This window comes from Lineus longissimus, chromosome 10 (assembly GCF_910592395.1).
Source record: "Lineus longissimus chromosome 10, tnLinLong1.2, whole genome shotgun sequence".
NCBI lineage: Eukaryota > Metazoa > Nemertea > Pilidiophora > Heteronemertea > Lineidae > Lineus > Lineus longissimus.
The window spans coordinates 14,237,129-14,295,456 of record NC_088317.1 but is presented as its reverse complement, the minus strand read 5'-3'; the positions used below and the strand labels follow the sequence as shown (position 1 = coordinate 14,295,456).

Sequence of the window (58,328 nt, the reverse complement as noted above, 5' to 3'; positions counted from 1 at the left end):
CAAGTTTCGTCTATGTACAGAACAGATGCAGTTGGACAAGCTTGTGTCGCTGTGCTCTGTGTGGTCCAACTTTAATAACTTATTGTGTTTTATCAACGCTATTGTTGTCTATTAAGGGCAGTCACTTAAAGGCCATAGCCTATTTACTCTCCCCACTGTGCCATGTTGATTTTTTGTAAATATACATGTATGTTTCATGTTCATGTTCATATTTTGTCTGGCATAGTGAATGTATAAAGGGTGATATCAACGCTATTGTTGTATTTTAAGGGCAGTCACTTAAAGGATTTAGGCTATTTACTATCCCTACCTTGCCATGTTGTATTTTTGTAAATATACATGTATGTTTCATGTTCATGTTCATATTGTGTATAGCATAGTGAATGTATAAAGGGTGATATCAACGCTATTGTTGTATTTTAAGGGCAGTCACTTAAAGGCTGTAGCCTATTTACTGTCCCCACTGTGCCATGTTGTATTTTTTGTAAATATACATGTATGTTTCATGTTAATGTTCATATTTTGTATAGCATCGTGAATGTATACTACCGGAATATTTTTGTTCTCTTTCAGGGGGTCCGTGTTCAGGCCGACAGCACGGCGGTTCACTTGGGTATTGTTATAGGCCCGGAGAAACGAGACTCAAATATTATTAACACCGTGTCAGATTTTAACAGAAGGGTGAATTTGTTACTTTCTAAATTCCACTTCTGTAAGGTCGATACAAAGGTTAAACTATTCACCACATTTTGTGTGTCATTCTATGGGTGCACGCTGTGGAATCTATCAGAGAAGTCCATAGAGAAGGTTTACACTGCTTGGAGGAAGGCAATTAGGAGGCTGATTGGTCTTAACCCCAGAACACACTGTACTCTTGTCCCCACCTTAATCAACTCCGATCCGATTGATTTTATGCTCCATATCAGGCTGTATAATTTCCTAATGCGAGCTTCACTCTCAGAAAACATCTATGTAAAATCATCTTACAAATTGATTAAGGGCGGGAGTAACTCGGATGTTTCCAAATCTCTCAGTCTAATGGCACAATCATACAACATCCCCAGGCAGGATTTTCTGGCTAGAGGTATTAAACCAGAGCCTGTCAAACCACGAGATGAAATTTTGAGGAGAGCCACAGCGATCAGGGACTTCTTGGACTAAGGGACAGTATGGACACTGATGATAAAGCAATGATAAATGCCATTCTAGACTTCCTGTGCACACAAAAGCACTATCTTATGGTGACTGGGAGCTGGCTCTGATTTCTGTGGCCGTCCTCCGCCGGATTTTTTTAGGCTTGATGTACACTATTGTAAACATACAAATTATGTTATGTACGGTATTTGTGAATCTTTTTGTTACCTTTCGTTCTTTTGTTATACCCACACCATAATGTAATCGATTATTACACGAATAAAGATACATTATAACAATAAAAGGGTGATATCAACACTATTGTTGTCTTTTAAGGGCAGTCAATTAATGACATTAGCCTATTTACTATCCCTACTGTGCCATGTTGTATTTTGGTAAATACATGTATACATGTATGTTTCATGTTCATGTTCATGAATGTGAATAATGTGAATGCGATTATTACACGAATAAAGATACATTATAACAATAAAAGGGTGATATCAACGCTATTGTTGTCTTTTAAGGGCAGTCAATTAATGACATTAGCCTATTTACTATCCCTACTGTGCCATGTTGTATTTTGGTAAATATACATGTATGTTTCATGTTCATGTTCATGAATGTGAATAAATAAACAACAGCGCATCCAACCTTAAGGACTTGTGAAGACAATCGCACATTCAGATCCGTCATAAAGGGTGATATGAATAAAGACTAGCAAATGCTTTTTATCTTAAATTTCATGTGCGTAAAAGCATTTGCTATACTTTATTCATATCAGCCATGGATGGACAAGAAAACCTGTCGCACTGTCCGCGTTGAAGTGGAGACATCTCCCGCTAGAGAATCAAACTGAAATCTTCATGAACTTGGCAGGGATTGTGCTACTAAAAGTCCACATGTATTGCCCCGAATCTAGATAATTTACTACACATAATTATGCAAATGAAGAGCTCAAACTGCCGAGCTACCTCAGAAAGGATAATAGATTTAAAGTATCATGATGCAATAATGCAATACCAGGCAGGATCCGAAGATGCCCGAAGAGGTGTGACAAAATAAATGTCACCGGGAAAATCAAATCTCAACTTCATCTAGAAAACAAGCTATAAAGGTGTCCTATGGTCTTGTCAAATATATGATTATTAGCAATGGCGTAAAAAGCGACCATACGAGGAGAAAATAGGCATCGCCACTAGCGAATACCTAAAGGCCGGAGACTACCAATAAAAAAATTGGTATTTGCCCAAAAACAGACTGGCGACAGTCACAGTAGCCAAATACTATTAGTAACAGGCCGCATGGTGGCGTATGGGTCTTACAGTACAAGACTATCTACCCTTGAGCATGGTGTCGTGTTGTGACACCCTATATAGTTTAGTTTATGTTTTTTGACACCCTGTAGTCCAATATAATTAGCATAGGTGGCAGCACTGGTTGGGGTGAGTCTGGACTTGCAAGATGGAGGAAAGAACACATGGTTCAAGATGAGTTTAATTTGATGATGAGAAAAGGTTGTTGATTTACATCAAGACTTCGAGTTGATTATTTATACAGTCCCAACAATACATTAGGTCTCTCCGACCGGATTGAGAAGCAGTAAAAGTGACTTTCTTCAACTTGTGAGAACTGTGTGAATAGCATTCCGCGAAGATGACGTCGCTGCAGCTGCTGCCCTCTATTTCCCCATCGCTGAATTACAGGCAATGTCGGACAAACATGCGGTTTCGTAATGGATTCAGGCTTTCTAACCAGGGCAGTTAGATTCAATCTGGCACATGTCCGATTGTTGGAAATACTACATAATTGTCCTGAATATTTCTCTCTCTGACTCTATGGTATCATTCATGCTAAAAACAATGCAGGGTCAAAGATAATGGACTTTGAAATAAGCTCAAATGCGTAGAAATAAGAGTCGATGTCCGACTGTCACGTGACTAAAACGTCCATCAATATCTTATGCAAATGACCTTGTGAGCTATAAATAGTAACTTCGCGGAATGCTATTCTGTGACCATGTACTATTCCTGTACATTTTGTGTACAGTTGGCCTGTGCATTCGGCCTATGTTAGTTGTTGTATCAGTGCAGATGAAGCCAATGCACGCTGCTGTCCACAAGAAGGACGCTGCTGCACTTTGGATGCGGTTTTGAGAACTGAAAACATTGTACTGTACCTCCATCGGGTATAGAATATTCTTTGTGTGAATATTCTGAGAAGAGTCATTTACAGTGAACCGTGATATCAACGTTCGTTGGACGTCGTCAGTCGGATACGAGGAGAAAATAGGCAGCGCCACTAGCGAATAACTAAAGGCCGGAGACTACCAATAAAAAAATTGGTATTTGCCCAAAAACAGACTGGCGACAGTCACAGTAGCCAAATACAATTAGTAACAGGCCGCATGGTGGCGTATGGGTCTTACAGTACAAGACTATCCATCCTTAAGCATGGTGACGGACCAAGACATAATTTTACGGAGATTTCAAAGGAAAAAGGTACAGGTAAAAAAGTACGAAAAAAGGTACAGAAAAAAAGGTACTGGAAAAAAGGTACAGGAAAAAAGGGAAAAGGGAAAAGGAAAAAAAGGTCGAGAAATGGTTTCTCTCTTAATTTCTGCATTGTACAGCATTGCAAAATTAATTTGAACAGGAAGCAAGCTGGTCTTGTTGCGGCTTTTAGGCCGGGGTTTCTCCAGAAAAATGTACAAATAACTATAAGCTGTGTTTGAGGGGGGGGCAGAGCAAGATTATGAACTAAGGGAACTAATTTGAGCTTTTCGACACATACAGGCCTATGAAAATTGGAAATGCAATATTTTTTTTTCTCACTATCTCATTTTCGGATAAGTAGTGATGTTCCAGGGGAATATGCTCTCTCCAAGCGGGTGCGAAACATTTTTTTTTCAAGCGGATCTTGGGTCAAAACTGGCAAACTATTCTATTCACCGGTTTCTATATTTAACTGACCAGCTCTCCCCCTGAGTATGTCTTCAGAGAGACCCAAGCCTTAAGCAAAACAACAGAATCTGAAAAAATTCAAAAAAAACTCCAATCACAATCTTATTTGCTTATAATTCATGGCTATCCACATCACCTGATCAGACCAATTAGACCAATAACGTACGAGGAAATTATTCCCAATCATGGAGAAACCCTAGTAAAATTCACAACAAGACCAGCTTGTTTCTGATCAGAAATAAATAATAAATTATACAATGATGTACGATGCAGAAAACAAACTAAATTCCTATTTTAAATTCTAAATGTTTTCCTTTACCTTTTTTACCTAGTACATTTTTCCTGTACTCTTTTACCTAATACTTTTCTTCTGTACCTTTTTTCCAGTACCTTTTTCCAGTACCTTTTATCTACATTCTGGACAACTTTGTGCTGCCCCCTTCTGTAACATGGTAAAATTGCCAATTTTAATCGATAACAGAGAATAAAAATCAGGGCCTTTTGTGTATACAGGTAAATACCTAAATAGGCCGATTGGACAGTCTGCCAAATTTTCAAACACATGGGCTTTAGGCAGTATACGTTAAGCATAACCTTAATATTGAAATGGGTGCTTTAATGGCACAGTGATTGAGCTGTGCCCTGTGACAACACACGGACGAGTGCTTCAAGCCTGTTTCGTTCCAATGGCATTCGGCATGAAAAAGAAGTTATTGAACGGTGGACGTCATTCGACTGGCTGTGTTCAAGTGGACGGGAGTGTTTAGCAAGTCTCCGCTTGGAATCAAGTGACATTTTTTTGTGTTATGAGTTAATTTGACACATAATCCTCGGTTCAAGTCGTAATTTCATTTTCGGATCATTTCGCAACGACGAAAGGGTTACAAATTAAGAGGATTTGAATCAACATAGTATTTTAACTGAAACTGGGGTGGAGTTGGGGGGTCTGGTCATAAGGTATCCTCAAGTTGATGTGAAGTTAGAGGGTTTGGTCCTAAAGGTTTCCTCAAATTGAGGCCGAGTTGGAGCTATCTTCATGTTCTATTGGCTAGCCTGTTAATCTAAGAAGGCGAGGATTATCGAATTAGAAAAGCAGAAACATTTAAGGATACGAGCATCATCTTTTCTCATTAGGATACAATGCTGGAAGTCAAAATGAGGGAAATTCGTGGTGAGTGGTTTGATATCGTTTACTTTAAGGCATCATGTGCCTGACAGGTATAATTATAGGCCGGGTCTATTTGGCAAGCCGCTCGCCGAACAGGCATCTTTTTCTGTCCTGTTTGGATAGCCGCTTGCCAAACAGCACTTAAAAGCCACCCTGTTCGGCCAGCCGGGCTTGCCAAACAGGTAAAAAATCTACCCTGTTTGGCGAGCTGGAGACTTTACTTTAATATTAATGAGTTCGGCTCTCCATTCAGGACAAGAAAAAGTCGCTGTTTGGTAAGCCGGGCTTGCCAAGTAGTCACTTCCATAATTATAACATACCTATAGTTATATACTGTGTGCCTGCGCTATTTAGCCAGTTGAGGGGATTCAGTACAAAAAGCCCATCTTCCATTTAATAGGCCTACGTGTAACAGATGTACCTTAGCCGGCTTTGGTTCAACATCATCGGTAATGTTGGAAATATTGCATCTTCGAGTTTCGAAGATCGAGATTGACTTGTTACAAACGTCTCCTTTACGATTGTGATCACATTAATTTTTAAGGATAAACCTTAGGTACCGCCATGTTGGCTATAATTTGAAATCCTAAAGCAATAAAAACTTTTTCAAAACGTAGTGAATACTCATTTCGAGGGCGGGGGTCTGTTCTTTGTTTTCCAGAGAACAGCCTCCAGGGTTTTAAATGAGCATTCAATTCATTTGGAGTTTTAATTGCTTTAAGATTTTGAGGTCTAGCCAAAATGGCGGCCCCTTTTGTCAACCCCTAACGCATGTTCATAGAGGAGAAAGTAATAAAAGTATATTACATAGAAAAATATATCGGGGCCATCGCTTCTTTTTGTAACAGAGGAAAATTTATAACTACATGTATATGATTGACAGTAGTTGATCGTACGTGTATTTTGTAACAGCAAAGTATGCTAGTTGGAGTCAATAAGCTAAATACCATATAGAAGAGTACAATTAGGCCACGATGGCTATTGAATACAGATATCCTATGTCATTATAGGCCAGACGAACTGATCAAGCATATCATTGCCCTCCTGTTTATGTTCCCATATCCTTTCACACAACGAGAAGAAATGCGTCATAAACATGTGAAGTATAGTGTTTGGTGAATACATGTAAACAAACCAGACATGCACAGTATGAGGATGAGCCCGCCATCTTGCTGATCATCTAAAAAGGCAGATTGCGTGATATCAGGACACTTGATCGAGTATCTTTTTAGGCCCATCGATTTTCCACAACAAAATTTAAAGACTAATTTTTTTGATTTTTTTCCTCATCGCTGGCTCATAGCTTTGGCTAGACAGGCCTAATGTGAGGCGATAACGTCTTCTCGCAATATTTCTATCGAACAGCGAGCATGTTTCACCAGTATTACGAAAAGCTACGAAGAAACAAATATATTGAATTTTATTGACGATTTGTTTCATTTTGAAGTTTTACCCGATTTCTCCTACAGCTAAGATTGAAATATTATTATTAAACGAGTTTAAGCACATGTAAAATAATTAGCTCAGGAATATATGGCACTCTTCTTCCTTCGTACGGACTGCGGGGACTGTCTACCGGTATGAAAAAACAATAACGCCCGTCATTGAGGGAGGGAGAGTCATGACAGTGCCTCTGACCTTGGGAGATATTGCCATAAATATACACCACTCAACTTATGAGGGGAGCAAACATGGTCAAGTGACGCCCTGAAGCCGATGGGACTCATAGATTCTGACTTGAGGTATGATGTATGGTACCGGTACAGTCACAGTGTAGCAAAGTTCCGCGCGGACCGACAACAAAAAGTTACCATGCGAACATTGCATTAAGAGGTGAACCTAATCGATCCCCGTACAGTTTTCATAATTCATACCGGTATACATGCACACTAAAAGAAATTTCAGAAGTAATGATGTGACAGGTTTAAAGAGCCAAAAGATTGGAAGGCCTCATTATTCATCAACCCTTTAGGAAAAAAGGTGCAATGACGATGTATATTATTGTTATCTCGAAAGCACAGTGGCTGATCGAAAAGGTCAGAATAAAACAGCTTGGAATGAAGTTATTTGAGAGGGCGAATTTAAATCTCAGCATTGATCCAAACAGGACAAGGGGACACAAGTGTCAATTTAAAATGTGTCATTTGTGGTTTGTCAATAAGGTTAGCATGTGGCTACGTGTTTATTCACACGCTAATGCAGTTTTCTTAAAACTAGTGTACATTGCCGTAACATAAATGTACAGTAGAACTTCCCTTATGGACACCTCTCTATTAAGACAACCTCTCTATCAAGGACACTAGTTCTGGTCACAAGTTAGTTGTGTCCATTCAATTTGACCAGCTCTCTAATGAGAATACTTATATCTTAAGGTAATCGTTTGTCAGTCCGAGGGTATCCTTGATAGAGGGGTTCTATACTGTACATGCAATTAGCATATCATACACACCTCAATCAGTCGGGGATATGTAGGTGTGTTGGGGAAGTTCTCAAGAATAAAAAAACAAGACATATCGTTGCAATATCAAACCTTTTCATCTCTTTGAAACTCGGTTACCAGTTTCTTAAAAGCGAATTGTTCGCCGAAGAAAACAAGAAAAGCACACAAGTGAAAGATTAACTTTCTTGTTTAAGATAAGAATGTGTTAAATTACACTAAAAAGCTATTGCATTCGATCAAGACGTCATCCCCATATAGCTTGGTCGCCGCTGGTGATTTATGTACGTAAAAAAAATCTAATTTTACATAACCATCCACTTTTTACATAGGATCCTTAGAAACCCAACCATACCTGTATCATTATCACAATAGAATTATATATCATTAATGATACATCATTACCACAATTACGGCAGTAGTCAGACTTTACTTGATATTGCTTTTCCTCTCCTACATGTAATAACAATTTTAGCATCAAGTACACCTACGCGCGTGAAATGTAATCGCCCAAAAAGCGTATCAAAAGCTTTGTGCATGTTGTGGGAACATTCCCAGCTAATAAGAGTACATAAGCAGTCCACTGTGGCCGGCATTGCGCCAAATGTGTCGTTCACGTAGTGATTAAATGTGTTATGAGTGGAAACTGATACGTCAATTAACAACTTGTGACAGTTCTCAAGTGATATTTCAACGAACTGCTATTGAATGGTTGTGGCGGTTCTGTGTACATGTATATGTATTTTGAAAATCGAAAATATTTTCAATGCAGTATGTGGCTGTTCTCGAAATATTCTGCTCTTTGAATATATTGCCATGAGGCATTATTCATGGTACTGATAATACTGGGTTCAAAGTGCGATTTAGACTAAACTATCGTGAGAGGCGTAAAAAGATATCAAATTTGACCTTCCCATATAGTTTTGAAAGCCTACGACCATCCACCGGATGATAGGCCAACACTTGCCACGTATTTGGGCCGTTTTGCCGCGGCTGAGCTTGAAATGGCATCTTGAAGCCGTTTTGGACTATTTTCGCAATAATGGATTTTCTTTTCGATAAATGCTTGCATCCACGGTCATTGCAACGATCGGTAAGAGTTGTAATTTAGCGTTCAATCTTTACTTCACTTTACGTGTTACGAGCTACAGTAATTTACTGAAATTTAGGGTTTATTAATTTTTATCGATTTGTTATGCATTTCGCGCACAGAGAGAATGATGACGAGAGAATACAACACTGAGTGTTCCGTATGTCGTGTTTGTTGTGAAATACCGCGACAAACGTCGATCAGAAATCTAGTTGGGTAATACAAAGGAGAGATATCGTGATGGTTATGCACAATGAAGGTCACTTATAGTGCAATGTTGCCACACATTACCAACATATGCCTATTTGATTCAACAAGGACCATCTGTGAAGCTCTCAGGAATACAACGAGTAATTTAAAATGTCGCTTAGAATGAAATAGCGATCGGGATAGATTCAAACCAAACGATCAGCATTTCCAGTGAATGAAACCATAACATAGGCCTAACGTACGTATTGCCTGCGCAGCGTTTACTTCTTCAATACTCAATGTGTCAGCCCGGCCTGTCCATGGATGGATCAGTCATGTGGAGAAAGCTAGAACGCCTGCGATGATGAAATTGCATCAAGTATCGCCCGGGTCTTTTTTATTTCTCGCAGAACAAACATATCGATACGATTGTATTCCCGTTCCTTTAGGTGTTCATGTCAAATGCTACATGTTCGATCTAGACATTATTCTTGTAAGATCCTGGTATACGATCGTATGTGTCTATTATGACATGTGTGAGTTTGTGTAAGAAATCAGATCCAAGAGGTGGACCACTTGAAGACCCGATGGGACCACATGAGACCCGATCGGTTTGCGTTTACACCAGGGAAATTTAGACCGCATTCGGATTCGATCGGATCTCATCGGGCCTTTTTTCTGTCGTCTAAACGGCCCTAATAGCTCTGACTGGCAAACTGGACCACAAATATCAAATTCAAATGACGCAGTACAAGAAGGGCCTGAATTTATGAATACACGATTAACTTTTAGGTCTATTGGATTCTATGCAATAGTATTTCAATCGGAGCAAGATTTGGAATACAAGGCCATATTCCTTTTTTCAAGAGCATTTCAAAATTGATAAGCTCCCGTGCAAATAAGATTATAACCCTTAGCTCTGCCAATACCTAATAGAATCGCATAGCTCCCTAAACAAACCAATTAATCCACAAAGTGTCGTGAATAGCTAACGTCAGAATAGGGTGTTAGGTAAACCAAGTGAAAATAAGTATATTTATCTTAAAGGGGTTAGCAAAAGTTCTAGAATAATTCGACTTGATTTAGATAATTCAATAAAGCCAACACCATGGGATTATGTTTACGAGTCTAGTTGAAAATACTTCATTCCAACATTGTACGGAATTAATGTGCAGAGTTTTAGTATATTCGAAATCGCAAAGTCTGGAGTGTTTTAATCACAGCGATGGTGTCAATGTTCCCATGGAACATGGCTGCATATCCAATGACATTTTGTTGGTTGTCAGCTGATTGAAGGCGCCTCTGCAAAATGCCTGTAGGCCTATCACGTGCAACCGGCCTAGTATAGCAGGGAGTTTTCGCAGAGCTCCCGAAACGTTCACGTGAACGCCTATCCCATTGTTGGACTTCGTTGTCAGGAGATCAAACAATGAGACAGGCGTTCGCGTTGGCGTTTCGGGGATTTGCTTAGACTCCCTAATGTGAAACAGACGCACTAAAACCGGCTAAATGGCGTCTACAGAGAGTATATATTCAAATGTCTGTACCCTTCTATTTCAGCAGCCGATGCATATGATACGTCAGTCCAAAATTTGCACAGACATCACAGAGTATGTAGCAATACATTTATTGAATATGCATGACTTCATCCTTGATGACTTTATTACAGATATATTCATGATCATTTCAAGGATTTGCTCTAAAAGTACATAAATGTTTGCCATCTTTGCGGCTGATTGACCTTTTATTCCGGCCTTCTCTACTCCAAATGATATTGGTCTCCACTCCAGAAGGTTTTTTTTTTTAGTTTTTGGCCCATTTCATGTATGGGCCCGCGGTGGGAAATGTAGTCTTCTTGATATCTCGTCGACAAAACAAAATTAGGCCAAAATGTTTCGGTATTCACCATACGCGATATCGTTACTAATATATTTACTGCCCTTTAATTATTCAATCATACATTTGTGTCTTGTTAGAAGAATTATAATGCAATTTATGTTTCCCCTCAGGGCGATACGCGTGAATAGATCCGCAAGGTACTGCGAAGTCAATGACTAACGAATATCATTAAATCATATTTTCATGTGTACTTCCTCCCTTTGAAAGCATTTGAATATCAAGTGTGTCGAAGCACTGTAGAACACGTGATCATATCAAGCACTTGTATATGTGTCACTATGAAAAGGCATGCATGGGAATAATTGAATAAAGAAACTGTCAAATGTATACGCCTAAAAGTTACTTGTGGTATAATTGATGACTAGAATACATGAATGCCTTTATGATGACTTAAATTGCATTTAACCTGTAACTAGCAAGTGTGATGATTTTTACCCAACCCTGATTATCAATGCTTTATAACATTTGATAACATGGAGTAGACTAATAAGACCCAATGAATAATGACACGAAATAACTTGATTTTCAAGAAAGATTTTCACCCGGAGTTAGATGCTGAAGGGGCTTCTGGTTCTGGCACAGACATGTAAATGTGACCCGTTCCAGCAAAACCCGTCACATGTCGCACATAAGATGAGCCTAGGTGACACCAGGAGATAATGGAAGAAATTGATGTCGTCAGATTTCACTAAAGGCAGACAATAGTGAAATGAACAAACAGTCCGTCTCAACCTGCTAAAGCTCAGAGCGACATGCGACTGGTTTTGCAGGAACGAGTCACAAATACTCTAGACTCGCCGAGCCATCACCATTTTTGGATATACAGGCCAAGCCCCCTTAGATGTTATGCTCATTTTGGTTGGATGCCCGTCAACATTGTTCAATCGGGACGGACACTGGGTGGGCGACACCCGTTATAATGCAATGGTTATGCCTTTTGCCTTAACATCAATTTCACAGTCGATGGTAGGCCCTTGAAGACTTTACTTTATTATCAATGCCATTTATTTTATTGAAGATTCTTTGTCAACGGACCTAAGTAGTATATTATTGACAGGGAAACTGATCAATCACACCTTTAACAGTAATGTGGTCAGGTGACAAGTGATATGTTCATTCCCAATGCGAACCACTGTCCATCAACTTACCACAACCCGAAGACCAACAGGTGTGAGGCAATCAGTAAGAACGGACCGTGACCCGTCAATGCATATTATACTGGGGTCGGTCACGGCTTAAAGTAATTAACTGGTCGTAGAGTAATTTGAATCTGAGGTGAATTCATGTTAGTTGTAACGCCAACTTACATTATCTCCTGAAAAGTTTCAGGGGATCTCTAAGAACTGCTGCTGGAGCGCTCAAACATCTACACATATAGTCCAACCCATGTTTTTCGGATTTATATCCAAGTGTAGAAGTTTAAAATGTCCTGGGATAGAAAGTCCGGGGAAAAGGATTCTATTTGCGCTTTTAATCTATGAGGTATTGGCAGCCTCCATACATATCCACCATATGTTTTATTTGTATTTTCATCACTGTTGTTTTACTATGTATGTAATTTATGTTGGTGCTCAATAAAGTTGTTGAAATTGAAAAAAAAACAAAAAAAACAATACATACCATAATCCGTCAGGATATGGCCGGATACTTTTTCCAGGGTGCATTTATTTTCTACGGGTTCAACGGTGCCCTTGCCGTTATTCCAATGGATTCCCTACCAAAACAACACATAACACTGCATAACTGTTTTTGCATAAAACATTGACAATTAGAGAAAGCATATGATTTATTATTTTTTCATAATTCAGCGTTGTTCCCAGAATGGGCACCTACTGTGTCATCACTAGGAGTAAACGAAAAATATTCAATATGATTTAAGCCAATTATTCTTCACATTCTAGCATATTTCATGCTTGAAAATAGCTTCCTGTTCTGAAATTGCCTAAATTTAGCTCAAGGTTCCCGCCCAATTTGGCTCGTGCCTGTCAACCCCTGCGGCGGGACGACGAACGAGGCAGGTACGGAAATGACGGAATCCATAATTTATAGGTTGACCGTCCCTCCCATTGTCACCGTTACCTGTATGAATTCATTACATTTGATGGCTTTCCATCAAGCGTCAAATGCGGTATTACTCCTGGGGTGTCCGACCCTTGGTTTGTGGACTGATCTTCTATGCCCTCCCAGTGTTGCCAACGGGAAGGTGAGCATTATCCGTTTCAGTTGTTGTACACTTTGTCCTATCCCGAAACCTCCCCAATTGTGCATGGAGACCTCACTGGCATCCGCCGAGAATTAGAGCACACCGCGGGAAATCGAATCACTGACTATATCATCTTCTGGCTGCACGGGTGACACATTGACCTGGCACGTGCTTGTCACACCTTTTGATGTCATTATCATTGCTTCTTAGTTCATCTGCACTGAATACAAGGAAGATGTGTTTTTTCAAGTTTTAACTTTTTTTGCCGGGGGATGTTAAAGCAAGTGTCAATCGGTTATCTGCCATTCATAGTCAGGAGATGGACAATGGGTAAGCTCGACCGTTCGATAGGATGACGCGTGTGTGCTGAGAGTCAGCCACAACGCTGATAGATCCCCCTTAATTCAATTGGCACGAAGGTGGAGAGCGACGCTTCTAGTGGACAAGTAGCGTACCAATAAATAACTGCCCATGCTATCAATAAATAATTATTTATGAGCTTTTTGAACCCTTAAAACTCTTCTTATCAAAGTCAGCTCGCAAGTCCACCATTGTTATTAAGTCGAATAATTTCGTCATCTCTTCATGGTCATAAAAAATCAAATAATTCCCACAACTTTCCGCCAAACTCGGACCAACCTTTCATAATGACCGATCAGATAAGACATCTTTCGAGATCGTCAACCACTTACACCGTGGGGTGCCCACGTTGGCCTCCGAGATAAATTTATCACCTGAAAAGGTTGTTTATCATGCCCTTGTTGTGGTTTTGTGGACGATACAAGAATTGGCGTCGGTTTCAAGAATGGGACCTTGTCCTGAGCTCGGATCGCCTGGTGCATACCCGCCTCTTGCGAATCACTAAGTAAGGTCAATTGGCATGCGATTCTTCTGCAAGAAAATACGTTTATGCTACTACTCAATGGTTTCTTCTGAGACCAATTATCATGGTTCTCAGTGCCAAATACTCACCAATCAACATGTTTTCGTCATCATATGAATGTCAAGATCAAGATAAGATCTTTGTAACATGGTTTGTGGTAATATCGCTACCAGTCTATATCGATCGGCGGTCGGTTCAGATATCGAAAAAAACCACTGTTATATTCTGCTTGTTTTCGACCAGATTTTCGGGCGCACGTCGGAAAAACCCTATTGCAGTGTCGGCATTTAGGATGCTTGGTGAGTTTTCGCGCTACTAGTTGCTAGAAGAACTATGTTGTTCAATCAGCTCGTTTTCACTAAATCAGAGTCTTTGCAGAGTCTTCAATTCGAAAGTGTGGCGCAATGTTGAACTGACCAGCGCAGACTGCTCACGCTGATATCGACGAAATCCTTCTATGCACGGGATCTATGCCCACGGGGGCGTAATTGTTTCTTAAGTGGCTATATATTGACATACTGGCATAAATGGCACAATTCAAATCTAAGGCACAGTTCACAAACCCAATTGTCAAAATGACGCGATTTTGTTTTTTGAACAAGATCATGAAAATTACGTCTATTTGTCCTTGTCAATTTAGGTCGATAGGGCTTACCCGACAGGGCTAAACTGATGGGGCTAAGCTGTTTCGTGAGGGTCGATGTTATCAAGATTAGTCCTGATTGTTCTTTGATAAGACAGTAGAACAAAGTGAAATTAGGCCTAGGTTCGTCATGGTTTTTTTTAAAGACAATAGACCGTGGATTGGGCTACATGTAAATCTGAATTCTTTTTTATGCAAAGAAAGGGGCAAATTAATATGGTGTACATTGTGACCTCTTCACGTGCCGTATGAAGTCGGCCGTAAATCATTTTCGGTATCCTCCTTAGCCCAAGCGCCAAGGCAGTGCGCATTCAGCTGAGTTGTTGTTGTCTCATGACTAAAACAACTTACATTGTCACTCGACATGAAGACCAGACGAGTGATATGTAAATGAGTGTTAGATGGGAAAAAAACCAATACTTCTCCTTTACAATGGATAGTCTTCTTGTTGGGTTAGTTTATTCTGAAATTTCTATTTAGGACAGGTATCAAAACAGGTGAAGAAGAAGGTGTGATGGTGTTATTGTGAAATGTTTAGATGTCTTATTCGGATCTTATTTTGTCAGGATAAAGCAATGGTGAGTTTCATAACGGCGCAAATGTCTTAAGGTGACTTTGACAAAAAAATTCCGCCCGCAGTTCCCTCGTTGTTAGTCATGTTATAATGTATTGAGTTAGCAGACGAAGTTTTTTTATCATGCCTTTATACATCGACAATATAAACACGGAGACCCGTGGCATACTAATTATAGTCGGCTCTTAATCAGGAGATTAATTCGACTCTTATATAACGATCAGTACCGTTTCGAATTTGTGTCCTTGATCAACCGTATAGTCGTACTCATGATCGATCGTAAATTATGTCGTCCTTCAAATAAGATGCAATATCGAGGCTCCTTGATGAGAGTTTTGTCAGGGCAGGCATAATGTTCCACACGAAGCATGCCGTGCACTGTGAGACAAATGAGTAGCTTCGATTGACTGTACCTCTGGCCGCAGTAGACGTAGTCTTTGGCCCAATATTAACCCAATCGACAGCTAACCATAGTGGCACACCAAAACGCTCCTCCAGCATCAGAGGAGCAGTGCTCCCTGGAGATCAAATCAGGTGCCGCGCCACTACCAAAGTAGAAAAATGCTGAAGAAATACCTGTAAACGAATCAAGGCATCATTTTCTAACAACGACTCGAACAACTCGCTTTATCAAGTGTACGTGTACTGGTACGTACTTTACCACAGAGAGAATATGTTCAAGGTTCGCAGTTTATGGACAATGTATCCACCATTTAATATTTATTATTCGAAAGGAATCGTCGCTTTTCATAAGAAAGGTTATATTTGAAAACAGTATCATATCAAAAATATAAACAATTTGAACTCTGGAAGAGCTAATTATGACTCACAATCAGATTTCAAACTCAGACTATTTTATTGGTCCATGGTGCGCAATGTTGTTAAAAAACCTCGATTTAGTAGAATGTCGTGTTTGGGAGAGTTATTCAAGTGCATTTAGCCCCAGTCCCTTAGACGTACACTATGACATAAAGGCAAAAGTAATAAAATAACATTTTTCAAATGAAATCTCTATCCGCAGTTTCGCATTCATTAACCCCAACCTTTATCTACAATTTCATGACAAGCATTGGTCATGGTTGGCTGTCTTTCAATATTTATGATAGGTAAACTTTCTCGGCCTATATTGAATTTCTCTAAATGCCCGGATTTATAAACGTCAAGCTGAACTTATGAGTCCGCGAATTGACGATCGGACAACATCGCATTCAAAAAAACGAAAATAACAAGCTCAAAACAATACAAATTTATTTCGTAAAAAGCTTGATTCGCTCCTTCGAGCGAAGAGATGGGAAAACACGACGGTGTGCGTGATGACTATTTCAGATTTACCAGCTCCAGCGCATTTCACTTTGGCCTTGATTATGCGTGTACTCTTAGATAAAACTGGCTTTTTTCACATTCTCATGAACACGAGACAAGACCACTAATGGAGGGTCGAGGCCTATCAATTAGACGAGTGCATGTTTTTAACTCTCAAGTACATATTTGGAGAGGTATTGAAAAAATATTTGTTGTGGCAAGTCTACAGATATAAAGAAATTATTTGATGAAAAAATTAATTTCGAATTTTGCTTATTGGGTAATAGGGGGCGTGTTTTGAGTTTTTTCTGCCAGTTGGCTGAAAAGAGTGGAAATATCAAAGTCTGTCTAATTTGTCGATTATCAAAAAATTTCCGTGGTCAATCACCAGTTTATTTTTCACCATTTACTTGCCCGACTGTCCGGAATAACATAATCTAAATTTCAGATTCACAACCCCACGCATTATTTGATGCGTCGCGGTCAAACATTGACAATTTAACTGCTAAAAGGCTTAAAAAATCAATTGTGGTCTTGCCTCACACGTAATTTCATCTACAGCCATGACAGTGTGACTTGATAACTCATCCATGTATCCAGAGCTATTTTCTCAATCGCATGCCAATGCCGTAAACGTAATAAAAACAACGTACGTGTACAATGTTAGTACCCTGTAGGTAAATTATGCCTGGATAATTGTCCTAGACTAACATGGGCCAGGACAAGTAAATCAAGATATCATTCTTTGATGTGGAATTGATATAATCCGATCTAAAAACATCTTAGGCATCAAAATGCCATTATAGCGATCAAATATGAGTCGCAGGTATTTACCAAGGCCTTTGGCAAGTCCTGGGCACATATAAGTGACCATGCCGCCGATTCTACTTTTGTGAGGATGCGCTGACACATTTTTCGTTCTTAGTTTTTCTTTTGTTGTATGAGACGGCAAAAATTTTGGAAACAGGCAAATGAGAACTTTGACAATGAGGAAGAGCGTTTTAAAATGACTGATGTATTGTGCAATTTTGTTGATTACGGCTGTCAATAAGTAATAGTAAGAACATGACCCTTTTTAAAAATACATGTACAGTGTATATTACTGCCAGGCGAAAGGAAAACTCAGCGGCCCAGGAAGTGTACAACGGGCACCACCCGATCGGTAGTTAACAATATATTAAGTTCTTGCAACTGCTTGGGAGAGTGCAAACCAGCTGACAATAGATTACATGCGATTAAAGCTAAGATCATTATGTTATTTGGACTTTGATAATCTATGGCAATTTGAGACATCCCCCATTATCTGCATGCGTTTTCTAAAGACATGAGTAATGTTACGTTTCGATTGACATGATCAGGCCTGTCTCAATGAGTTGTGGTCTGGGAAATTACTACATCAATATCGTGATTATTTACTTACGTCTTTGTTGTTTTCACTACAGTACTGGGGTCAAGCGTATATGCAATGCAAATCGTCCAGTTGAACATTCCCCTTTTTGCCTGGGCCGTTCGTTAAAACTTGTAATCGAATTTGAAAATATCCAATCGTGTAAATATACGTTCTGAATACAAATTTCAACATTGCATGCGTAGATAGATATGTGTATAATTATGTGCAACTATTACCAAGTTTCAGCACAGTTTCATGAATGATAACTGCACTAAGACATGGGCCCGTATTCTAGAAGAATCCTGAAAGCATAAGGTGGCCCTAAAACGGCCCTTTTAGTGACACCTTCACCATTTTCTATTCTAGAAGCATCCTAAAATACCGCCAAAGGTATACCTGAAAATCCTCTCCTAATGCAAAGGTTGACCCATTTCTAGAAGGTTTTTTAGGATAAGGAATTCCTAACTTTGGGCTCATCTCCACCTTAAATCGTTAGGATACCCTTGGGGTATCCTAAAAGTGTTCCTTACAGGCTGATTTCTGTCACTTGTGCACAGACAGCCGAGAAGATGGGTGACTTTCTTCAAAGAATTGCTGCGTTAAATCGTGTGCGGGCTGTTTATCAACCCAGGATAGACCAAAGAGTGGTGGTGAGGCAACCGCGTGGACAGTACCGGGACGATATTCATGAACTAAATAACGAAAATTTCCGAAAACGGTACCGGTTCACTAAAGCAGGATTCAATTATGTGCTGAACATCATCGCCGATGAAATCCCCCCTGCTCAGAATAATCGAGGACACCCGATTCCGCCGGTTATTCAGCTACAAGTGGCCCTACGTTTCTACGCCACGGGAACATTTCAGATCGTTTGTGGTGACCTTAACAATGTTTCGCAACCAGCAGCGAGTCGGATAGTTGCCAAAGTATCCCTAGCCATTGCTAGAAAAGCGAGGAATTACATCCGAATCCCGAATGACAATGATGCCATAATGATGCATCACAAGTTCTTCGAAAAAAACAGCTTTCCACGTGTCTTGGGGTGCATTGATGGAACACATGTACCCATCCAGGCTCCAAGTGTGGCGAACAGAGAAATCTACAGATGCCGTAAAGGTTTCATGTCTCTGAACGTGCAGGGAATAGCCGATGCAGAAATGAAGTTCATTAACATTGTAGCAAGGTGGCCTGGCTCCACGCACGATTCGCGTATTTTGGATAACAGTATGGTTTGTGCCCGTTTTGAAAATGATGAATTTAACGGTCTGTTACTTGGAGATTCCGGATACCCTTGCAGGTCATTTCTCATGACTCCTTTCCGAAATCCACATGGTCACGCAGAAACCAGTTACAACACTGCACAGAAACGCACCCGTAGTGTTGTGGAACGCATGTTTGGAGTTTGGAAACGCCGCTTTCCATGCCTACGAACAGGCGTTCGTGTTAAACTGGACACAGCTATGTTGATCATCACTGCAACAGCCGTGTTGCACAACATTGCAGTCAACCTCGCCGAACCCGACTTCGACAGAGATGCTCCGGAGCCAATTGATGAAGAACTCGCTATTGAAGGGAATGATTTGCTGGGAAATGCTGTGAGGCAAGCAATCGTCCAGCAGTATTTTCAATAATACTAAGGTGGCAAATACTACGAAACATGTGAAAGCTAATCAGTCCCCTGTTCGTATTTCTCGAACATGGTGATAGGCTTTGCACAGGTTCCTCTGTCACCCTGGTAACCTGGATCAATATAGTAGCATCCCTTTCGTGATGATCCCCCAGACAATTGCCTCCAGACAATTCCCCCTCGAGGACAATTCCACTTATGTTTCCGACCTCCAAATTAGAGGTCAGGGGCATCAGGCGGTGGCGTCAGCACAGGCGTACTGTATAATACCCTTGACTTATATTTTTGAGGTTGGGAACATATAAATAGTGGAATTGACCTCGGGGTTATCCTGGGGGGTGGGGTGGGGGGGGGGGGGGGGGGGGGGGGTTGTCCTAGGAATCGACCAAGGGACTGGTTAGCTTTATTGAAATAACGAACACGAGACTTGATTTTATGCCCGTTTCGATTTGGGTGCATCTCTTGACAATTTACTCCAACTGTGCAAGTACACGGGAAATCGAAATCGTACTTGAGTCATCTCCATCACGTGAGTTTCTTTGCCGTTTGATGAGATCTGTCAGCAACGTTTCCTGCAGTTTCCAAACCTTCATGCGCTGTTCGTGTTCGGCAATGCGGCGTTCCTCTTCAGTTTCTTGCATGAATATTTGCTGCTTGTAACGTTTGACCTGTAGCTCATGCTCTATCTGCTGCATGTTCATCACTGACTGATAGGCAGATGCACTGCACGGTGGCTCATCAGGGGTAGATTTACGCTTGGTTACTTTGGCTGCAGAATCTGACTCACGAATTAGGATTGGTTGGATCGAAGGAGTAGCAGGATCACTTGAAGTTTCAAGATACTGGGAGTTCGGCAGTTCCGCGGAGGTTGACGGCCTATGAGCTTCATCGAAAAACGAAGCGTCGCTGGGGGATTGCGATGAGCCAACAGCTGCAGTTGGTTTCACTCCATGGCGATTCACTGGAAAAAATGTCAAGGCCAATATTATACTGAAAGCATGGAAATGTTACTGATATCAACCCTCATATTTCTGAATATACTTCAGGCCAACCAAATTTGTTTTTATACATTTGCACTGGTTTCAATGTAAACCAGTTAACAACAAGACTGAAAGGAATGAAAATCCCCTGGATTGTAAGTCGTCTTTACAATAACCAGGCATTGTGGAAAGTTTGGGTTGGATTGAGTGACGTGGCCACAATCCTAAAATAGAAATTCAATTGGACATCAAGAAGCCGGACTTGTATTCCCTGGACATTTATTTCTTTACATCGGCGTATGGTAATTTGTTGATGTGAAAGCAGCTCCATTAAATAAAATAATTAGGATATATTTGGCTTCATTTAATTCTCTGAGGATAGCCGAACCTTCACTCGTGCATGTAACATAAGCCCAGGGCTAGGCTGTTCATAAAATATGCGAGGGGAGGATGCGGTGTGCATTGATGGTGCATGTAGCACTACCAACCTGGGACATGATACCCTGCATCATCGTCAACATCATTGTCTAAAGGCTCTATGACGTCGCTACATATCGATGCTACTGTGTGGGCTGAATCATCGGCTTTGTCCTCTTCTTCCATCACTCCACCACCTGTGCGATGCCTGGCTTTCTTTTCCTTGGAAACGTCTTTTTTGGCCTTAGCCTTCATATTGTCCCACATTTTTTTTATGGCCTTCATGTCCAATTTGGAAACATTTTTCTGGCTGTTGTACCGTTTAAAAATTGTCTCCCATGCAGTTTCCTTCTGTCTCCACACTTTAGAACTGTTTTCCCTCTGTTCAATGATTCCCTTCTCGCTTTCAACCAACTGCAACAGAAGTTGCCTCTCGACATCGGTCGAATTTCTTCGTTTCTTCCCTTCTTTTTTAAGTTCATCCATCATGGAGTGCAGCAATGTACTGTACCTCTGGAACAACCACGAATTCACACTGTTAAACTGCCACTCAGGCCTATTATCAGTCAACGTGTCCTGCCTGAACTCTGCTCGCAGTGCGTGGCAGGCTATTGTTCAACGCCCGGCAACATGGTTAGGAACACCTTCAGGTCCACCTGAAGGAAAGTGTACTTTCCTAAAGGAACTCCTCAGGCGAAGTCGTTCCTTTAGGTTCACCTTACGAAAGGAAAAGGATTAGGAAACTTTCAGAATAGGCCACAAGAAAAGTTCACCTTACGATAGGTTAACCTCAGCAAAGTGGCCCTTTGGAAAGGTTCACCTAACCCTATATTTCAGGAGTCTTCTAGAATACGGGCCATTGTGTTTGACTGCATTTCCCTTCCAGACCCATGATTAAATACGAACAGCGTACCCCTTATGCAAGTATCAATTCGTGTCTTGTACCCCCCCCCCCTCCTCAAGGGTACGACACCTTATCACCCTATAACGACATCTTAAGGCTCAAGCATCACCCTTTTTTCACCAATGCTACTTTTTCTTTCGTCAAGACATCACCATCAACAATATATCAGTTATCACCGTCATATAAAGTAACCGAACTAATTTTACTGGGTAAGGCTGTATGTTCGACAAGACATCGACACATTAGCATCCTTATTCTTTCCAGCTTCGCCAAATTTTCACTAAAGGAAAAATAAATACTACTCAAGCATCGGCAAAGATTAGTGGTGATAGCTTAACTACCCTTGAGGAGGGGGGGGGGGGTACAAGAAACGAATTGATACTTGCATTAACGGTACATGTAAATACAGATTAACATTTGGATGTTTGACATGTTATTATTATATTTCGAAGTTTAAACCGAACGAAGACTGCCTCAGTCTGTACACTTTCAGAAGCAGTTTTTAAAACCACAACCTCTGTATAAAATGCCTCATGTTTACCTACATGTAGTTTATATGTTAAAGTGGCAATAAATCCTCTTGCAGCGCATTGGGAAAGTCTAGTGTAATTAAAATTTAAAGCTCACCAGTGCACTCCGAGATCAATAAATACAATGCACATCAACACAGAAGCGTATAGTCATTATATAGTAGTGCGTTAGGCAATGTAACAATACATCCATAAATGATAACCACGATCAAAGTTACACACTGAAAGCTACTTTGTTTATACTTTTGTTTAATTTATACAGTGCTATATATGATGTAGGGATTTGTTACAGTTTCAGTCTTCCAATAAGCATCGATGGATGAACATTCATTTAGGAATATTACAGATTTTCGTGAACTGCAGGCTGTGCGACAGTTTTTCTCCGATTGCTTCTGGTTTACGGATTTGTGTGTGTATTACGTCGTGATATTCATTTTGACCATATAACGTTCCATCACGAATGCCCACAAATTTGGTACAGCGAGGAATAGATAGGTAGGCCTTCATTAGGAATAGTATACCAATGTGTTCACCTGTAGAAATATATCTGATTAGATTGAATTTAGTATGGATTAGATTAGATTATTTAATCTACACAGTCAATAGAACCTCGCTATTAAGGACGCCCTCCTAAGTAGTGAGGTGTCCTGACTAAGCATCAGATGAATACATATGTCTGCATTTGTTTACGGATGTGTTCGCTTAGGAAAGTATCTGAATAGACTTAAGCACCAGATGAAGAGATAGGCCTACATTAGGCATAGTAAATCAATGTGTGCTCTTTTGAAAGTATCTAATTGGATTGAACTAGGTATGGATTATATTGGATTATCTAAGCTTTACACGAATGTCATTAGCAATACGTTCCCTAATTTATAATGTACTTAAAATGTGATCAACTCGTTCAGATAAGTCCATGATTATTTTATTATTTCAGCTTGATAAAGAAACAGCGATGCAAAAACTTAAATGGTTTATTTTGCTGTCTACCGATCAATTTGCAGTCGATTTTGACTGGTGCAGCTTAGATTAACCAGTCTGGTTACTCTAAGAGTAAAGCCAGCTCGCAATATACTGAATCACAACATTACTCTATTCCATAAAAAAATCCTTCATCAAATGATGTTTAAAGTGAGCCCCTTTCCTCTTTCAGATTCACAACGACTGTGTTCAGAAGTGATGTCATCATCCTGTTACTGTTGTCCGTCCGCTTCCTGTCGTAAAATGGCGTTCAGTATTTCTCAACATCCGGGCAATTCGTGGTTGATTGTTTCGCTCTTATTGGTGCTATGTTGCTCGGGTAAGTTTAAGTTTGAGACCTGTAAATGTCACTTTATTTTTCTTAAACGTGTTTGTAATGGATCATTCACGAAGGGTTCAGTAAAATCTTCAAATTGTTCAAGATCTTTTTATAAGCTTTGTAAGCTTATGTCAAAGTGGGCTCAAAAACTACGCAATTTATGGGTTCAACCGGCAGTTAACGAAACGGCTACCTTGGTGTAAAAATCTGAAACCATTTTGTCAGCTTTTTCAATGAAGAGGGCTTGGTGTGAATTTCTCATGGCTAAACATGAGGCAAGCCATGAATTATTGCCCCTGCAGTGTAGAACAGTTGACAGCACGTATAAAATGTATAGCCCACATATGGTACATGTAACGACTTACCTTTACATTTCAAAGTGATTTACTGGTGTAAAGATTTGAATTGTCCGATGATAAAATGTCCGAGGAACAAATGATTCTGACATGCGCCTCAAATCTCTGATGCAACGATAGTGAAATTCTCTATAGAACCATTGATCATAATTCGTAATAATACAATAGTGGAGGACTTTTTCCACCGGGACATTTTTTAAACTACATTGGCATGAATCTTCTACTTTCAGGGTGCTACGGGGCGGATGCACTATGTTCGTTTACTGGTGATAAATATGCAGTGGTGCTCAGGGTGAGGGAGGATCTGAAAGTCGGTAAGTTGAACTGTTTATAGATTATAAAAATACCCGTCTCTAAATACTATACATTTTAATTATCCACTCGTACTATTCGAAAATCAAAACTGCTTGGATAATGAAAAGCGCGAGTAAAGCTCGAAGTGGACCTTGAAATCCAATCATTTCGGTATACATGATTGGATATGGGAAGTTTGTTGGCAAATGATTTTTTCATATTTCCTGTAGACATTAAACAGTAAGACGGTGACAGAGAGGTGACATTTTTAAAAAATGCCATTATTTACCCATATCATCACGCTGGTAATCATACAACAAATGAGCATTTAGAGGTTGCAATTTTACTGTATTTCCTTGAGAATTACATACGGTATAATTTTACCCAAATGTCCGAAATCAGCATAAGATAAACTGACTGTTTCCCGCTCTTGCCATGTCAAGACTCTTTGGCTCAGATCAACCTTGTTCAGAAATGACACGTTCGTTATAACTGGCGCATTGTGCAAAGTTTGTAACACTTTTTATTGCGTAGAAAGGTACGGAAAAAATTCACAAAAATTTCAGTTTCCATCTCACCTACTGATACAAGATTTTAAGGTTCCAATTAGAGTTTCATTGGCGATTTCTATTATCCCAACTTCAGTTTGGGATGCGGTAACTACTTTAATTTACGGGGACCCGCAGGCCCAAGGTGAAGAAACTTTTCAGAGCAAGAGCCTCTTTTAGTTGTTTTAATAAATCCGCAGCTTGATTTGTAATTGACGGCCGTGATGAAAAACATTTCTTGTCGCACCAAAAGCGTGGCTATGATGTATGCCGTAAGTTTTTCACCAATGTAAATACACTGTTGCATCTGGCTAACAGTTACTATTAGTTGTTTGCCATACACGCATCCAAGCGGAGACAAGACCACCATTGAATATTCATAGGTTGGAGGTTCCAGACCTATCAATTAGACGCGAGTATGTTTTTAACTGTCAAGTGCATATTTGGAGAGGTATTGAAAAGATATTTGGTGTGGCAAGTCTACAGATATAACGAAATTATTTGATGAAAAAATTAATTTTGAATTTTGATAATTTGGCAATAGGGGGCGTGTTTTGAGATTATTCTGGCAGTTGGCTGAAAAGAGTGGAATATCAACGTCTGTTCAATTTGTCGATTATTAACAAATTTCCGTTGTCAACTACAAGTTTACTTTTCACCATTTACTTGCCCGACTGTCCGAAACATCATATCAACATTTTAGATTCACAACTCCACGCAGTATTTGATGCGACGCGGTCAAACATTGACAATTTAACTGCTAAAAGGCTTAAAAAATCAAAGGTGGTCTTGTCTCAGCGTCATCATCTTATATCCGATTTCAAAAGCACTATGCTACATCTCCTCGTCACTGGGAAGTCTGCAAAGATCTCCAATCACACTTTCAAGAAATGAATTATTTATCGTATTTTTCAATTTTTTAAATCTCTATCAGGTGCTACGATTGGAAAGTTGAACCGATTTCAAAAACACTATCCTACATCTCCTCGTTACTGGGAAGTCTGCAAAGATCTCCAATCATACTTTCAAGAAATGAATTATTTATCGTATTTTTCAATTTTTTAAAATCTCCATCAGGTGCTACGATTGGAAAGTTGAACCTCACTGCAGACAACTCCCAAGTTTCATTAGCCCTAAACGGGCCAAACAATTTTGTGACTCTCGACTCTGCAACTCGCGAGTTAAAAGTGAAAACAGAAATGGATGCTGATAAGAATGGTGCAGCGAAAAATGTCAAGTTGCAGTGTACTATCAAGGGAAATGGGCAAAAGGTACAGCATTCCTCGGTTTAATCGGCTTTTCATTAAGTCAAGATGGTAAATTTGTTGGTGCAAATGTGAGTCTGACGCAGCCTGTTTCAGAAGGCTTCATTTCCCTTCTGGGAATTTCGTCACTCTTATGATGAAGTCGCGACTGTTGATTACATGCGAACTAATATAATATAGATTATATTGCGAAACTATGTTTTTGTGAAAATCTGAAAGATAATTCGCACTTCCTTAAATTATACAATAGAACTTCTCTATTAAGGACACCCTCGGGAATAGTAAGTGCGCTCGTTAGAAGAGAAGTTTTCTGATTAGAGAGGTCAAATTGAATGGAAACTACCACTTTGGTCCCAAATCCAGTGTCAGTTATAGATAGGTTGTCCTTAATAAGGGAGGTCCCACTGTACGCATTTTTAATCATTCTCTTGTCTTTCAGGTTGATCTAACTGCACTGATATCGCTGATAGATGTCAACGAACATCCTCCAGTATTCGACAAGTCCGTCTATAAACTCGAAATAGGAGAGGCAAGTCATTTTCTCTTCTCAGTTAAAACTTTTGTAATACGTTATGTATGCCATCTTTGATCAGGATGATAGTATGCCTCATAAGCGGATGGTCGAAGGTTCGAGCGCCGTTGATAAATAACATCGAAAGGAGATAAAAGGCAATCTTGGAAGATAAAAATCTGTAAAAATCACCTTAAACGGTAATTATCATTTACAATGCAATGCCGAACCACAAATTTGCCAGTATTTGTTCGCATTGGACCACAGAGTTCCACGTTCTTCACGGTATCCGCATGTGAGAACGGGAAAACCTACTTGATGACATCGTTATCATTCTCGGTGAATTAGTTCCCAAAACGAGATGACAAAACCTACATATTAACGCCTCTTCTCCTACTTCAACAGCTTACGCCTGTCGGAACAACCCTCCTCACCACCATCAGGGCCACAGACGCTGATTTCAACAACCTGAACATATTGTACGCAATTCAACCTGGCAGCCAGGGGGTAAGTTTAGAAGAAAAATATTACATCAGTATTGTTTATAATGTTCACAGAATAATATATATGTGTCAATGTGACCGATACATACATGCAAGTACATTGTATAGCAAAAGTCATCCCTCAGTTTTATTGCGATTTCAGAACATACCGAATACAGTAAGTTTTGCATTATTTTAGATAGCGAGATGCCAACAACTAGACTCCATTTACATGTATTTAGGGTTGTAGCTAGCGTTTTGATCGGGGGTGGGCAAAAAAGACACATTTTTTTCGTCCAAAATCACGCCAAAAAACCCATTTTGTGGCGACGTCTGGGGTGCCATTTGCCCCCCCCCCCCCGCCATTACCCTAGCTATGCCCCGTATTTATATTCTTTATGACCCCCACGACGTACACTTTTCTAAACGTCCCTATTGATCTGTGGTTGGTTACCGATATATTCAATGAAAAATAGATTATCATGCTTTAAAAACCTTCCAAGGCGAGGTCTATTGAAATCTTACCCTCATTTTTGTGATTTTTTTCAAAATTCCTTTCAAAAATACTTTTGTGGAAAAGGGTTAATTTTGACCCTTTTTCGAAAAATCACGCTTGACATCCACCCTCGCAAGGCGTGGGACTCTATTCCCTACCCCGCGTTGGATGCTGGTCTCTAACATGAAATGATTTTTAAATTTCATTTTGTGGTTTTGCCTTTCTATATACAATAATAAATGTATCTTAAAGGAATGGGTGGCTTTTTATTACAGTATGTTTGTTCTTCCTCTGGTCAGTCAGTAAACTATTTTTCTAAACGTGTTCGATGCTTTTCCAATTTTGCTTTGAGAAGACCATACATGTGTCATGGATGGTCTGCTATTTCGTGTAACATGCGTACAGTGCAATGCAAAGCCATGTCGTAGACAACTGAGTCATAGGCCTACTACAACACCCTTAGAAAATGACGGATATGTCAACATATGGCTAAGAGTTCTCACAGGGCATTGTTGTATTATTCAGTCGTGAGAATAGCACCACTGCATGCTTGATTTGAGATGGGACAGCACAGTTTGTTAACGAATCGATTTCTAAAAGATTATGAAAATCAAAATGTAATATCATGTGACAATTACAGTAAAAAAATATAATTTTGGATTGATGGACCAAGGCCAGTGCGATAATTCATATTTTCGGAGGTAGCTCAGAGATTGAAGCGCATAATAGAATCCTTTGTTTCCCGGGCATTCTCTCCTAGGACATTTTAAATTTCTACACCTGCAGTATAATGGGTGGCTAGCAAAAGAAAGTGTATTTTTAACCAATTCAACCTAATACAGAATGATAGTTTTTTTTAAATGTTGACCAATTATAATTGATAAACTATAATCACGATATATTGGTGAAATGGAAACACATTCATTTCTTGTAACTTTAAAATGGATGTGAATAATCTTCAAATATCAGTACTTGCTATTGTATATTCAACCTTGGGAATTAAACAACAAAGAAAATCAATTATTCTAAACAATAGCTAAAATGAAACAGTGTCTCGAGAATGGAATGTCCAAGTCAGGTTATCATTTCGAAGGTTTCTCGATTGTTTTATGACTACTTACGGATGGTTTTACATCAAGACGTCATGAATGTGTCTTTCTTTTCGTATTATTTCAAAGGGTATTCTTCCAGCCAAAAAGGGGAAAGAACGCGAGCACGTCAACTGATGCTACATGTGGATTGTAATGTTTTCAGCGAAATTGATAATTTTTATTTGTACCGTGTCCAATTGGCTTTTTACGAGAAAACCCCCACTTTTTTAATCTAATTGATACACACAGCTTTTGATGACTGTGTCAATATTGCACGCAACTCCATTATATCGTTAAGCTCTCGACATTTAAAAATTGTTGTTACAACTCCCTGGTCACTGTAAATGGTCCAGGGGGCTTATCTACGACACCTTTTGCGCACATGATTTATTCAAAAGTCGCAACGACCACTGTCGTAATATCGTTTCATGGACACTTTTCTTCTCACCATACATCAATGACCTTGTCCTTGCAACTATTTTGTGTTACTACACCTCGATCTCTTGGAAAAACAATAGGCTCGGGGCACCTGATGCTTGTCACAATCTTGAATCAATATTTGTCAATTTAATCAATCCTCTTTCATAGGCTCATAATCATTCCCGAACTGGCTAGTCCGTTGAGAAATTTCCCTATTGTTTTTATGATTTAGAATCTATTAGAGGGTAGAATATCAGCTAGGTTGCCCGCTGCTTCATGAACACTGGCAGTAGACAACGGCTCCATATATACCCGGTATGGCAGTATTATTCCATAAATCTACAGGAGGAACAAATACTTTCTGTGTATCCAGACGAGAATTGTAATGAAAGATCGTAGAAAAGACGAATTCCCCTTTAACATCTCCCTATAATTCGATTCGGCTTCATTGTTAGTTTAGGTTCTTGAACCCCCTTTTCCCAAGCCCCTCATCGAGGTGAGAATCTCTGAGTGTAAGAAACTCTATACGTAAGTGTCCTTAGACTTCTCCAGGAGATGCAAAACCCACACAGGCACTCGAAGTGCCGATACTTCAAATCGGGGGTATTTTTTATTCACAAGTAAATAACAGTGTGACCTTAAGAATTAGCAGCTGATACTGGGTAGGCCTTTCCAAGTTTTTGAGTTATTTGGGTACTCATCTGAGGGCCCTTCTCACCTATACATCTACTGGGTTTCAAGATTAGAGAGGAAATCTGAAGTGTATGTCAAAGAACACCTCACCTCAATTCGCGCTGATGGCCCTACACACACCTCAAAACTGAAGAGGGAATGTTCTGATACTAGAATACACTGTAAACTGCCAAGTAATCACGAGTTTTTTTCTTTTCGTGGAAAGAAAAGTTGAAAGTACCGTTTGATAAGACAATCTTACAGTAATTCTCTTATCTTCATGATTAGTTTTTTTATATATTTTCGTGATCGTAATAATATGGAGGCACGAAAATTTGGCGTTTTACATACTAGGATACACTGTAAACTGCCAAGTAATCACGAGTCTTTTTGTTTTCGTGGATAGAAAAGTCGAAAGTACCGTTTGATAAGACAATCTTACAGAAATTCTCTTATCATCATGAATAGTTTTTTAGATATTTTCGTGATCGTAATAATATGGAGGCGCGAAAATTTGGCGTTTTACATACTAGGATACACTGTAAACTGCCAAGTAATCACGAGTTTTTTCTTTTCGTGGATAGAAAAGTCGAAAGTACCGTTTGATAAGACAATCTTACAGAAATTTTCTTATCTTCATGAACAGTTTTTTATATCATTTTCGTGATCGTAATATTATGGAGGCGCGAAAATTTGGCGTTTTACAATCAGTGTTAAAATGTTAATTTGTCCATAATTTGTAAGTTCAACCATATCCAAATATCAAACACGTTTCATTTTTTATCGTTCGTGCAGAGCTGGAATCTATCTGAAATACTGGTATTTATTTCTTAAGACATTATGAACTAACCATTGTAACACATAGCAACAACATGTATGATAGTAAGAACACGAATCTAATCCCCGTTAATTCATTAATCCAAGCATGGTAATACCTTCATTTCCACTCTAATGGTTTACTAACAGAAAGTTGACGTACCCACCCCACACCCCACCTGGGCCGAAAATTCTGATACGATTCAAAAATATAATATTCTTAGTTCAAATAAGATATTTCTATTTAAGATTTTATATATTGGCATGCAGAACCTATAATTCTTGTAAGATTTCTTAGCGTCAAGAATCTTACAAGACTATTGTATCTTACAAGACTACAGTATCTTACCCGACTATCGTAAAGATGAAAGAAACTGAATAAGATTTTAACGGAGCATTTTCGACATGGACATGCACCTCCACAACCTCTAATCGCAGACTGTGGTTAGAGTTTGGTGTGTCAAAGTGTCTACCAGTTGGGAGTTCTAACACACCGCCGTTGTACTGACATTTGAACGATCGAACTAAAGATATGTTCTAACACACCGCCGTTGTACTGACATTTGAACGATCGAACTAAAGATATGTTCTAACACACCGCCGTTGTACTGACATTTGAACGATCGAACTAAAGATATGTTCTAACACACCGCCGTTGTACTGACATTTGAACGATCGAACTAAAGATATGTTCTAACACACCGCCGTTGTACTGACATTTGAACGATCGAACTAAAGATATGTTCTAACACACCGCCGTTGTACTGACATTTGAACGATCGAACTAAAGATATGTTCTAACACACCGCCGTTGTACTGACATTTGAACGAGCGAACTAAAGATATGTTCTAACACACCGCCGTTGTACTGACATTTGAACGAGCGAACTAAAGATATGTTATAGCACACCGCCGTTGTACTGACATTTGAACGATCGAACTAAAGATATGTTATAGCACACCGCCGTTGTACTGACATTTGAACAAGCGAACTGTTAAAGATATGTTCTGCCGTGATATGTCCAACAAGTCGGTTATATCGTCCAGAAAGCAACAGTTGTATCAAAATCAATATAAAAGTAATCAAGTTGTTTTAAATGTCACCAATTCAGTCGTTCTTACCGCCATACATATTGTGTTACTTCATTCAAACACTACATTGTAATCAGTCATAACTTCTCTAATTTCACCATAACTTGTATTATAGCGTTCCATAGGAGTTAACAAAATAGTATAACTGCATGTCAATCCGTGTGAGGCCTGGTTGATATGGTCTAATTAGAACAATGGTAGGAAATAGCTATGACAGATGATTATAACATTCGCTCAAGCTCATGGGTGGGGGGGGGGGGCAGATGGATGCATCCCTTTGGGTGTAACATTGCGGTTGATAATGATGGCATGGTAAGTTCTCTTAAGACCACACATTACGAACTTTGTAGTTCATTGTTTATAGGACAGCGTAACTGACACCCAGAAATCTGATACGTATATATCGCAATCTGACACATTCCATATGATTAGGCAGGAATGTGTAAAGTTCTGAACACTACCGAAATTGGGACGAGCGGTAATATAAATATTTTTTTTAAATGGATGTAACAGAAATGTGGTAGTCGGGAATCGAAACCAATTTCGATACAAAGTGATATTCATGGACGATGTCTCACATATCCAAGGGTTTTCTTTCTTTTGCAATGGTCAGGAAAGGCCGAGCTTCTGCCAATATTGTTTACCACATTATCTAACTGAGGTATATCTTCATAATTATAGCGGACAGATCTGTTTTAAATCCAACTAAGACTCATGCAGTCCGGAGACCTGTAGTTACAATTTCCTCGATTTGTGACTTTCACCCAGCTTCATAATAATGTTTACCCGTATTATAGCAGTTATGACTCGGAGTTCAATCGTTATCCTAAAACTATACCAAGTACGCGTATGCATACACTTTTGTTGATAGCTATCCAACAGTAGGCACCCAAATTTCAGATATTTTACCATTCCTGAAAAATCAATGGCTACATACGGGCGCAGTCTCCTTGACATTTAACAGCTGCGCAAACCTTTTTGGTTTTGTCACCGATAGATTTCCGATAATTAGATCAGTCATTGGGTATTTAGGGTGTAGCGACACGTTCACGTAATATCCAATTCACATTCCCTCCATGCTTTAACAATTACAGGCTTGTCGGAATCGCAGGTGCATTTCCACGAGATGCATGTATATATACACAGCGGAGGCTCCCTTAGCCGACACAAGTTCTGGTCCCAAGTTCTGGTCCCAATTGAATTTTCCTTTCAATTTGACTTCCCTTATCAGGACGCCTCTTGATCAAGGATCATTCCACGGGTGTCCTCGATAGAGAGGTTATCTTTAAATGTATTATGGAACACGATGGGGAAATCTGTGATAACACGAACAATTACACAATTATACAAGACTCTGATAAATATATGAAAACAACTATAAAATAGATACATACAATTTTCAGTCCGTAACAATCGTCTAAACAAAAATACATGTATTTACCGCCTGGTTGCGTTCGGTCACAGACAACACTCAACTTGGATACTCGTTTCCGTCTTTATTCAGGAAGATACGCATATAGTTTACACACAGGTAAAGAACTGAGAATATAAAAGAAAATCAGGTAATAACATCGATAGATTTTCAAGCAAAAAAATACAACACAGAACAAACGCGGACAAATATGAAATAAACGGCCGGCAAAATTACAGAAATTTATAGAATACCTACCGAATTTGGCGCTATCAGGGGTTGACCTACACCCAATTCGCTACAACAGGACAAGAATGTCCAGAAGGGCGGAAAACCTGGAGTCTTATGGTAAAGTGTACGTAACAATCGCTATGCCACACTCGGTCCTCAGAATTGAATGCGCCCTGGCCATGGTCTTACATCGAGGACAGCGTGTGACACAACAACCTGTTAAAAATAGAAAGTTCAACTCGAGAAAACCCTAACAGGTTGTATAAAGGGAATTGATTCAGAACACCACCAGTATTTACCTTTGGCATTAAACGTGACTATATTTTCATAACATTTTTCGTACATTTGCTAAAAAGCAATTTTTTGTTCTATATGCTGAAACAATTGATTAATAAATATTTCAAAGAAGGTTTGAAATAAAAATGTTTCTTTGTAAGGGTTTTTTTAATCGGCTGATTACATAATGAAAGACTCATGCATTCGCCTTCCTGCCATGATGTGTGAATAGAAAACAAGATTATTGATAATATCCTGAAAACCGTTTTACAACTCCAGTTTTGAATTCTTCCTTGATGGTTTTATACTCACCCTTTGCTGACTTTGACTTAGCACCGCAGTAGACAGAAGCTGGAAAAAAGTAGATTTTGTATCCGGGCATCCGCGCATACCAGACTCTGCTTCGGTACTCATTCATGCGCATACGTATATAACTGGATACTAAAACTTGAAAGTTTGTTCCAGTTTCTGCCGATCAGATTCTGCCGATTCAAATTCCTCAAAGTTGTAAATGCATGTTAAATATATACTCTCAACTCGGCTTTATAAGACCAGATCACGTATTTCTTGCCCGCCCATTACATACATGTAGGATTACCAAAAATCCCGATTCCAACCAATGAGGTCTGATGAGAATTTTTATCGGCCTACCACCCCTAACCTGGATGAATATCCTTCTCAATAAACATCATAAATGTGGTATTGGTCGGTATCACCAACCTGGTCTTATAGAGCCGAGTTGAGAGTATATTGCATGTTCAGTAACCTATATCTGTCATCAGCCTCTAATTCTGTAACCCGTTCTGTTGTCGATTCTAGCAACCTAACATTAAGGTGAGAGAGTCAAATATATGTGTAAATTATAAATGTTTGGTTTGATTGCTTGAGATTTGCTAACCACTTTGTGTGCTGATGATATTGTAAACCACATCACAGGGTGAGGGAATCCGAAATATGTACCAATTTGCAAAGGAACTAAATATCGAATACCCAGGTGCTCTTCGAATGTGTGTTTTTCCTCGAAAAAAATTATGCCAGCCCACCAGGCCATTTTTCGGAAATGAAACACACAAAAAGGTTTTCAGATTTTGAAAAACCTAAAAGTCTTTTTTCTTTTTTTCCCGAAGAAAAAAGGCAAAACATTTCACTATTCTATATTTGTACCAAACTGCCTGGTTGTCCATAAAGTTTCAACTTAATTAACCAGAGGCGCTTTTTGGCAATGGAGTGTGTTTTTTTCAAGCATGGTATGGAACTGCAAAAGCTTACGTTTCCGATATGCATAACGTAGTAAAACTTACATGATCTTCACTGCATGTTTTGGAGTTAAAGTGTTTTTATTCAAATTTCGCGTAACGAATGCTTAATTGGTAGACAACATTTATAAGAATGGATGCCTTCTTAAAATACTTGGATTGGGGGGGGGGGGGGGCATAAAATTGAACATACAAGGTTCTCCACACAGGCATTTCTAAAGCCAGGGTGGCACCCTTGATATTCAAAACGGTTTTGCCAGTGTATGTGAAACACGAGGTAGGGTGACCAGTTATTTAAGGTAGGGTAGCCCAATAGAAAGCAGCCACCTTGCCTTGCTCTGGACCTTTTAAAAACGATCTAGAGCAAGGCAGGGTGGCTGCTTCAAAGTTAGGGTGGTAGGCTGCCAATGTAGAGGGGGTCATCCTGACAAATGGCCTTGTGGCGAATACTGAACATGATCGTCATATTACATAAGCAATGTGCATATTCATGTTAGTTCATGTTCGGTTTGCTAGTTGGCTTCCCTCGTATTTTAAGGGGGGCACGTGCATTCCTGCATAAATGTTGTCCTTCAATTGTGTGGGGAAGTTTTAATATATAAGGGAAGATATGGTTTTATCACTTTTGATGGCGCCAATTATTTCAAATAAGTTTAAGTTGCCAAATATTCACCAGTACGTCAATTATTGCTATCATAGCACAGCCAAGTACATTTTCTGTATACATTCTTTAAAAAGAACGGGTTTTGAGCTTTGAAAAACTTTCAGCCAAAACTGTAGCATTCGGTAGAGCTGTTATTTCTAAAGAGAAAAGAAAAACATTTTGTGATAAAACACCTACATCTTGGTCATTTCTCTGAAAATGCTCTGCATATTTGTGTTAGCCTGAAAAATCGTTTGCTCAAAAGATTTCTTTTTTAAGAGTGTGCATCTCTTTTTTCTTCACTTGCAATGTTCGTCCCAACTTTGTTGTCGTCCCCGTTAAACCTGTTGACTCACAGTTACTTATCACCGTACATGCACACCATCACGGCCATTTCAACCCACCCTATCACTCACGCCTAACCACATTTGAGCGGGTCGAGGGTCATTTCTAGCATCAAAAGTACACTAAACCTTCGAATGTGGTAAAAACCGTTTGCGATATTTTTCGAATGATGATCATAACAAGAGCAAATTAACAGGGAACACAGGATCTCATATTTTCGTCAAGCTTCTTTCCTCGAGGTCCTGGACTCGCTTCCAATGTTTGGCACGATGAAAGTGATCAACACTCTCACTGTCTACACTCACCCTTTGATACACCATCAATATTGTCACCAAGCGGACTGAGACGAATACAGACCGAACTTTCGCTGCACATCAGTTGTGGAAGGTGACCCAAAAACAATCAAACAATAAAAATGCGGTAAAATGTACAGTGTTTTCAGACATTTTCATGGTTTTTCATGGATCACCCTGTATTTTGATTTTCATGTCCGTACCTATATTGTCACGATGCTGTTCAAACTGTACAGTTGTCAGTAAACATACTGGTTCAGAGCAACTATTTCGTGACTTTATTTATATTGAAGCATCGGTACAATTGAGATTTGGTTTTTTCTTCAATTTTTTGGAAAACCAACTCCAGTCTCTCTTTTTTTAATTTGTCATCTACATCTACATCGTAGAACACTGCCAAGTACGAAGTCAATGGTTTTCTCTACTATGTGGCGCCTAATTTCGCTTACTCTCGAAGAAATACATACCAAAAAGCTTCATGCAGCTTTTTACACATTTAATAGTTAGCGAATTCCAAGTACAATGACCACACATACAGCAAATACATGTGCAGTTTTAGCATGTTGTCATACTGGTGGATCACGTACTACAAAAAACAAGAATATTGTAATTTATTTGGCCTGGGGGGAGCTGGGGGGAGGGCAGTTCTACATCAGCTCTATTCCTCCTTGTGGAAGGCACTTGTTTTGTTCTCCAGATTAATATGCAATGTACATGTCTGTTTTAAAAGCAAACAATGACATGGTTAATTGATTTATCGTTTTTTGTGATTTCAGGAATATTTCAACATGCCTATGCCTGGAAAGGGAATTCTACAGCTTGTCAAACCGCTAGACTACGAGACCTTTCATAACATGTCTTGCCTTATTACGGCAACGGTAAGATCAGCGAGGTTGAGAATTCTAGTAATTCAAAATAACTGGGCCCGTTTTTTCAAAGCTGCGTTATCTGCTAACGGTGGTTTGGCGGTTATATAAGCCACCGTTATCTTAAGTTTGTATATAGTTCCTAGCTTCATATCCGTTAGCTGAGCTGCCGCTATTTCGGCGCCATCATAGCCATAGAGTTCCGCTTATCGGAACCCTAACATGCCTGAGGGTTTTGCTAAGTTAGTAGCGGTCACTAAAACATTGCGGTTGATACAAAAGGCTTTGAACACTACCGGGCCTTCAGTTGGATTTAACGCCTTTGCCTCCGAAATCATCATTAAAATTCACAGAATATGTTTTGGACATGTATTAAACAGATTCGCACCTTTAAACAGTGACAACCGTGTGCCCTGCATTTGTGTCCCTTGAATCATTTATGTACTGATAGATTAATTATTTGGGTTTCTCTCTCCCACTAGCGTAAATATTATATATAGGCATGATACACGCGGTTATGATATCGAAGCTAATGAACAACAGTGTAATCAGTGGTTCAAACGTTACTTAACTCGTGTGAACAACGCAATATGTTGCAAGGAGTAAATATTTTTGAATCGCCGCATGAAGTTTATTCGGTAACAAGGTTTGAAAATTATTGGAATCCTGATAACGGTGTAGTAGAGCATCAGTAGTATCAATTATTTAGACAGTGAGCGACATGATTATGCATTGGCCCGTTCTAATGAGGCTGAAATTTCGACAGCTCTTCTCGAAGTTGATTTGGGATGATCACCCCTATGTTCCCCGGGGATCGATGTACATCGGGTTCTGTGTTCCCCGGTTTCTCTGTTCCCAAAGTTTTATGTTCTCCGGGCTCTGTATATTCCCCTGTATGACAAATACAGCAGTGTTGCTAGTAAAGAGGCCTCTCTTACTGAAAATCACGATTTGTTGATTGGCCTTAAACAAAGGCTAATTTATATAAAGTTTGACTTGATTATAGAGAAAGCGTCGGGGTTGTGAGGGGTGGAATCCGACAGTTGGTGAGAGTAAGATAAGGGGTTCTATCAGGCCCAGAGTATCTTTCCAGCATTCTTTTGCCCATAAATAGTCACAAGTGCAAAATAAATTTGTTCAAAGCAGTTTTTGCAGACAGAAGCACACCTTGGCGACCATATATAGGACCCGTTTATTGAGAGAGAAAAAACAATGAAATGGGCGGGCCGGCTATCCGATCGTGGCAGATAGCGCTGTTGGGCATCCAGCGTGAGGAGGGGGTCATTTTTTGGAAGCTGTATATCAATTAAATCATTGGAGCAGGAAGGAATATTTTAATTTAACTTGATTTCACCTATAAGTTAATAAAGGCAAGGACATCATTTCGATGCGAATTTCTGGAAGCGCTCATGATATTAGCGCTTTATGAGCGTTTTATGGACAATAAAATTGTGTTTTTGTAATGCCCGGCCTGCGAAATTTTTTTCTGCAGGATACTTCTGCCATAGTGTACATCTGACAGCCAATCAGAATTCAAGGCAAGCACGTGTCTTTGTTGACATCATCTTTCCACATGGCGCAATAATGTCAACAATGCCACGTGTTCTGATAATCTTGGAAAGAACAAGTTAGCAAATGGTTAGAGGAGTATATTAGCTAAAATATATTTATTTGCAGTATCTTAACATGTATTTTCATTGTCGAGTGGACTGTATTTATTGGACTTGTCTGTTAAAGGCGCACTGTGCTCGGCAAAATAGCCGAGGTTGAATGTTTATCTGTCAACCGTGTAACTAGTTCTGCTGCATATGCATAGGTGGCGCCACCATTCAATTTATTTTGTTTGCTTGTCAAAATGTGTTTTATACAATGGCCCTTCAACAATGTTCAAACTACCAAAATAGGCCTGATACCTTCAACAGCAGACATCGGATACACTGTCCCTTTAATAATTATCAACATTGGCAACACTGTCAGTGTCACTGCCCCTTAAAATTTCACAAATCGCGAGACATCGGATACACTGTCCCTTTAATAATTATCAACATTGGCAACACTGTCAGTGTCACTGCCCCTTAAAATTTCACAAATCAATGCATGCACTGCAATGTAGCGATCAGATCAGCTGATGCCTCTTTTGTACGCATAATATCATCAATTTTACAATGAATCTGTGCAATTCATTCCTAAACACTACGACACAAACCTTGAGTTGAGCATAATTGGGGTCAGACAATGAACTATTGTCACATTCACAGTTGAAGTGGCACTCGGCATGCGACTCGGTATCGTCCATTGTATTTGCATTATCATGCATAAATAAACAGTGTGACGTCAAAGATCGCGCCAATTGTGATTGGCTGTCAGATGTACACTGTGGCAGAAGTATCCTGCAGAAAAAAATTTCGCGCCCGGCCTAATGTCTGATACGTACCCCAATATAACTGTGATAGTTTGAATAACATAAAACTCAATCACAAATAACTTTTCAGGATCACCAGCAAGGAGTTGCGACCACGTCAGGCCCCGGGCACTTGACGGGGACGGCTACCCTTCAAATAACTATCAAGGATGGGGACAATAGAAATCCCATTTTTGTTGGCGAACCGAACACAGGAAGGATACAGGCTAGCGCTTCACAGGTAGGACTGAGTCAGAATACACAACAATTAGTGCGATCATAATTATAATGATAATGAGAGAAGCCCAAATAAAGTTCCATGACACGTCATTCATTCTATCATCTAACACAATTATGAGTACCGAGATTGATGCGGACGGACGATCCAACCTGATCACGCCGAAACATGATGTTAATTTATGCTGTATGTTGGTCGTCGCGAGAGCAGACCCTTATTGTCAGGTTCTGTCATTATGTTTGTGGCAGCATGTGCCTAGCAACCATGCCTAGCAACAGGCATTTTACACTAAAAAATATCTTTAAAATCATTTTTTTTTTAAATTTGGTTCGAGGAATTGTTTGCAGTACATTCAGCCTCTTTGTCACCAATTTTGAGACAAATCGGAGTAAAAGTGTAGACGCTGAATCGATTTGTTTCAGGTCCGTTTAGCTAAATGGCGAGATTGACTATGAATGAAGATAGTTTTAGCCCTAGGATGCTCGGCAGTTGTTGAATTGAAATGCAAATTGCGTTGCCAGTATTTGTCCTATTGTAATAAAACTTAAGTTTTCATTAAAGTTCGTTATCTTGTTCATTAAGTCCTTCGTCTCATGTAAAATGCGAAATGAATAAAATTATTAATTGGGAGCTCAAAATTGATGAGCGTGTATACGTAGCATGCAGGAATGTTGTGCTGGCCAGCGAGCAGTATGGTGAGTTTCTTCACAAAGCTACGTGTCTTTATCGATGATGTATGAAGAAACTACGAAGACCCAATGTAAGCAGTAATCTAATCTGTAATACTCTCAAATTTCAACGAAATCAATCAAGTATTTGCCGAGAAATTAGAAATTACGCACAACTTTACAGGATCGCGTCAGCCATAATAATGACATTAATGTACATGCAAATGAGGACTGTCACTTGCTCGTCAATACCGAGCAGCTAATCACGTGGGCATAATTATGATAATAAGGTACAGCGGTGGAAAAATTCAAATTCAAATTCAAATTCTTTATTACTCTAAAACGCTAAATAGTCTGGTTCTCTGACCTCGATCTCCGGGCTTTTGGTAGGGTTTAGGAACGGGTCAGGTAACAACAACCGTCTACAAATAACACGGCAGAAAAGAGGAGTGTTATTTTTAGATTCAGCCATTGTTGTAATTTCCCGAGCCAATTATCGTTTTACGGTCGAATTGAGCGCTGTATCTGTCCTAGGATTATGCACTTTTATTGAACACATCATTCTACACTGTAGAAATACCGGAATTACTCTTAAAATGCGCGATTACGGTTATTTTATGTTTCAGACAAAGGGGTTTCCCCATATAATGACGTCACTTTTAGCGATATTGTCATTTTCGCAAAAGTACGATTTGGGACGCTAAACCTTGACCGATTGCGTTGGTTTTTGCAGGATAGATTGTTTATAATATTAAAAAAAATTAGGCATAAGAATTTTTGTGGAAATGGTGGTGTAAGCTATTGTTCTATTTATAGATTTTTGTTATTGCCTGACCTACGACAGCGAGAGTGAGGTCAGGAGCCCAGACTATAAAACGCCCACTAGGGGCCAACGGTTACATAAAATAATTACAAAATATACAATATAAAGTTACAGGGTATACAAAATAAGATCACAAATATTTAAAGACAAAAACATAATAATGGAAATAAGGACAATATAGAGTTATGCAGTTTAAAGAACTCGTTGATAATCGCAGCAGAGGGAGGTGAAGGATTTTTCAGAAAAATTGTAGTCAGATCCGACAGAGACAGAAAATGGAGATCACTTCTATTACAACTGCAATGAGTTTTGCTGTTTTGACACATATTTAGGGCACACCGCAAGGAAGTGAAAATCATCCTCAACCTCCCCTGACTTGCAAACCTCACACTTTCTTAGACTACAGTGTCTCCCAGTTTTGATTCTTAGACAATGGGCTTCCAGCATTAATTTTGTGATACAAGCCCTGTGTTTCACTGATTTAATATCATTTAAATATGTTTGAAGTTCAAATGAAAACATAAGATTACTATACATCGAGTTTTTTATTTGTTGCGATTTCACCAAAAATTTCATGTTGACAAATATCTCTAATCGTTTACTGGGCATTAGAGTATAATATTTTCCAGTTATCCACATTAATATTCATTTGATCAAGCCATAGGTACCCCAACCCGGAGGAATTAAGAACAACATTTCCAAATTTTGGGGACGTTCTGGCATCAACGCGACGACCCATATTCGCCTATAGGCTTGTCCATTGTGTTTGTCATGAGAGTACCACAAGATATGTGTATTGTTTTAATCATCGCGAATCTGCTGATAACGGAATATTTTCTCTAGTGCCGGCACGGCAGTGGCGTGTGCCATTTTTGTTGAAACGACCACCAAAGAAACCTTAAGCCGTGCCAGTCGATGGATGTATTCGATTACTCAAAGTATACCATAATCATCTTATCAAACCTTTTCCAATCCATTCCAGGGTGCACTCGTGACAATGGACAAAGCTATCAAGGCGATAGATGGGGACTCGGGCATCAACGAAAAGGTCCTCTATAAAGTACCTGGCGTAGCCGGTGTGACAAGCTATTTCACGATAGATCCCAACTCCGGCGCTTTGAAGTTAAACAAAGTGGGGCCACCGGCTGGGCAAAATGTGGTAACTGTCCAGGTACGGTATTACTTTGAACTTAAATCCTGGTTTACATTTCTCAACACTCATAAATGTCGTTGCCAAAGTTAGTCTGTCAAGAAAACCTTATGTCAGTTTTGCCAAACTGGACTTCGATCAAGTTCAAAGATATTTAATCGTCCGATTTACGACGCGTTTACCAAAGCTTGGTGACTTTCACGCCTGACATTTAGAGGTATTCCAGAGAATGATGGAACATGCTGTGGCTTAGATAGCTGATGAGTTTTCCCGAGCTTTATCCAAAACGCGCTAACATAGTTAAGGAGCCAGCGCCGACCCTGGTACTTCTGACTATGTTTTAAAGGTCAAACTAACTTAACTTTCAGGCATACCAAAAGAATTCCCCGTTGTTGAGAAGCACTACGACGAGGGTCGTGGTGACGGTACAAGGAACCAACTCGGTGCCCCCTTCGTTCAGTCAACAAACCTACACAGCCCAGGCTTTAGAGAACTCCCCCGTAGGGGCTTCGCTACTGACAGTTGTAGCTACAGATAAGGACCAGGTAAGAACGTTTCGATAACGTCCTTGGCTTAGAGCGATAAAGCCATGATACGACCTCCCTTAAAATCTACGACCCAGCCAAAATACTAAAGGTCCAACCACTGAAGGCAGAATTACAAAGAGTCGTTGCAACATGTCGTATATCGTTGAAAGTGCCATCTGCTTGCAAATCACAGGCCTGTTCATTGAATTCTTAGAAAGTATAATTTTTTATGGCGTTTTATCATTCAAATCACATAGACTTCCGAATGTGTCCTCGACTAAAACAACAGTCTAACAATATCAACATTATTGCATGCTACACAGGTCTATTTGGGCATAAATGTAAGTACTGCCAGAGTCTTTTTGTTTCACCAGTTTGGAAATTTTGAATTACATGTACACAGTGTTGAAAAGGATTGCACGATTTTTCGGGTTTTTTAAGTTTTCGTAACTGTTCCAGAGCAACATTTAAATTCAAGTAATTAAAAGAGATAAGAAGTTTTCTGAGCAAGCTTCTCTGGGGAAAATACAAAATACTGATCTCAGCCTCGTGCGTATCGTTTGAGTGTTTCCGTTTCTGAAATTACCCCTCATTCTTTGGGAACTTTACACTTCAATGATTTGGAGAACCAACATTCCGAGGTCCCTCGGCTAGATGAACTTCATTCCCTTCCACTGATATATGATTTGTGATATGGTTGATAACTTGACGCATTCTTTGACAACACTTTAAAGTTTTCAAAGATGTCGAAAGGCTGCATGCCTATACTAAGTAAAAAAAGTAGCTGTAGCGTATCGATTAGCTTGCATTGCTTTACAAAAAAAATCATGCATTTGAATAGTTATTGCTATCTCAGTAACTGATCTCCGAATTGGGCCTGGTTTTCGAAGAGAGGGTCACTAACACTAACCTTTGATTTATTCAAATTATAATCACAATCTCATAACGGGTCGGACTCCCTGTTTTACTTTCAGAATGATGTTACTATGTAGCGACACTCGGACATGTTCTATCCTCTTTTAAAACACTTAACCCGGGAACCTTTATATGATAACTTGCTCACCTAATGGTAGAAAGAGCAGCTCTCGAAACTTCTAAGCATTTCTTTAATTGGTAATTCTTATTAAATAGCTCGATTCTATTGAAAATAATTCGATCATCTTTTAAAGGACACGATGTACAGGAAAATGTGACCCGATTTTTTGAATACTAGGGGAGCCACTACAAAAGATGAACCAATCATGATTGTGCAGGACCTCAGAATAGTTCAACTTCTAATTAATAGGTGTCTCCCCTGGTATTACAGGAGAACGTTTGTTTCTCAGTACGCCTTGTCCTTTAAGTAATCTTTCATCTATCGAGTCGTGTTAACCGTTTCAAGAATAACCATTATGATAGCAACCTTGATGGTGGTCAGATGGTTCAGTAACTCAAAAGGCTTGCAATGTTAACCGGATACAGGACCAAAACTGTTCGTGTTTATCGTATATTCCTGTGGCTCTGGTTAATAGAAATAAATATTGCAGTAGACCAGTTATTATGCACGCAAATTAGCCAAAACCAGTATTTTCTAGTATTATATTAGTCCACACCACGGCAAGCTGTTGAAAATCATATTTAGTAATTTTACAGAATTGAAAATTGTCCAATTTTCTATTTTTTGAACGGAAGCTTCATTTATGGCCTTAAGAAAGCAAGGATTGGAAAACACACCGTGATGTTCATGATTAATGGCTTACACTTTCTTATTGGCCACGTGAACTTTATTGCATTAACAACAGACCTGCAGAAGTCAAGGTAACTCAATTTTCACCAAAAATGCACTTGCCCACCATGCACTGATATCTTGATTTTTTGTTTGAACCATTTTCAGTTAGGCTCGGCTGAAACCTTTACTACCTCAGACATCGTTTAAGCAAAATATAAGCACGTTACTGCATGCCCCCTCTCGTATTTTTACCTATTATATATGTATGAAATATCTTCTCCTTCAGGGGTCGATTCTTTCATACGCTCTTAGTGGTACCAATGTATTCGGTATCGATACGAAGAGTGGAGTGATATTCCTTGCAATGGCTCTTGACTTTGAGACGATGGCGATCTACACCTTCGAAGCAAAAGTCAAAGATGGCACTTTTGTAAGTAGTTGTATTATGATGGGTTTACAGCTCCTGTTGTCACATGTAATGTACGACTTCACCGCGTTGTCTTCTCATCTCATGTCACGTTTTCAAGCAGTCAGTTAAGGAACATGCTCGTGACAAGTGACTTGAACACGTGGACCATGACAAGTGGCATCATGAATCCTATTCAAATCTAGCCTCAAACGTAAAAAAATATTCATCACTAGTACTTGGATATTCATCGGCTGAAACCTTGACCGGCTACTGATTTGTGAGTCATTACCGCCGATCCAAGCTGGAGTAAAATGTAAGCTTGCATATTCTTTTTAAATATATGATCCTAACTTCCTTTCCCTAAGAGCTTGAAGGCAACAGTACAATAACAAAGCCATCGAACTCCCCTGTCACGGAAGGAGGTTGTCAAAATGTCACAGAAATAAACACGGTTATATCGATTTTCAGAAAAAAAGAGTGACAGAAGGTGGGAATATAACCTATCTGTCCGTCCAAATACAACATTTTTTTTCAATTGTTTCAGACTTCGACAGCCACTGTATCAGTAACAGTCCTAGACGTGAACGACAATGACCCAGTTTTCAGTGAACTCGCCTACACCTTCAAATACGACGACGAAAATGGAGATAAGGTACTCGGAAAGGTGACAGCCACGGACAAGGACAAGAATAATAAAGTTACGCTCAGTCTGAGAGATTACAAACAGTAAGTGGAAATCTATATGGAAAGTGAATTTTATTTTACTGACTGACATTTAGATTTCTTTCCCTTCGAATACGGAGATGAAGTCGGGGTGGGAGTCAGATGGGGGCAGCCTCTCGATTATCCTTAAATTGCAAATATTGTCGCATTAATAAATTGTCTACTTTGTTCCTTTTTCAGTATTTTTTCGATAAACCAAGCCGGTGAACTTCGTATGATAGGAAAAAAAGGTGACATAACCCAGAGCAAGTACGAGTTACTCATCGACGCTGTGGACGATGGTGTGCCGCCGCGGCGTGCGACTGGCGTGGCCGTGGTGTCCTTCAGTCCCGCTATGGTAGCTGGTGCGGTTGCCGGAGGTGGTACTGTGACCGAGGTGGATCTCATACCGCTCATCATCCTGGCCTGTCTTTGTGGTGTGCTAATTATAGTCATCATCGGACTCATCATCTACATTCACAAGAGGTAGGTACATGTTCTTTAAACATTTGTAGTTGAAAATGTAGTTAGAGCAACCTGTCTCGGAATCGAAAACAAAAAACGCATGATGAGACTCAAGGGTGCCACGCTGTTTCTCGTTGATTTACATGACTGTGTGGTAATTGATTTTGTCTGGATTCAGCTCGGTTAATTCGTGTGGCAGGTGACAACAGTCAGGAGACAAATTGGGCCGTCATGCGAACATAATGCACCGGTAGGCCCGGGGGCCAGGGCAGTGTTTGCTTCAGCGATAGTTACATTCCTCATTCACGTGAACAGTTTCGATGTACAGTACAAGCATTTTGAGATAGAAGATACCTCTCTCGGTGACTTTGTGTAACCTAATCAGACCCTCCTGGCTTCAGCCTATATTCTCCGTTTAACGCGATTGACCCTGTTGATTTGGAGGCTGGATTTGTTTATTTTCACATTTATCCCCCTGATGTATGCTGCTTGCGAGGCCTTTTATAGTGCAGTATGGCATAACTTGATAACATATTCGAAGTTGGAGTATAATTTACTAATCAAACCTACGCCTAAACTCCCAAACAAATGTTGTCTTTACATGTATATGGCATTGCTAATAAATAACAAACGAAAACTGTCACAACTGGGGTATATTTCTGCACTTCCAGCAGAGGTGGATGTTGTCCAAGAGAACCAAGGTATTGTAGATATTAGAGACATCAAAAACTAACAATTTCACAAACTTTGAAATAACACAGCACAGCCTTATCAAATAATAAGGATAACAGCAAACACATGTCTACTGTGTGGTATTGTCAACTGAACACTTTGAATCTTATTTTTGTCAATATTATGGCGTACTTCCATATTTTATAACTTTGACTTGATAACAACCTTGTTTCTCCACTGGGTCTCACAAAAAGGGCGATTTCGAATTTTATTACGCCTAATTATAACATGAGTACCCGTATGTAACAATGTGACATTGGCACTGATTCAAGCCGGGTCGTCATTTTTAAAGATGTCTTGCAATTGTCGTTGACTGCGAGTTGAAAGTGTTCCAAGTCATATTCACCTGACCAAGCCCGTAGGAACAGAGGGGAATATGTGGACCCTCGACGGGGGCTTCGCGCCTACGGCACACCCAGTTCCCAACACCAGGACGTTCCTACTGCCCTGCTAACTGTCTATAAGGTGGATATATTTCACAAAGGGCTTTCTGTGCAGTTTCTTTCTTGACACGCCAAGTCACAACCATCACACATTAACTCATCTCTCTTTTCAACCACAGAGAGTACGGGTAAGTTCATACGTGGACAGTTTTTTTTCTCATGACCTTGCATCTTTGATAGTTTGCTTAGGATGAAAAAAGAAACAGGCACCAGTTGTTGATATTTTTGCAATCATGCATGAATCACCACGAAAGGTTCGCTTTTTTGCTTTGCTGATTTTTGAATGGGGACTTTAATATGCTACGGAAAAATCTGAAGCATATATAACATGAAATCCTTAACACTGACTTCCATAGTCGATTGGGTTATTGAATATATACCAAAGATTCATCGCAACGAGGTCATTATTGACCTTTACTATATTTTCAAGGTAGACGAAATTGTATTTCTCATTTTATGTTTTTGTCTGTAGTTTTAAGACTATTCGTTTTCCAAGTAATTCCAGGTGAGCACATGGTCCTTACACCATTTTATTTAACTTGAATACTGCATGTGTACGAGCAAAGTTCATTCGAACGTTCACCAACCCCACTGTAAATCTTCCGTTAGGTGAACATGCTAAAGCCGCCAGACCTGTTCGCAAGGACAAGTGTTGCACATTTTTATTTGGACATCTGTATCTAAAAATGTGTTTCATAGGGAATGTCAGTCTATTCACTTATTGCACATTATACGCAATGCGAATTTATGTGATAACAGCACTGCACTATAGAATGCATTGTTGATCGTTTTGGTAGGTTTCCACTGATTGCGAGTTGACATGATTTTGCATTCATTTCGCAACGCATGAGATTTTTGCTCAGTTTGGGTGTATTGCGGCGTGAAATAACAGAGCTCTGGGTCAGGCGTTGTCGCAGTCGCATTCAGTGGAAACCTATTCACAATGGGTTGGTCTCCACTGAACGCGACTTTGCTTGAATCGCCCAGCGCATACGACATCGCAAGGCAGATGCTTTTATTTTCTTCGATTTTGGCGCAGTTACGCATAGCAAAGCCGTAAAGAACGCGTTGGCTTTTGAAATCGCGTGCAGTGGAAACCTCCCAGAGTAGCACACTACGCGGAATAAGATAGCGCGATTATTGCAATTAAATCAAATAATTCGATGTGACTATTTTTACGTCCATGTTTAATACAATTTTCACCAGGAAGTAAATGAAATACGATAAGTGTAGTTTCTTCTCGTGAATTTTCGATCTTGAGTTTAACACTGACCAAATAATTGTAAGGTGGAGAGGAGAGTGTGTGGGTCTTGGCGACGGATGACTGAATAGATATATCAGGAAAAGTAACAGAAAACATAAAGAAACCGCACGTTTGTTGTCTATTTAACCACCTTTAATTCGAATATATTACAATGCATTTGATCTGACTGATATTCTTGATCAGTATGGATCACTAAGATTAACATTTATGTGCTTAATCAATCATGTTATGATCATACAATGCATAGTGTCTCTTTTAACCACGCTGCACACACCCGGGATACTCCAGGCGGTCTTGGAAATGCCAAAATCAACCATTCTCAAAGGACGGCAGTTTCCGATCCAACCAAGACGGCAGTGACGTCATTGTTACAAATGCCCCCGAATATAGCCGAAGTGAACCTGATTACAGCCGAAGTAACGTAACACTCTCAACTGTTCCTGACGAGAAGACCGACCAAACATATGCAGGGAGTTCTAATGATGGAGACTCTTTTACCACTCAAGAACAAGTGATGGAATTTAGTGACGATGATACCATTTCAAACACCACGCTACAGTCCGCGGACAGTAAAACATACCTGGAAAGTGACGGATTAACAATTTTAAGTGATATCAGTTCTACGACAGTTGAACCACTTTCTGACTCTGAGTTAGGACTCGGCAAAATTCACCCCGAAACTGACATTAAGCCTAGCGCACCTCCAAACAGTCCACTTAAACTAGAAGACGAGTAAGTCCGGGAATACAGTACAAGATGACATCTTTATGCATTACGTCTTATTCAGCTTCCTCATATTACCTTAGTAACTAATTAATTATTCTATTTTTTAAATTTTTACTTAATCTAAAAATGCACAATAACCAATAGAAACTATCACTGTAAACCGATAGATTTTCGCTGGCGTTTTCTTTTTGCGGAGCTTACAAAATATCCCAGATTCTCCAACAACAAAATGTCGCGAAGATAAGTCAAATTAATTTTGATTGTTGATCCAACGTTTCTCTAACGATATCTCTCTATTCATTTTTTAATCACGTTTTGCACAATTTTCTTTCATTTCACAGCCTCTAGATACTTGATTTAAGTCTTATATCTACTTAAATGACTCTTTTACTTTAAAAATCTTCTTGTTTCTGTTTTCAAGCAATCTATAGGTGTTCGGTTCAGTCATTATAATAAACTTGTTTTTTCGTGCTTCAAGGTAACCATGACAACCATCAAAATATATCAAAAAAAGTGATACTGTTATAACAATCAACGACAAAATTGATAATAACCTTAGCATTACTGCACTGGAATGCCTTTTTCTATTCCATCAATGGCATAACGTCTGGAAGTAGCGCCGGGAAAGCGTTGAAACGTCTCAAAAAAGACCAATAATTTGTTGAGGTGATGAGGTCTTTTTGTCAATGTTTCTGTAACGGGACGTCAGGATATAGATACCCCTCTCCACCAAAACCCCTTTCCCGAGCTTACCTTTTGTATCCATTGGTCAGAAGTAGCCTTATTTTGTGAGGTTTACTGATAAGTTATTTTTCTTCATGGGTATGTTACAATATACCATCACGTTATTTTTATCATCTTTTTTGATTTTTCTTGTCTTCAATCTCCATTTGTTTTCCACCTAGCAAAAGTATCTCGTCATTGTCATTGCCGAAGTAGAGCACACATTCTGTACAAGGCATTGGGTCGTGGTTTAGGTGTAACTTCACTTAGTCCGATTATTTCAAGCTCTCGACTACAATGTCATTTCACCTAATCAAATAATAATGTGATAAACACAGTCGTGTTAATAAACTCTAACTCACATGAGTTAATTGGGAACAAAATTAACAAATTTACTACAAATAAATGTTGCTTGAAAATGCATACTTCTGGCGAAGGGATTTGAAAATCACCATCCATTTGAGTGTGGCAAACTAAAATGAATTACAAAATATATCTGGCTATAAGCCGAAAACATACTGCATTATGGCATGAAATCAGAAAAAGAGGATTTAAGCACACACACTGAGGCATGACTGGTCATGACGGTATGCCGTTCAAAGGATGAATGATACATATACGAGATATAACGAGGAGAAATGTGTGCTCAATGATTTGCCATGTTTGCATGTGGTGGTAAATAATGCTAATTAATTATAGTAATTTGGTCAATCAGAATGAATGACTTTACCATAGTTATTCTGTAGGAATTACATTTAACTGTCGTGGTACCTAGATAACACTGCAGCATGCCCAACTGAATTGCAGACAACGGCAAACAATGTATATTGATAAACACTTATAATGACATTTGGACGAGCATCTTGTTAGGTGTTGAATGAATCATTTGTCAAGTTGGCTTGTCCATATATAGCAATTTGGAATATTTTCGGATACAAGATAGTTTAATTCAGTACTCAATATTTTCATCAGGAGGTGGTTAGGATTCCAACAACCCATTACGCATTCCTTTTGTTTTAGGCATACTGGCATTTTTTATATAAATGACGAAAGAAAGAGGTAAAATATGTTTCTCCTGCATATTCCGGTTATAACGAGGCTTCACCTGGCTTTAAGTAGCGGCTATCACTCTGCAGTAGTATTAGTATGTGACTCGACACAATTTCTAAGTCATAATCTTACAGAAATGACTGATGATAAACTGACCAACGCAATCTCGATATCCGTGCATGGTTTCCCTTGAGGAAGCATGCAAAGAGACACTAGCCTACGATCTGACTCCAAAGCAGATTATGCTTTATAAAGCCATAAAAAATACCAACTTGGACATTGAGTAAAACTGTCTTTAACCTATGATAGTGTAATACCCGCGTGATGTCTGAACCCCCATCTCATCTGGTTTAAAGCGAAGAGAGTTGACAATGAAATCCAGCATTACCAGTTTATTAGTCTACAAAGATCTCACTTCAGCTCTCCTCCTTTGAAAATCATTTGATCTCATGGGGTCTTAAAGTGAACTGTATACCATCAGACAAAAGTTGGTAGCAATGTGAAGCCTTCGTTATTACATGGTGTACACTTTCCTTTCACAGCATGAAGACAAATGTTTCTCTTCTCATCAATGTTGTACAGATATCTGACAAATTTCTTGAATGTTTTAACCCCTGCTGTAAATCAGCCGTTTCCTTTTAAGTAAATAATCTATAACAGAAATCATCGTTGCAAATTGTTCTCTAATATCCATAACCTTGTTATTGTTGTAACGGTTCCGGATCCAACTACAGGCGGAGGCGATTCTGTTGTTAATAATCAACAGCTAGGGTCGGAGGATGTGACCTTAGTATCATGCTTGTTTTGCAGTTCATGACTTGTAGCCTGTTCTATAATATTCTGTTAACTGGCATGCTCTCGTAAATTTCATGCTACCCGTCAGGCACGTCAGACATGTCAGACCTAATGTTGTTGGCGTTGCTCCACCTACTTCTTGACATAAGGTAGTATATTCACTTGTTCTGTTGAATGTTGTATGCGCTGTCATATGATGTATCAAGTATGGATTAAAGAAGAATGTTTAATTAGCTATTGGTTAGAAAGACAAGCACTTAGTTCTAATTTTGAGAGGAGGGGAATTTTGTAATTATATTTTTGACGCAGGTGTAAAAAAAGCCTGATCTTAGGATGCGGGAGGTTATTTCCCATTGCAGCAAAACATGTAGTCCTTCACAGATCCCTGCTTGTCTCATGTTGTAATAGTTGTATATCTGTCTAACTTTGTGTTGGTGTTCTAGGTTTAAAGCCCGATGCACAGCTTTTTGCTTATTGTGAATATTGCTGTTGTAACTGTCCGCCTTCAGACGCATCCCGTGTTGCCAAATGACTATTGTACAAATAGGAGACTGATCTGAATCCCTGATGTAAACTAATGCGCATTTGAAGCAAATTAATATGACATATTTCATCCTTTTTAGCATAACATGGAATGTTATCTTCTTGCGGTCTTTCAAAATATACGGAAAAAAATCTAAGGTCTTTACGACAAAACTTAAGCCTTTTTCTATAAGGATGATTTCATAAACCTCGCTTAATATTGTATTTTGAATTATTTGGGAAGTTGACTTACACTATATTCAAATAAGGGTTTTGGAAGCACAAATATTCTGCCATAATCTGGAAGATCCAACATTGACATGAATTACTATTATCAGTGATTGCTCAATCATAGTGTTGGCGAGTTGATATAATGTTATTGGTCACAATGGCAAGAGCTACTTTCCCCAATAATGCCTATCTGACGGCCCACACTCATAACAATAGCACTAATTGCATCAGTGACACTGCTGCATCCGTCTCCAAATAAAGTTTTAATACGAGGGACATGGTTCAACAAGCAATGCACCAGTGTTAGCCAAGTGTTTCACTCCCAACCCCCTAACCGGCGCGCACTCGTAACGTTAGAAAAATCGCATCATCATGATCACTGGTTTTATTGTCGCAGTGTCTCAAAGAACTTGCTGGTGTATTGTGGGAGAGGCTTCAGCAAGCAGAGCACGCACTTGCGTCCGCCACATATTTCGCACTTCTGCAGTAAAACACTCCCAAAAATTGCCCGTAGAATCTCAATGCGAGAGTACCTGTGATTTAGGGATAAAGCATATTTTATTATTTACATGTAGTTATAACCAAGAAATATAGTATTTGACCTTGCTTGAAATATATTCTAATTTGAATAATTAATTACTTTCTTCACGAAAAGTATTTTAATGTGAGGTACTATGTTGCCTACTAGTTCGTTCATAAATTTGGCAACATGTTTGTATCCTTTTTCATATTGTTTGTACATATATTTCTCCTATAATTTGAATTCAACACGTTAGGTGTCATTTTCCCTCTTAAGTGAGAGGCATTTTAAAGCCACTGCTCAAAGGCAACTTCACTGTAGCCCATTTTGCTCACTTTCGTAGCAAATTATGACTCCAGCATCTTTCCAATCATGAGCGAGGGTAGATTGACATGGATTGATTGATGGATACTATTATATTTTATCAAATGAATGGATTATTAAGAAACTCGTTCCATGTGATGGTTGATTACGACATCTTGTGTACATCAGCAAAATTCTGTACATAATATTTAGACAATTTTTAACCTGTCAGAATTCTAATCTGGATTACGTCCCTTGGTCGTAGCCCCGTAGATATCCACTGAGCATTAACTATCACGGCTTAGCTTCCAACACTTTCTAATTGCAGCAAAAACCGCCGATCGAACAAAGAGAACAACCTGATGTACTACTCTAACAACTCCTCAATGAACGAAGAGGACGGTCACACCTCGGTGCAGACGAATCCCCTGGCTCTAAACAACCCGGGCTACTACACGTTGGAAAACGGCATCCCGGGCGAGAACGATCCTCGGTACGGGTCGGAGCGGCAGATTAGCGAAATCCAGTTGGACACCGCGGTGACTCCGTTAGGACATATCAACAGCGGAAGCTTCAAGAGCGACGGGAGCGGTAGCTCCTATGAGCCTCATAAGTCAGGAATGTCCACGTTTAGAACGAATCATCCAAAGAGCAAGAAATTCAGGAACAACAGGGATAGGGTTGAGGTTTATAATGCTGAGGTAAGGGACAGGGACACATTGCGGTCAGTAGTTTTGCTGCCCATACCGATCAATATACTATCGTCATAGCTCAACTCCCGCAGTTCGGTTCGGGTGTGGATTGGTTAACCTTAATTATAACACTTTTGTCGTTTGAGCAATGCTGGGCAGAGGCAACAAAATGGTGACACACCAGCACAACACCATGCCACGCAATCACATCACAGCTTTCACCTTGTGGGTAATCTTCTAACCTATACACGAGCCCGTAACTCAGCCTAGATTTGGACATGGGTGAGTGTGTCACCGTCACTTTTCCAAAGGGAGAAGGAAGCCCGCAACGCGCTGCATCTTGAACCCTTACCCCCTTTTTTTATTAATCAGCATCGTTTTTTATAGGTGTTCACAACGGCGTTTCGGGCACATGTTGTTGCACACCAACCAATTTTTACTTCAGTTTTTATTTGTTCCTCTGATCAGCGTCTTCTTTTAGTTGGCGCTTCGAGTCCTACAAACACGGCCTTCGCCACGGCCACCACGGCCATGTGAACCTTAAAAACTGAATAAGCTCAACTGTTAATGCCTCGTTATTTCTTTCTCTTCAGAATGCGATCGAAAGAGATTCCCATCACGCGGACGGCGAAAAACCAGGAATCACTGTCTATTTCTAAGAACTCGCTCCACTCGGAGGTTGACTTGGACTTTACTTGGCTGGACCACTCGCCAACAAGTGACTCCAACTCATTCTCCTATTCCTCCGGGGTAGGGAGTCTTACTTCATCTCAGATTGCATTTGTATTACCTTCAACGAGGTGCTAATCGAACACTTCGCCAACCTGGTAACTTAAGACGAAATTCTTCCCCGGGAATTGTTTGGAAACTATCATTCAAATGGAGGTGCATGATTTATCATCTTGACAATGTTTATAGTTGCGTACAGAATAGGCAAGACGTCTTCAAGGAAACAGTTTGTGGACGCAAGAAGTAGTTTGGCCTAATCACGGTATAAATTTGAATCTTTTAAAGGGTCTGTCGTTGCGGCTGCGTCCGTTGTTGTTTTGGTTGTTACAATACCAAGAATCGCACTAGTATATAAGCTAGTGTCAACTTTCCAGTATCTAATCCAAGGTTTCAGATATAAAATCCTTACTCTGCCTTGATTATCATTAATTATACCATGTGTATGATGGGGAAGAATCAGGCTCCCCTGGTGATGGAGAGGCGGAAGAGAGAGACGAATCCCTTTAAATTCTAATAGATGGAAGGAAGCTCGATATAAGTCTGCGTCAATTTTAGGAAATACTGCTACCAGCGATGAGGAATTATGGTCATTCGAAATACTTAGCATGTGACTCATTCATGTAGTATTTCTTTATATATTCCTAAACAGAGGAAATACCATATCATTGTAGGTTTATCAAAGGTATGCTAGGTCCACATTTATTTGGGTCTATGCCTGGAGAAAGATAGAATACACGCCATGCAAACTGGAATCTCGTATAACTTGGTATATTATCAAATTGCAAGCCACATGGTAGGGAGCCGAGCGGAATGTCCATGTCCTTTGTAGACTTTTAGTCGAAAATATCATTACATGTATATTAACTTCGATCGGTCTCAAAGTTATGTCTGGGTCAGAGTCGTAGAAGTCGCCTTAACCCCATTCCAAGCGTCTTGGCGGTGTGCAATCATATAACTCACTGGAGAAGGACTAAATAGAAATGGTGGGAAATTAGTACCTATATATAAAAATATGTGTTCAAATTTACTTTTCCATAGACACCAATGACTACTATGTTAAACTGCATGTATAACGATATGGCATTTTATTCCCCCGGATTATGGGCCGGCTAATGCATCAACATGATTAAAGGGACTACCGGCCCATGGGGTATACCAGTAAATTTCGTCATCATCGAAAACTGCGAGGTTAAAAAAAAGTTGTGTTGATGCATTTGTATGCAGTTCGACTGTAAGTGTTCAGTCATCGCCCACCATGGTCAGCATTGGTTAGTTTCAGATTGAAGGCGGGAAAACAATAAAAGACACCAAAATCAATATTAAGAGAAACATACATTGTAAAGGAAGGATATATCCCCAGTGGACACATTTTTCTTTTACATGGTCATTAGTTTCTATATATGCACGTCGAAGGGCAATAACAGTCGATAAGTGCGTTGCAGAGGATAGTCAAAAGCACTGCATAAGTGGCAGATGTTTAAGTACTATTTAGTGTGTTGTTTTTGAAAGACGAGAATGTATTCTAGTATCGTGTATAGCCACTATTTTCTAATTATGTACATGTATATAGGACTAGATCTGTACACCAAATCAATCTATGCATTTGTATACCTGTATATTCAATATAGCTTTATATGTAAATGTTCGTTGTATAAAGTTTGGGTTGTTCACTATGAAGTTTACCCGTAGTTCGTTTCGGGAAAAGTTTCAGTTTGGTGCCATCAGTTTCGATCAGATCTTCCAATCGAAAAAGTATAATTCCCAATTTTTATTTCAGCTAGTTTAGGTTATTTGTCGAATTCGCAGATATAAAACGCCAGCACTAGTGTAAAAATGTGGCGGGTTACAGTACTAGTTTATCGATATACTAGGTTTAAGGAATTGATAGCGAACTGAGGGTATTGGTCGGACGTACTCACCAAACATGGCGAGGTTGGAGCTAAAAGGTAGGCCGAACCCGAGGCGACAGCGAGGCGAGGATTTGTGCAAAATGACAGCCCTACCCGGGCAATGTTTATGGTGCGACAACCATTTCTAGTGAGGTATCATTAAACATGAAAGGCGATTGTGCAGTGAATGCGTTAGGGAGCGTCCATTAAGTACGTACGCACGAAAATGCCAATTTTGATACCCCCCCCCCCCCCCCCCCTGTATGCACCTTGTACGCATTGCCTCATACCCCCTCCCCCCTGTACGAGCGTACGCCTATAGAACCTTGAATTCCCTAGCTGACGAACAGACATAGTACCTAATTTTGCTACATTGTGGCGCTACAATCGGATTGGCGTCGCCATTTTCTCTGACGGCGACACGCATTACCGGGAAATTAAACGGTGCTGGAAATTGCTAAAACATTGTAGTCGGGTAATATCCGAACCCAGAAGCGTATGAGTTCACACATCTTGTGAAGAACAAGTATGATTATCCAAATAAGAATTAGAAAGAGGAGAAGATTATTATGATAATATTTATTTTTTATTTGTTCAAAAAATGGTTCTTGGGTTGCGTACGTACGCAAGACCATTAACCCCCCCCCCCCTGTACGCATAGTGTACGAATTTCATAGACCCCCCTCCCCCCTCAGTGCGTACGTACTTAATGGATGCTCCCTTATGACTTCCATATTTTGCACCCACCCGAGTGGTTATGGTCATCTAACCTACAATAACCGCTGAATTCAAAATGAGGCTTCGTAGACGCACAGTGCATGTACACAGTATGGTCCATTATAGATCAAGGTATTGAGAACTATACGTAACATTGTTTGCAACATTTGCTCTTCATATTATTCCTAGGACACAAAGTATAGTGATTTTTCTTCAAAAGATACCGTTCGAAAATTAAATGAGAGGTTTGAGGGGAGGCACATGTATATATAACGCGACTCCACTCTTTGAAAAAGTACAACGTTACTCTAAAAGCGCAAATAGCGGTTTCTAATTAATCTTGTCATTTTGATACAAACGAAGAGAACTATATTTGTCACAATTCGTTAAGGGGTTTTATTTTAGCTTTTTGTTTGTGTCAGAGCGCACTCTGTTGTCATATTTCAACAATCAGCTGAATAAAAGGATATAATTTCTATGCACGTCGCATTCGTCTTCAGTTTGTGAATATGGTCGAGCTACCTGTGGCCCTTTCTTGAAATGAGTTATCTAATCTGAATGGATAGTATACAGCTGGCCAGGACTCCCCCCCCCCCCCCCCCCCATTGCCCAAATTTGAACATGCACAAGTTGGTAAACACAATATAGTGGCGGATTTGGAGGAGGTCACGATGAGGTGATGCCTCCCGGGCCTCTTGCATTGATCTTCATTTCAAAACCGCCTGACTGGGGTGATGCACACGTCCTTCTGAATGGTGACTGGCCCATACACAAACCCGGGGATAAAAGAATACACCCAGCCTCGTCATCAACCTTGGTGTATATATTTGTATTGTCTGATGAAAAAAGATTACAATTTGTTATCGTTTTTGTTTTGGTAATTTGTTCATCTACTTGTTTTAAT

At 39.6% G+C, this 58,328-nt stretch overlaps 1 protein-coding gene across 11 annotated transcripts; it reads left to right on the top strand.

The window, feature by feature from the left end:
• The first annotated feature begins 4,730 nt into the window (after window positions 1–4,730).
• Window positions 4,731–57,906, top strand: LOC135494446 (protein dachsous-like). Of its 11 annotated transcripts, none has more exons than XM_064782424.1 (20): window positions 4,731–5,268; window positions 23,487–23,633; window positions 24,220–24,303; window positions 25,909–26,102; window positions 26,536–26,625; window positions 27,013–27,114; window positions 27,253–27,267; window positions 34,414–34,428; window positions 36,908–37,009; window positions 39,490–39,639; window positions 42,110–42,298; window positions 42,646–42,822; window positions 43,128–43,145; window positions 44,799–44,942; window positions 45,466–45,647; window positions 45,825–46,109; window positions 46,763–46,789; window positions 50,997–51,035; window positions 53,726–54,098; window positions 54,683–54,891. In XM_064782424.1, exons 1-20 carry the CDS (start codon window positions 5,238–5,240, stop codon window positions 54,746–54,748), a joined length of 2,430 nt encoding a protein of 809 aa, XP_064638494.1. In that variant the 5' UTR covers window positions 4,731–5,237; the 3' UTR covers window positions 54,749–54,891. The 11 variants fall into 11 exon arrangements, with proteins under 11 accessions (XP_064638494.1, XP_064638493.1, XP_064638496.1 ...); XM_064782423.1 differs by lacking the exon at window positions 34,414–34,428 and adding an exon at window positions 30,564–30,587; XM_064782427.1 differs by lacking the exons at window positions 4,731–5,268; window positions 34,414–34,428 and adding exons at window positions 14,155–14,265; window positions 30,564–30,587.
• The last annotated feature ends 422 nt before the right edge of the window (window positions 57,907–58,328 follow it).

Bases quoted from the DNA above. Each gene is read 5' to 3' on its own strand.
- LOC135494446 (XM_064782423.1), top strand. From the start codon at position 5,238: ATGCTGGAAGTCAAAATGAGGGAAATTCGTG. The intron at 42,299-42,645 runs GTACGGTATTAC...CTTAACTTTCAG, and splicing joins AAAATGTGGTAACTGTCCAG to GCATACCAAAAGAATTCCCC. The intron at 44,943-45,465 runs GTAAGTAGTTGT...CAATTGTTTCAG, and splicing joins AAGTCAAAGATGGCACTTTT to ACTTCGACAGCCACTGTATC.